Genomic DNA, 72089 nt, shown 5'->3' with positions numbered 1-72089 from the left:
TCCCTGTACAGGTGGGCACACTGCTGATTGACGTGGCCTGGGGACAGAGGTTTGGGTACGCTGGGTGGGTGCTGTGGTGTTGGTTCCTGATGGGGGAGGCTCTGTGGTGGTTGGTGACTGGGCTTGGATGACTGCCTGTCCAGTGGTCCCTGATGGGCCAGGTAGATCGTCCAGATCCAGAACTCTAGAGTTACTGTCATCACTGTGGGCCTCTTCTATTGGGGGACTGGATAGTGGTGGCACCTCCTCTCCAGTGACATTGGCTGGGGTACCTGTGGGGATGTAAAGGATGTATTATCCTTCAGGTGTCTGACATTTGTACTTCTGTAGCTTCCCCTCTATGGTTGTTGTTCCCCTTCCAGCTTTTGCTTCTGTATGATGGTGTATAGTGGTTATGATAGTTTCTCTATGCTGTGCATGCTTTGATTATGGGTATCCATGCAGGGCTGGGACCTGCTACCTCCAACTTCCAGAGGGCAGTTTTGTCTCAATGTGGCCAACACCAGCAACAAGAACACTGGCATCAACAGCATCAGAAGAACCAGACCTTTATCTGTATTGGCTTGGTTTCAAGTGGCAGGTCTTAAGTCCCGTGCAGAGGCAAAGGCAAAAGAGGTCGAGCAAGTGAAAGCACCAATGATACTTCAAAGGATGTTCACGGAGTATCTGAATGACCCAAAAGAGGTGGATGTAGATAAAAACCTGATGGTGTATTGTATGGAAAGATGTGACAATGACCACAGTTCAGCAGGCTAGCTGTAAAGTATCTGGCCTGTCCTGTAGCCAGAATGTCTGCTGAACATGTTAAGTACAGCTGGCACAGTTGTTACAGTGAGAAGGACCAGCCTCTCGTCTCAAAATGTGGAGAGATTAACCATGATCAACATGAACCTTCATTTTATACGACCTGATTACACCGTTCCCAAAACAACACAGGAGGATGAAAAGGATGATTGGTCAGAATCAAGTGCGTTTGCTGACCAACTTCTGAGTGATCCACCTGAGTTTGAGGACGGACTCTACTTCCCGGACTGGGTATTCCAGAGCCAGAGTAGAATTATTTCTCATTCAACTTCTTTCTTTATTTGCAAAAAATAATAGCCAGTGGAATATTATATTTGTGTCAGATTTATGCTACCGAACCATTTTTAGTCACAGATATGGCCGGATTGGAGTTAGACCTGTGTTCAGTGAAAAAGCCACCACATTCCCTTCAGGACATTGGAGACAATGCCTGCCTCCGTCACATGCCATCGCCTCTCATATTTACATCACCTAGCAGGGCTGCCCCAGGGATCATTGATTAAAAAACTGCCAGTGACAATACCAAATTCCAATGTGTTGCTACCATCAAAGAGGAGGTAATATTTTGTATCAACCACTGTGATTAGATTGGAAGAGGTAACTACTAACTACTGCACCAATGAGTGGTAATATATTGAGAATTTGTGAGTGATGATTGGTGATGTATGTGGTGGGTGACAGTGAGGGAGGGAGTTCAACACATTTGTAAACTTGATTTCAATGATTTACAATGTCTGGGGGCTGATGGATGATCATTTTGCCTTTCAACTTTTATGAAATGTATCTGCAAGCTCCACTCCTTTTTTCTGGTTCCTCAGAGACCAGACCAGTCACTTTAGTTACCAAACACAAATCTACACATAATACTCCAATTCTGTTTCTCTAGTTGTTCTTCAACAGCAGTGCACTAGACAGGACTATCTCATGTGGTTTGAGTCTGGGACTCAGGGCAGGGCTATCTCAACAACTAGAAGGAGAAAGTTATCACCTTCAAAGAGAATGCATGACAATGGTGAAGCCGCTGACGTCTACTACTCACTCAGCTCTGTGGACTGGAGAGAGGTGTGCTGATTTGGGAAATGCTGCTGAGTGTGTTTTTGTTGCATTGCTGGCTCAAACATAAAACTGCTCTTTATGTATTTGCTCTGCCTCCGAGTCTTCTTGGTCCACTTCTGACTCCTCATGAAGCTTACCTTGTCTCCTTTTGTCCTTCTCCTTCACTCTAGAATACAGCTACTGTTTTTCACTACACAGGCCTTCTCCTTGTCCTCTCCTGAATGAACACAACTTGGTGAAAGCTCAACACTCCAGCTTAACTACCTGTCAGGTTCAGCCAGGCACCTAAAAGTGACAGACATTCCAAGAGGAATGGAGATGCACCATGCATTTGGCAATACAATATTATTGTCCTTTTAACAATCTTACATTTTAGAACTGGGTGGGTTAACTTCAATGCTCCCTAATTTGTATTTTTCAAACCTGGAAAACATAACATTTAGAAAAATACTATCCTGGGTCACTCTGGGGCAGAAGGACTATTTGCAATATATTTAACTGAGCTGTGTCATACTTATGTATTCAACATTTCTTTCCAGAGCATATTGGTGATGTGTGCTGCTCAGCACTCCAATTAATATTGTTGTGGTTTCTTTTGTGTAGTGTTTGTCTTTGTCACATCTTTCCCCAAATCCCCTTTCCCATCCATTCATTAAGACCCTAACCCTCTTCCCCTGGGCTATGTGATTTATTTAGGTGTGACTTAATGTTACATCATAAATGGATCACGCACCTGCTGGAGCGAATGCGGTGAAAGTGACACCAACTCACTGCATGACCTTCTATTACCTGAGTAAAGTTCCACACCGGTCCCATCAACGTCATCATTAAGGCCTTGTGGTGCGTAAATGCCAAACCTTGTCCAACCATGCCTGACTCTGAGCTCACTTCTCCTGACTTGAGGGTTTCATTTCCTAAGTTTAGATTTCTTTAAATACTAGCTCCCTGTTACTCGAAGAATTTGATATTGCTAGTTTTTAATAAAATAGCAGTTCACCTTTTTGTGTGTCAAATACTGTCATTGTGGTAGTCTGGTCTCAGTTCTCCTAAAGTTCTGATAGAATATATGACCCACTAACTATCTGTTTTCTTTCAATCTAGTTGACAGTGATGGATAACCCTTTGATCAATCTTGCAGTTGGAGTTCGCAAAGGTGGGAGAGGCACCTTGTGTTTTCCCTGTTGGTGTGCTAGCCTGCTACTACTCCTACCACTCCCTTAACTTAAGAAAATATGCCATCTTGAGAAACCCTGCAGTATGAAGACTGAGTCATCAGCCCTTGCTTCATCTATTCAGGTAAGAGAAGAACTATGAATTAAAGTGAACTTGTTTAGTTAGTAATTAACGTCTACTGAATAGGATGTTGTTTGTGTGTATCTAGGTTTTTGTAGGCACAATAGCAAATGGGCATCATCCCCTAGTGGTCAATATAGTTACAGAGGGCAGTAGTGCAAGGGTATAAACATTTTTATTAGATTTAAAAAATAAGCTACACTAAAAGACAAAAGTGCAAACTAAAATACCAAAATAAACATTTGAAACAGAAATGAAGTCAAATAAATTATCACCTCTTATTTTTTACAAATAGAAATCCCACCCTTTCCACCCGCAACAGGCCCACCCCTCTCCCCAAACAAAAAGCCTGACCCCAAAAGTCCAACAAAAGTACAAAATGAAAAACACCTTGCCTAAACACCCTTCCCACTCTATCTACCCCCAGCAAATCCCTCCCAACAAAACATATTGTCCTTCAACTGTAGGATGCACTGCAGCAATGCCCTATCAGAGTGTCAGGGCATGGCAGCAGTACTAGTCAGGGCCCCTGACAGCTGTTGCTGGCAATGTAATGGCCGGGAGGAAGGAGGCTGAGGCTGTCAAGCTGAAGTTGGGCTCCAGTCAGTGGCAGCTATTTGTGCCTCTTCATCCTCTTCATCCTCCAGGACCACCAGCCACCAGTATTCTGCCTGGATGGTCTCCAGTCTCTGCTGCCACAGACAGGCCACTATGTCCTGCCTGGTGGGTGGTACTGGTGGGCCAGCAGGAAAAACAAAAAGAAAAGACAAACCATAAACAATGCTCTCTGTAAATACTTGTTTAAAATTAAGCAGCATGTGGCACAGTAGCAGTAAATTGCTGGTCCCCTAGGGATATTGGAATTTTATGTGATTTTGATTAGGATAGTCACAGGGCCAATATTATTTGTTTACCCACACATGGCTCACATAAAAAGCACTGACTGTCTGGCAGAAAAGAACTAAGGAAGAATAACACTAGATTTAATAAACTGAGAATTTGTTTTTTCTTTTAAAGGCTTTTCTAGTAAATAAATATTTTATGAGTAAGGCATTATGCATTATGGAGTACAAGTTGTTGTGTTAAATGAATGGAGGCATGCTACCCTGCCCTTCGGGTACTTTGCTAATGTCTCCAGCTCAGGCAGCTGTAGTTGGCAATTATCTATCTTTAATTCCAATGGCCCAGCTGTTGTCCAAATGTCTTTCACTTTCTACCCTGTCTCCAAAGAGGCAGATGAATAATAAAAAAGATACTATGTCACACATATCACGTATAAAATGCAAATATATTATCCTGTCATCCGTGGACAGATGCACTGTATTACAGGGAAAGGAATGGGCTAAATAGGTTGTATGTATGTTAGAGATTGGCTCTCTGGTTTGCAGTCAGTTTGCACTCTGTCCAACCAGGGACCCTAACTCTAGTCAGGGCAATGGACATACACACTTGGATAACCCCTGCTCACCCCCTTTGTACCTTGGTGCAAGCAGTCAGGCTTATCTCAAAGGTAATGTGTAAAGTATTTGTACCAACACAAACAGTAACACAGTGAAAACACTACAAAATGGACACCACACCAATTTAGAAGAATAGGCAATATTTACCTAATTCAAACAAGACAAAAATGACAAAAATCCAACATTCACAAGTACATTTTTTAAATAATAGAATCTTATTCCATGGACAGCAATGGAAAGTATTGATGAGTAAGTGAGTGATACGTCTATTTCTGGATGGGGCACCTTGGATCCACGTTGGTTCACAATGATTTCGACACCCAGCGATGATGCGTGTGAAATCCGGCCGCACAGTGATGGAAAAACTGCACTTTAAGGGGATTGCGTCAATTTTACAACCCCGTTGCAAGTGGTATGTTGGCATTTTCCTCACACAGCTTCCAGTGCGTGGATTTTTAGCCATTTTTCTACCAGCTTCACCTTTCAAGGGCCCAGGGACTAGATAGGGCACTACTTGGCACATCTCAGCAGAGAGTCCAGATGCTGGCAGAGGAAGTCTTTGATGTCCCTGAGACTTCAAAACAAGAGGCAAGCTCAGTCCAAGTCCTTGGAGACACTTCACAAGCAGAAATATACCACAAAGTCCAGTATTTGTCCTCTTTCAGGCAGAAGCTGCAACTGCAGGCCAACCCAGCAAAGCACAGTCAAAGGCAAAGGGGCAGTACTCCTCCTCCACCTCTTCAGCTCTTCTCCTTGGCAGAGGTTCCTCTTGGTTCTAGAAATCATTTGAAAATCTGTGGTTTTGGGTACCCTACTTATACCCCTTTCTGCCTTTTAAGTAGGCAATGTTCAAAGTAAAGTGTCTGTTGTTCACAGGATCCTGCCTTGCCCAGGCCTGGCTCCAGACTCACACAACGGGGTTATAGACTGCATTGTGTGAGGGCAAACACAGCCCATTCAGTTGTAAGTGACCACTCCTCTTCTACTCTAGCCCAGATGGCCCATCAGGATATGCAGGTTATATCCTAGCTCCCTTTATGTCACTGTCTAGGGGAGATGCACAAACATCCCAACTGTCAGTCTGACCCAGACATGGAATCCGCAAACTGGCAGAGTCACAGAATGGTGAAGGCAAGATAATGCCCACTTACTAAAAGTGGCATTTTCAAACTAACAATCTAAAAAACAACTTCACTAAAAGATGTATTTTTAAATTGTGGTTTCAGAGACCCCAAACTCCATATTTCTATCTACTCTCAAGGGGATCTGTACTTTAAGGATATTTAATGGCAGCCCCCATGTTATCCAAACAAATATATACACACAGTTCCAAAACGAGAAAAAAGGACTAAAAAAGGAAAGGGTTATGGTTTACTAGGCCAAGGTATCCCAAAAAAAAGGGGGGGGGAAGCAATATGCTCGAAGCAAGAGCCCTCACTCACCCTCCGGTGACATGCTTCATCATGGGGCTATGCTCCTCGTCAGGCCGGCACTGCAATGCCTGACGGGCCCCACAAAGGGGCTCTTTGCCGGAGATCTTTTAACAAATGGTGTGAAGCCGGTCAAGTCGTGAAAAAAAGGATTGGTATAGAAAAAGTTAAAAATGACTAGGGGTAAAAATTAGCCTTTTATTCTGATATTTATACCCCTGACATGATTAAAAACACTATATAGGGATATGGTAAAATAATGTCTACATTCCCTAAACACAAACTATAAACAGTTTACTAGGATTCAAAGTAAAGATGGTACAAAAGGAGAGTACACAGAGTCACTGTGTTCCTCAATCAAGGGGTCAACATGTTTCTAGCTATATTGAGTCAAAATTGATCTCATGCTATTCTTCAGGACCTAATTACGTACCTAATCCTTACGAAAAAAATTCTGTGAACCGATTAATTCAAAACCCTCCAAGTATTACTGGTGGGCCCCATCGGGGAGGTATCAGGCTCAAAAATCCATTATGAATTGGTGTCGAACCACAAGCGTTGGTTCACCTATGAGCCGTGTCGGTCCCCGTGTTAACCTATGAGAAAGCTAGGCATTGCACCAGTAAAAACCAAATTTGGCAATATTATACTGTAAGGACATGTAAAAACACACCTTTAACATACACTGCACCCTGCCCATGGGGCCACTTAGGGCCTCACGTAGGGTGCCTTTCATATATAAAATGGGAAGATTTAGGCCTGGCAAGTGGGTACACTTGCCAGGCCAAATCAGCAGTTTAAAAACTGCACACACGGATACTGCAATTGAAGGGCTCAGCCATGTTTAGAGGACTACTCATGTGGATGGGACATAAAGTGCTGCAGGCCCAGTAGTAACATTTGATTTACAGGCCCTGGGCACCTCTAGTGCCCATTACTAGGGACTTACTAGTAAATCAAATATTCCAATCAGGGATAAACCAATCACCAATACAATTTCAACAGAGAGCATAGGAGCATATGTACTTTAGCACTGGTTAGCAGTGGTAAAGTGCCCAGAGTCCTAAAGCCAACATAAACTGGTCAGAAAAAATAGGAGGAAGGAGGCAAAAAGTTTGGGGATGTCCCTACAAAGAGGGTCAGGTCCAACACACGTTTATCACAGAGTATCCTTTAGTCCCAACTAGAAATCAAATCAGGCACTTGGTCCCACTTTACTCACTGGCCTTGCCTACCACCATAAACTATTTCCAACAAATGTATTTGTCAGGCAGTAGGGAAAGGAAACTTGAATTACTCTACTGTAAGGTAAGGCACGGGGATTAGGCAGGAAGGTACAGATTTACTATAGAATAGAGATGTGTGACTGATCATTGATTCATCATCATTCAAGTTCTCACTGCAAAAGACGAAAGTCTAAAAGGAAAAATCTGAACAGGCATAAAATAAATCTGTGATGGGAAATCATTAAATATATTTTGGAATCACTGCACAGGGCCATAAAACTGTGGCATATGCTAATAATTCATTTTAACATTTTTTTGGTAGGCTGGGACAGAAGAACTTAGGAAAGAAAAAAGGAGTGAAGTGCTAAGAGTTGACTCAGTGGGCAACAGAAAACACACCTTGTGTGTTCAGTTTACCATGCTTTGAAAACTTTGTAAATGTTGCATTAACTGAGGTGCACATTGCATAGCTAACACTGCATTCACAAATTGAACCATACTGCACTTATTTGGTCATGGGTTGCAAAATACCACGGGCAATAGGGGATTGATGAATGATTATGGGGGGATACATATCTGCCTTGCTTACTAGATACAGTGAGTCAAGGGATTAGAACAAAAATTAAAATACCCCCCACTTTTAACCATAGCTTTGAAAGCCATAAAACAAAGTAAGCAAAGTAGATTAGCAGCATGTCCCTGTTCAGAAGAGCTCCCTTGCCTATTCATACAAGCAAATATTGAATTACCCTTTCATTCTTCCGACTTTATGCATCCATAGCCACCATGATTTAAGCTTTACATTCTCTTATTCAGTCTTTCACCAAACTATCCAATCCATTATCCATCCATTTAATATCCACCTATTCTTTCAAACATCGTTTCACCCATCCAGCCTTTTACCACAAACTGATCCACGCATCCTTTCACACACCCACGCATCATTTTCTTTCACTCATTTCACCCATCCTTCCTTTTAACCTTCTGTTATTTCCAGTTTCCAACAAGCCATCATTTGCAGCATACATTATGTGAGCTTGTGCTGAGTGGGAGCTAGAAGAGGCCATAACTCAACCACCACTGGTGCTGGGGGAGTGGGGGTGATCATGAGTCACAACAATGCCCTTGTAGCTAATGAGTATAATAGAAATTGGCAATAAGCAAGCAATGTGACTTACCACCGCCCATCCCTGCCGCTGCTTTTCCCACTCAAAATAAATCTCCTTCTGCAGTGGCATCTGAGCTGATGGCACTCTGTGTGTATACACTTTTAAGATGCCAGATAAGCCTCCCCTTAATTTATTTCATCAAAAAATACAACGGCAATACATTACTACAGTTCAGTTAGGGCTGCAGTATCTCCTAAAAATGTCACTCTGGGCATTTTGTTGGGTCACAATGTTAGAAAAGCCAGGTAGTTAAGTGAACCAAACACTTTTCATAATGGAGTGGCAAAGCTATACTCTATGATGATGGTGACTCTAAATCATTGAAACAAAATAAAAGGCTGGAATAATAATGGTCAATGAAAGACATATGCTGTTGGTTGGCAAATGCAATGGGACCTCATACTTTCCAGCCATGCTGCACTGTCATGGGAACTGCTGGTGTACTGTATAAATGAATTACACATCACAACATTGGGATTTGGGGAGTGGTTCATGACCATGGCCACTCTCTTGTTAACTGTTAAGAGTATGGACAAGGACAAAAAGGCCTCCTCAACAAACATACATGGTGAATATTATTTATAATACTAGCTTACTTGGGCCTGCAACCTTTATAGTAGACAGTGAGTACCAAAAATATGTTCTTAGTATTTCAGTACCACAAGATATATAGGGCAGATGGAAAGATTACCAACAAAGCAGAAGAAATCTGCAGACTAACACAGTCCGGAAGAGTTCAGCAATTGAAAAGAAAACATGAAATATGGAAAAAAGATAATGTAGGGATAATAGGAATTAAATAAAAATGGGATACGAGAGTGGAAAAAATAGACAAATTAAAAGTAGCATAATAGTGGGCAGAGGTAAAATTTAATAATAAATAATAGGACTTACTGGGGTGAGCAGAGCCTTCAGCTGTGGCACTGGTGGTTAGTGCCTCCTTCCCAGCTTTTTCCAGACCCACCTCAGTGCTGCTCCTCTTCTTGCCTTTGAGTGCTGATATGAGAAATAAAGAAGATAAAAAAATAGATTAGTGGCACAGTTAACCTCCACAAATTATTATAGCAGGGAAATGCAGTAGCATTGTACTTATATAACTCAGAACACCTATGGTGCTAGTATTGACTATTGTTGAGTTGGCTATACTAATCCTAAAATCCCTATTCCTAATTTCCTTAACAAAAACTACATTTGAAACTAGTCCACTGCAACAAATTATCTTTGATTCTATTCTCATTTCTCAACCCCATTGATGGATCAAATCATTTTCCCTTTTTTGCATTTCCAAGATGCATACTAGTACTACATATCACTGTGAAATTGCTTAGGACTGCACAAGCTACTTAAAGAAAGTCATAAAGAATGCTAACTCACTGATAACCCTAATTCACTACGGTAAGAAGAGGACAGAGGAGTATGCATTGCAACAGCTTCCTAAATAAGCAGCCAAAGCGACTGCCACCGAGTAGGATTAGGTAGGAGTTGCCAGGTCTGCCACCTGCTGCCAGCATGGAGAGGGTGTGGCGCTGTACATAAGAAAAATAGTGCTACCATCTGCACATCATAAAAGTTTGGTGGGGCTGCACTCCTTGGCAGCGCCGCTGTCCACACAGACAGCTGTCGCTGCTGGATGTTTGGGGGGACTGATGCCATCACTCCCGATCCCCGCCCTGCTCTGTCATGGCACTGGCTGGGGTAAAGAAAAGAAACAGGAGAAGTAAGGAAGGAAGGAAGGAAAGAAGGAAGAATTGAAGAAATAAGGAAGTAAAGGGATTAATAAACAAAAATACAAAAAGTCATGAAAAAACATGAAAAAATTAAAAAACATAAAATACACAGACCCACAAACACACACTAATGCATTAAATAAAAATGACGGTTAGATTAATTAGGAGGGCAGAAGACTGAAAAGATTAGGATGGGATTCAAAAATAGACCAGCACCATGACCAGAGTAAGAAAACAAGATGGCCAGGCAAATGCGAACCGCATGGTGCCGTACATGTGTGATTTTGAATGCAAGGACGTACTCCGGGTTGCGTTTGATGTTGAATGCAACATGAATGGGCACAACCGAAAACTCCACCCAAACCACAGAACTTGGGTAGCACGGCTGAGTTTTTTAATCACTTTGCAGAGTCAACTTGACAAGTCTCCACACTTGTAAGGCTCCAACCTTCTTTTTTTATACATCTAAATCACTCCTAAGGTAGGCCCTGACTAGCCTTAATGGCAGGATGTTTTTAGAAAGTTGGACATGTGCTTTTTAGTTTATAATCTCCACGTAGTGGAAAACTGTTAAGTTAATTTTTCACTGGTGTGAGGCCTATATCTCCCATTGGTTAACATTGGAATTGCCTAGAAAATAGTTTAAGTGTACTTCCCAATTGGGGGGAGATAAAAATGTGGAGTATAATGTCTCTGGACTCACAATTTAAAATCACATCTCATTATGAAGTCAGAGTTTAAATTGTAAGTCCGAAAGTGCAACTTTTAGAAAGTTGGCATTTTCTTACTTTAACCATTCTATGCCTTAGTCTGTCTCCCAGTAGCAAGAACTGCGTATGATCATTGGTGGTATGACTGAAGGATCAAGTGCAATGCCTTGTTCAATCTGTGCACCACTCTACCCACAGTGAGCCTGCCCTAACTGTCCCTCATTTGCCTTAGTACTCCTGTTTCCCAAACGTCTGAGAAGTGCATGCCTTTAAAGCCGAGTACCCGATGATTAGTGCTTCCACTGCGGACACCGCTGAAAGCCTCGAGCCGCATGGGTGCCCCTCCCAGTTGCCTAGCAACTGCAAAGCACCAGACATGCACTCACCAGTCTTCCCTGGGTCGAATTTAGTCTATGGCTGTGTTCGCACCTGTAAAAAGGGTGTAGCCATATTCATTTGTTCACAATGTGGGCCTCATGAGTGAGGCCCGTCTGCATCCAGGAGTGACTATTCTGATTCTCAGATACTCAGATACTTTGCTGCAGACTCCGTGTGGTCTGCTTGCAGTCTCAATCACATTGAGGGTAGTTTGGGGACTTACTGCTTTTAACCTGAAGTCCATACTCAAACGTCTCCTAGGATTTGGAGACTGAGACTGATATGGTGTGGAGTTTTGAAATTACTGTAAAGGTTCTAAAAAGAGTCCATTTGAAAACAGTGTTTGAGAAATGCTGAAAAGTGAACAACTCTTGAAACAGTAATTGGATTTTTGTCATTTTGATTGTGTTTAACCAGATAAAAATTATCAATTTTTCTAAACCAGTGTTAAGCCTTTCACTGGTGTTTACACTGTGTTACTGTAATTTAAATGTTGCACAAATAATTAACACATTGCCTCTCAAGTTAAGCCTGACTGCTCTGTGCCAAGTAACCAGAGGGTGAGCACAGGTTAATTTAGGGCATGTATCTGACTTCCCTGACCAGGACTGTGGCCCTGAACAGGGTGCATACGTCTGCCAACTAGAGACCCAATTTCTAACACACACCAATAGTAGTTTATTATATAATGCATTAGTATCTATTAAAAGTGATGTATAAACTGAAACAATACAATTTAATCTTGTATCATTTTTTACTTTAAAAAAGTTGGTAAAATACGTTAGAATTAAATAATAAAAGTGTACTGTTTTACTTTTCTAAATTTAACTATACTGTATGTATTTATAGTTATAACAATTCAAACATATATTTTAATTTAAAATTATTTCTTATGGGGTTTTATTTTAATTTCCTGCCTCCATTACTTTCTATGGGAAGAGTTGCAGTACTAATGGTTAGCCATATTTTGTGCTGGACTTAAAATGTGGTTCCTTTTTGCAGTAGCAAGCTACACTCATGAGTCTGGCTCCACCCCATTTTTGTGTATAAGTCCACACTTTTGATAAAAATGACACTCTGATTTTGTGACTAGGCAGAAATAGCAAAAGTATTTAAAAGTATAAAAATACAATTGCACATGTCATTTATTCACAGGTGTAACTTTCCTTTCTGAATAGCCCTGATGGAGTCCCAATCAAGTGGAACTAAAGTGTTGTGGTCTGAAGGCCAAAGTGGTGCTTTACACAAATGCTGACATTCTCTTTGACTCATGGCCCTGCCCCCTCATATTATTTTGTTTAATATCAGCTTTCCAAGATGTTCTATCTGTGATTTTACCAGCATATCAAAGTAAAGAAATATTGAGGTTAGACTAGTGAAGCTATACTATACTGTATATACTTCCCTTACCAAAATGCTGGCAGTCTATTGAAAAATGTTGTAACCACCAAACTGACTATCAATCATCAACCTTCAAGGTAAGTAGAATAAAGGTTAAAAAACTGTTCTTCTGTGCCATGACATTATGTTGGTAATTGACATCATGCATGAAATATTTTTGCAGGCCAATATTAAATTTGCACTGTTACTCGGCTGAAAAGTATGGGATTGAGGTAATGATTTGTGTCTCACCTTGATGAGATGCTGGAAGATGGCAGGGGTCTGATTGATGAGAGAACAAGGCACAGCTTGGCAGATAAGAGGACTGCACTCAGCAAGGGAACGTACAAATAACTTTGAATGTCAAGCAATGGCAAAGCAATACTGTTTCTGTTGGATTTTCTAAATGAGCCACTAGAACCAAAGGGCCTTGCGCGTGCTAAGAGAAGACTGCTCTGGTTGCGGCTTAGATAAATGGAGGTAGTGTTGCATCTTTCAGATTGCTTTCATACTGGAAGACAGCATTCTGTGTTTTGGAGAGAAGTCAAACATTGGAATGTCAGGAGAGGACAAAGCAAATCCCATTATTGATGGACAGATGAAGACCTCCAAAAAATTCCATACATACAGAGCGCTGGGGTCATCTTTTTGACAGCAAGTTGTTGGGAAACATATACAATATAATTACTCCTTCATTGCAGTCTATGATAACTTACAATCTACGCACTGTCAGACTAACAAGAAAGCTCTACAATCAAATGCCGACCTGCTACACAGATGGTAATTGACAAAGGTGAAGACCCAAAGCCTCTCTTTGCACACTGTTATTATTATAATAATTTTTTGTTATGACAGGAGGTCTGGCACACTACTGAAGATGGTGTTTCCCAAATCTAAAGAAGGTGTGGAATGAGTGGATAATTGCTATCAAAAGCTGAAAATAAAGAATAAGACAGATTCTAATGAGAGTCAGGCTAGAAAGAAGAAAAGCACTTCGTAGGATTCCAAAGAAGAAGGAGATTTAAAAGTGAAAGACCAACATCTCTGCCTAGAAACAATACGCACGCATATTTTAGTGTGGTCATTTTTATGTATCCTTTGCACGTTTGCTTCAGGCGTTAGGCCTTTGTGCACTTTGCCCTGGATGTATTTTATTCCTTTGCTTGCAGCATCGGGCCTCTGTGCACTTTGCTCTAAATGCATTTTATTCAGCTTCGTACTGTTATTTTTCAAATAGCCAGTTCTACGGTCTTGTTTTATTTTTTATATCACACTGTTTAGCCTACTTCAGCCCTGGAGTTCTCAATAACACATTCTTGCTCACTCTGTGCTTCAGTCAAGGATACAGTCTGGTACATTACCGATAGACGTGGTAGGAGTTTAGTCTCCTAGATATACACTCTTGCGTAGGAACGTTTTGTTACCACATCGACATGTTAGTTATAAAAACACTTCCTTGTCCTAATACACTAGAGAGGGAGATTCCGACCAGCGAACCACAACTAGATGCTGACTGCCGTGTTGCCGATGCTGATCCAGATCACAGGCCTTTGCTCAGGTATGAGGGTTGATGTCTTCCCAGGGAATCTGAAAGGCAAGCTTAGAGCTTAACATGCTGTGCTCGAAATAGAACTTACTTAGAGAGAACGGAATCTATTAACACTATGATAGCGTTGTTCTTATGTTTCACTCTCCTCGTGACTATTTCAATCCTACTGTGTTATATGGATCTGGTTATTGCGGCTCACGCCTTATTATCTAAAATGCAGTTGTTTTATTAAAAACAATCTATAAACTGCCTTTGTCATTTGTATATGAGATCATACTGTAAATGAGAGAGTTGGTTGGGACCTGAGTGACCACGACTTCCCTGAGATGTTCCAAAGATGTCATGAGCTCGGCTGCCCAATCATCTCTCCCCCTTGGGAGAGATGAGGCACTGCTAGTTAGCCGGAGCAAAACCGGATTGAAGGTGACAGAGGTCCTTCTCAGTGGGTAAGACTCAGTCCCCCACACTATGAATGACCCTGCTACCTAGAAATCCAGTAGTCTCATTTAGGATAATGAGAGCCCACACGACATGGCGCCCAACGTTTGGTCTGGCTCTAATCTTCGGATCCGGCTGACTCTCTCGGTCTCATATATATATTGACTCCTCGGTTCTGTTAACCTAGACATCCGTGGCACTGAGGACTTCCGCCACCGCAATATAGGTAGATCCTAATTATAGCGTTTGGTTGTTCGTCGTTTATATAGAGAATTAACGGCTACATATAGACGCTTAGTACAATTTGTGATGCAGACACTAAACACAAACCCAGCGCGTTCTGCTCCGGCACAACCACATGCAGTAGTTCCGGGTATCAATCCGGCTACTGTGCACTCTGTTATGGGCAAAGTACTGGCTAAACGAGAGGAAACTCCATTTTGGTTGGCGCAAATTTATACGCTGGAGGCAGTATTTTCCCATACGGGACCTCAGGATAAACATAGAATAGTAACGATGTGTTTACCGTTTGGTTTGGTTCCTACAGTGGACCATTGTAATACATGGGGCACAGTGTTTGCCGCGCTATACACTACAGCACACGGTACACCAAGATTGGCTAACCTACTGGAAGTGCTCAAATAAATTCAAGATCAATATGGGGCTGCCCCGGCCTTAGATTTGGGGATGCAACTGATAGGCAATTTTGCCACGGTTTCGTCCATCATATTGAGTAATCTAAAAGGGGAGGCAGTAGCACTAGCGGTGCGTATGCGTCTTCGTGACGTCCCGCAGCTAGATCAAGAGAGGGAACTGCCGAGAATAATAGCGGAAACATATTCCAGTATCGGTCGTGATAGCCTAGGAGCTAGACCACAGAAACCACAGTTTCACGGAAAGGGTAGTAAAGATACTACTAAAAAACAGCAACATGAGGGTACTAAAAAGCGCTAGGAGAAAAAAAAACACCTAAGAAAGAAAGGGGAGAATCTCCGAGACCGGAGACCCCGCAGACAAAGTATAATATCAGAAATAGGGATAATTTGAAGACGCCTGATAGATATCAATATACTGATACACGCCAATCTCGTTCCTTTCAGGACTCATCGGAAAAGAGAAATGAGAGAGGTGGGCGATCAGAGTGGAGAACAGAGTACGTGAAGCCAAGACAGGATTCACAACGCTCATCGGAGGTTTCTGTCAAGAAGGAAGAGAAACTGATCCAACAAATTCAGCAGTTTAAAAAGAAAAAATTGGCGGTAGTCTCAGTTAGACATGCCACACAGGAAGAGAGTTCTCTTGAAGAACAAGACATGGGCACTAACACTGTTAGACAGCGCGGCAGAGGTCACAATAGTTCGCCGGAATCTTCTAGAGCATCTGGAGGTGAAAGCAACTGATGACTTCATACAAGTCGAAACAGCAGATATGCGTGTCTCTGATCCCGATATAGTTTATACTGTAACTTTACAATTAGAAGGGGACATTGAGCGCACTATAAACGCCATCATCTGGGATCGTGTGGTCAAAATATATGACATTCTGCGGGCCGAACAGGATTGGTCCCCTGACTTTGTTCGCGACTGTCCGGTTGGGGAGGAGGTTATTACACCTTCGTTCTCACCACTTGTTCCGGGAGAACTCGCAGAGTCCTATAGCATTAAATGGGCTCTGGCACAAGCACCTGCCTTATATAGAAATCATGTGGGGTGGGATAGGGATTCACCTTATCATGTAATTCAGATTAAGGGCGAACCTCAGCCACAACTGCAATATCCTATAAAATTTGAAGCAAGGGCATGGGTAAGAAAGATACTTACACAATTGGAGTACCAGGGAGTTATTGAACCCTGTGTCTCGCCGATGAATAATCCCTTATTCTCTGTAGCTAAACCGGACCATTCTTATAGAATAGTGGTGGACTACAGACATTTGAACGGACATACACGCACATATGCTATACCGAATTCACATAGCGCAGCACTCATGAATAATATTGTGCATAAGAAGTACAAAACAACATTGGATATCTCGAATGGTTTCTTCTGCCAGAAAATAGCGCCCGATAGTAGGGATTTTACGAGCTTTAGTGCGTTTGGCTCTCAGTAAATTTTTTGTCGTTTGCCTCAGGGGTATTAGAATAGCCCAGGACTGTTTTTGGCTCGTGTGACTGAAATTTTGCATGAGTTGGACCCTGAAGCTTTGTCATATGTTGATGATATATATCTCACAGATGACGAGTTACTACAACATTTAAGGCAGGTAGCCCACATTGTTGTGCAATTTGCCGAAATTGGCTACAAATTTAACTTCAAAAAGTTGAAAATTGCCTTCCTCAGCGTCATTTTCTTGGGATATGAGCTGTCGAACGAGGGTAAAAGCTTAGAGCCACACTTTTTAGAAAAATGTGCACAGTTGCAACCTCCTGAAACGATTAAGAAACTCCAGTTGTTTTTGGGATTTCAAAATTTTGGCAGAACTTACATTCCTGATTATGCTACACGTATAAAACCATTGTACGAGTTGATTCGCCCAGATTTTTCGAGTAGATTTTGGACGATTGAGCATACACATATTCTTCGAGACTTGCAAACTGATCTCCTAGCTGCAAAGCATTTACGCACACGGGACAATAAGACACATCTGGTCATCAGGGTTATAGCTGGGGCCGTTGGGTTTACGTATGTCACCTTTAATGAGAGTGAGACAGTCCCGATAGGATACAAGTCTCACTTGTATTCTACTGCAGAACTAAGTTTTGCACAAACTGAGAAAATTCTCACTGCTGTACAGATGGCTGTGATTAAGGAACGACCTCTTGCCCAGGGCCAACGCATCATTGTCGTTTCCCCAATTCCAGCTTTAGAGGCTGTTACAAAAGCGAGTGTTCCTAATGCGAAAGCATTACACCCGCAATGGATACAATAGGCTACGTCTTTGACAGCCACTGATGTAGAGTACATTTTTGACCCAAAACTGCAGACTCAGGAATTTCTCCAATATGAAATGGAATACCCGGTTCCCGCTGGCACGTTGCCTATTGATCAATATCAAGTGGTCATGTACACCGATGGCACTGCGCAACCTGCGGTGGGAACTAAACAACAGTATTCTGCTGCATGTGCAGTGGTGAGCAGCTATATGGAGGGGGAGATGTTCTGCCCCCAACATACTTATACACAGACATTGGGAGACTGTACAGCACAGTTGGCTGAGCTGAAAACTCTGTTATTAGTCGTGGAACATATGGATCCGTCACAGTTTACACTGCTTGTTTGTTAATTCCTATTACTGTGTTCAGTCTTTCAATGAATATTTGCATTACTGGAGGTTAAATGGGTTCAGAGATTCCAAGGGTAACAGCATAAAACACAGGTTACTGTGGGGGAAGGTAGCGGATCTGAAGGAGACGCTTCCTAAGGTCCATGTTGTGCATACACTTGGACACCAGCGTGTTGGAATACACGTTGCTGGAAATGCTTTGGCTGATGAAGCTGCCAAATCGGCAGTGGCAGTTGCCACTGTGGCCGCAGTAACTTGTTCGAGTTCCAAACCAGACACAGAGATTTTGGCAGCCATAAAAGCTACGGCTCATGGCACCCATATCCTAAAGGATTTCCGTCTAAATATAATTACTCAATGGGTGGTATGCTGAACACTGAGGTTAAGATTCCAGGCGTAGGTGTACGCGATATGCCCAATAAAATTGTGCGACCTCAATTAATTACTGCAGCACATGAGGGGGTGGCATCTGCACATGCTGGCGTTGCTGCCATGATTTCACTGTTACAGGCCCGGTATTGGTGGCCTGGTCTTTATAAAGAGACGAAGCAGTATGTCCTTTGTTGTGACATCTGTCAACAAATTAAAGTTTCAACGGCTAAACGCCCACAGCAGACGCCCCTTCTAATATCAAATAAACCATTACAGTGTGTGTACTTGGACCATTGTGGTCCGCTGACACCAGATAGTGCATACAAATATATTTTGGTAGCTGTAGATTCGTGCTCCAGATTTGTGTGGGTGTGGCCACAGCCCTCGGCTGACGCTCGAACTGTTATTAAAGATTTGCGCATCTTTGTCGATACATATGCAGTTGCGGCTTTCCATTCAGGCCAGGGCCCTGCTTTTGCCTCTAAGGCATTCAGGGACGCCATGGCTTCGTTGAGGGTCCTGCTGCAGTTCTCGTCTCCATTTCTTCCCGAGGGAAAATTCTGTCATGGAGCATTTAAATCGCGATTTAAAGCAATCCTTAACGGCCAGAGTTATAGGTACGGGTCGTAGTTGGCTCACACACCTGTATGGAGTACAGAGAGCACTGAATAACTTGCCTAGAAGGTCCCTGGGGGGTCATACTTCATATGAGTGCCTGCTCAGAACACAAATGTTTGTTCCAGATCTAGATGGTCCTGGTGTGGAGGCGGCGGAAACACCGTTTGACATAAATGATCATGTCACTGTTTTGCAGGATTTACAACAATTCCGTGAAGATAACTCTTCTGCCAGTGCTGCCTCCACAGGAATTAAGGGTGAGCCAGTAATGCCTACTGGTTGGATTCCCAGCATTGGGGATCTTGTGCGTGAAAAGGTTGCAGTGAAAAAAGAATTTGGCCCTTCGTATCGAGCGCCAGTCCCTGTACTGGGGATCCACGGAACAAGAACTGTGTTTTGCCGCCGTTGCAAGGTGCCAAAGGAAATCGCTTTGTCTCCATCGACAATGTCAAGTTACAACATGTGGCCGATTCTGCACGGCAGACCAAGAGGAATGCCCAGTAGTTGCCGAATCCCTCTCACTACTGGGGAAGATGTTCCGCTGCAGGTGATTTGCACCGACGCTGTTTCCTCTACGAGCTTGGGGAGGGTGGAAGCTGAACTTACGATTGTTCCACTGACGGCAAATAATTTGGAATCTTTTGATCAAGTTGCTGTGACTACTGATGTTGCTGAGTGTGTTATCTACAACGTAACACGGCAAGAGACACCTGCTGCTCCTTTGTTTACGCTGGCACCTTTTGCGAGAACTGCCTCCGGATACTTTAATAACAATGATGATGGTGTGTCGGACTCTTTGTCCTCTTCAACACCAGACCCGGATCCCCGTAAGCTGATGTATTGGCTTAAAGATACATATTTTAGTTTTCCTTGGAACTATCTGTGGCTTTTCATGACTCTGATGGCTTTTTTTCTGTGGATAGGGTTTGTTGTTACCTTTTTTCTAGTAATACATGGTCATTTTCTTCCCGAAATATCAGAGGTTGAGCAGGTGGAGAAGGTGTTGAAACCACACTTTTCATCCCATAAGGTTCGAAGAGACTTGTCCTTTGTGAACATTTCTGCTGTACCTATTCCGGATGGGATTGTGTGGGATAGAGTAATGTTTGATATATATGGTCCCACTGAGATAATTCAAATACCGTATGTTCTAAAGTTATCAATGAATGATATAGTTATACCAGGCATTGTATCTGATGATTGGGATGTGAAGACAGTTGATTTTATGTTGACGGAATTGCAGTATTATACTGTCTATGAAAATGAAGATGCTTACCAGTTTAGAGATAATTATGGTGACATGCTTTGTTACAATTATTATGGACACCACTTTATTCATAAAGCCAGTAGCCCTAAAACGATATTTGACTATATGCAATGGGAACATTGCCCGACTCCTCCGCAGGGGAGTTCTAAAACATATTCTGACAAATTTGCATATTTTTCTGGGCATCATCAAAGAAGTGCTAAGTCATATTATTTTAAAATTACTCTGCATGCTAATAAGCAGATATTGTTGACTGATACTAAATTCCTGTATTCAAATTCGTTTGTTTCCCAACTGTCTATTGAAGGGTATGAATATTGGTCCAAAAATGTTGATTTGAAAAGTGTTTGGGGAACAAAACATTGGCAAACGCGGGGTAGAGAAACATTGTTTAGAGCATGTATCATTCCTGTCCAAATGATTTTCTTAAATGACACTGTACAACAGACTAGCTGTTTGGGCTGAGCAACCATTAGAGAATTGAATATGCCTGGCATACCTGTCCCTTCCAAAATGAAAGATTGGCAGCAATATATTAATGCCACGTTTAGTGATCTTACAGATTGGGTCCAGAATGGTACGTTTAACACTTCATTGACACGTCCAGGCGGGTGGTTATTGTGGCCCACAGACACTAATGGGTGTCATCAACATTTTGTCACCTCCTCAGGGGGTTTCAGGACAAGTAGGGCAGACCCTCGCTACATATCACCAGAACATGCTGATATCATTACTACATATAGCGTGGGGAAACTTTGTCAACAATGGTTAAAATCATCCACGCTATATGCAGTTAAAACACATCTCACGCTTCTGTCTAATTATACTGACTTGCAAGATTTTTTGTCAGGCCCGAGAGTGCCCCGGAGAAAACGTTTTTTGTATGAAGTATACAATGAGATATGGAAACTTTCCCAACAGGAAGCAGCGGCCCGGTTGAGGCAGATAGATCAGGAAAATTTAAAACAAGCATTGTCTGTTGTGGATAATGGAATACATACCCTGTCCGACCGTGTATATACGATTGACAACATTGTTTCCTCTGCTATAGACATTATTAGATCAGATATGTCTTCTTTATATCATGGATAGAGTCAAACGCGGTCCATTATGCAGTTGGGTTGGACGCTTCAGACACTGAAGGCGGGTCGCGTTTCGTGGCAGCACATCAGAGCCAGGGAAATATTTTTTTCTTTTAATTTGACACATCAACAACAGCTGATGGCGAAAAAGGAAGCGACATATGTTATGTTGAATATTGAAAAATTGGAGAGATTACCTTTTACCGTGGCCGAGATTCCCTCAGCTGAATAGTTAATACACTGGGTTATTAATCTGCCTATTTCCACTTTGCAATTCACTTCTTGTTTAAAGCATATTCCAGTGGGCAGATATGGAAAATTGGGAGACAGTTACATACATGAGGTGTGGGAGCTTCCCTTTTTATACAGATGTCTTAATGGCATGAGGGAGGTTTTTCTTAGCAGTAGTGAATGCGAAAATTCTGTCAGCCATTCGACGGTTTGTAAGCAGCTGTCCTTGCATGGGGCGTGTAATGCCTCGGTTATGAAATTGGCTTGCTATCTAAAGGGAGTTCCAGTCCCCGTGATTAAAAACACATTCCAGGTGCTTTCAAACAACAGCTACGTCCTCCTTAACAGCCTGTTGTGGCATGCGTGCCGGAATAGTTTACGTGGTCTTGGTCACCAAGGCCGTTACTTGATGCGGGAATGTGTTGTTTCCCCCCACTAAATTAAGGGAGGTAGCAGACATCTGGCATCACATTGCTACTTCCAAGGTGAATTTCGACAAGTTCAGTCGACTAAAGGCTCTATTGTTTCAAAAGCATGTGGCCCTTACACCTGCACGCGAGACCTACGCACTTCAGGTGACGAGATCATCAGCAGAAATACAGTCCCTGTTAAATACTAACTTTCCGAGCCACTTTGGTGAACTCGTGGGACGTATATTTAATGCGTCCAGCACTGCTGGAATTGCACATTTTTTCAAAGCCGTTGGTGCTGGTTTTGCTCATGCCTTCTCTTCCATATTCGGTTTGATACCTTCGGCTATTCATTCTATTTTCGGAAGCATTTTTGGAGGATTTCAGATAACTTTGGCTTTATCGGCTGGTGTTTTGCTGTTGCTGTTTTTCTTCCGCAATGGCTGTCCCGTCGCAACAAGACCAAATGTGGGCGCTCCCATAGGCGCAGCTGTGTCGTGAGCGCATGATGCAGCATTTTGGAGCAACACTCCTGGGACATTTGGAGAGTGACTGGTCTCTATCATTCCGACCAGTTCTGGATTGTGTGCAACCCGTGTTTCGGTGCCTTTGGTGCTCATTTGAACATGCACTGGCTCTCTGTCTCTCACTGCAGTGCCCCCTAGTGGTTGATGCTGATCTGTTGATGTTCCTGGTTAGGGCTCATTCCTAGACATGTGCCCTGCGGTTGCGTTTGCTTCGTGGGGCAGTTTACGAGATTCCCTTCCTGGAGGAAGATGGTATTGTCTCATTCATAGGCCCTGCACGGCATGCCGCCTTGGATGGTTCTGGGGCTTTGGAACACACCTGCTCCTTGATAGTGTTTGGCGTGGATTTTCCGGTGTTGACATCTGCCGAAGTGGAGAATATCCTACTTTCGGTGGCTTCCATTTGAAATTGGGTTTCTTCAAAATTGACATTGTATAAATTTGGCTCTTAAGTCACATGCTTACAAATTTAAATTTAGTTTTTTGTGCTTTGGTGTCCTCTGGACTTGTTGAAATTTATTTTGTAGATTTGTAGATTTTTATATCTGGGGCATATTTTTATTTACGTTTTGATTAGAACCACTTTCTACCGACAAGGGGAGGGTGTAGTGTGGTCATTTTTATGTATCCTTTGCGCGTTTGCTTCAGGCGTAAGGCCTTTGTGCACTTTGCCCTGGATGTGTTTTATTCCTTTGCTTGCAGCATCGGGCCTCTGTGTACTTTGCTCTAAATGCATTTTATTCAGCTTCGTACTGTTATTTTTCAAATAGCCAGTTCTACAGTCTTGTTTTATTTTTTATATCACACCGTTTAGCCTACTTCAGCACTGGAGTTCTCAATAACACATTCTTGCTCACTCTGTGCTTCAGTCAAGGATACAGTCTGGTACATTGCCGATAGACGTGGTAGGAGTTTAGTCTTTGGGTTTGCACATATACATTCTTGCGTAGGGACGTTTTGTTACCACATCGACATGTTAGTTATAAAAACACTTCCTTGTCCTAATACACTAGAGAGGGAGATTCCGACCAGGGAACCACAACTAGACGCTGACTGCCCTATTGCAGATGCTGATCCAGATCACAGGCCTTTGCTCAGGTATGAGGGTTGATGTCTTCCCAGGGAATCTGAAAGGCAAGCTTAGAGCTTAACATGCTGTGCTCGAAATAGAACTTACTTAGAGAGAACGGAATCTATTAACACTATGATAGCGTTGTTCTTATGTTTCACTCTCCTCGTGACTATCTCAATCCTACTGTGTTGTATGGTTCTGGTTATTGTGGCTCACGCCTTATTATCTAAAATGCAGTTGTTTTATTAAAAACAATCTATAAAACTTAAACTGCCTTTGTCAGTTGTATATGAGATCATACTGTAAATGAGAGAGTTGGTTGTGACCTGAGTGACCACGACTTCCCTGAGAAGTTCTAAAGATGTAATGCGCTCGGCTGCCCAATCATCCCTCCCCCTTGGGAGAGATGAGGCATTGCTAGTTAGCCGGAGCAAAACCGGATTGAAGGTGACAGAGGTCCTTCTCAGTGGGTAAGACTCAGTCCCCCACACTAGGAATGACCCTGCTACCTAGAAATCCAGTAGTCTCATTTAGGATAATGAGAGCCCACACGACATGGCGCCCAACGTTTGGTCTGGCTCTAATTTTCGGGTCCGGTTGACTCTCTCGGTCTCATATATATATTGACTCCTCGGTTCTGTTAACGGAGACGTCCGTGACACTGAGGACTTCCGCCACCGCAATATAGGTAGATCCTAATTATAGCAGTTGGTTGTTTGCCGTTTATATACAGAATTAACGGCTACATATAGACGCTTAGTACAATTTGTGATGCAGACACTAAACACAAACCCAGCGCGTGCTGTTCCGGCACAACCACATGCAGTAGTTCCGGGTATCAATCCGGCTACTGTGCACTCTGTTATGGGCAAAGTACTGGCTAAACGAGAGGAAACTCCATTTTGGTTGGCGCAAAAAATGAATACGCAGGAGGCAGTATTTTCCCATACGGGACCTCAGGATAAACATAGAATATTGACGATGTGTTTACCGTTTGGTTTGATTCCTACAGTGGACCATTGTAATACATGTGGCACGGTGTTTGCCGCGCTCTACACTACAGCACACGGTACACCAAGATTGGCTAACCTACTGGAAGTGCTCAAATAAATTCAAGATGAATATGGGGCTGCCCCGGCCTTAGATTTGGGGATGCAACTGATAGGCAATTTTGCCACGGTTTCGTCCATCATATTGAGTAATCTAAAAGGGGAGGCAGTAGCACTAGCGGTGCGTATGCGTCTTCGTGACGTCCCGCAGCTAGATCAAGAGAGGGAACTGACGAGAATAATAGCGGAAACATATTCCAGTATCAGTCGTGATAGCCTAGGGGCTAGACCACAGACACCACAGTTTCAGGGCAAGGGTAGTAAAGATAATACTAAAAAACAGAAACATGAGGGTACTAAAAGGCGCTGGGAGAAAAAAAAAAACACATAAGAAAGAAAGGGGAGAATCTCCGAGACCGAAGACCCCGCAGACAAGGTATAATATCAGAAAAAGGGATCATTTATAGACGCCTGATAGATATCAATATACTGATACACGCCAATCTCGTTCCTTTCAGGACTCATCGGAAAAGAGAAATGAGAGAGGTGGGTGATCAGAGCGGAGAACAGAGTACGTGAATTCAAGACAGGATTCACAACGCTCATCGGAGGTTTCTGTCAAGAAGGAAGATAAACTGATCCAACAAATTCAGCAGTTTAAAAAGAAAAAATTGGCGGCAGTCTCAGTTAGACATGCCACACAGGAAGAGAGTTCTCTTGAAGAACAAGACATGTGCACTAGCACTGTTAGACAGCGCGGCAGAGGTCACAATAGTTCGCTGGAATCTTCTAGAGCATCTGGAGGTGAAAGCAACTGATGACTTCATACAAGCTGAAACAGCAGATATGCGTGTCTCTGATCCCGATAGAGTTTATACTGTAACTTTACAATTAGAAGGGGACATTGAGCGCACTATAAACGCCATCATCTGGGATCGTGTGGTCAAAATATATGACATTCTGCGGGCCGAACAGGATTGGTCCCCTGACTTTATTCGCGACTGTCCGGTTGGGGAGGAGGTTATTACACCTTCGTTCTCACCACTTGTTCCGGGAGAACTCGCAGAGTCCTATAGCATTAAATGGGCTCTTGCACAAGCACCTGCCTTATATAGAAATCATGTGGGGTGGGATAGGGATTCACCTTATCATGTAATTCCGATTAAGGGCGAACCTCAGCCACAACTGCAATATCCTATAAAATTTGAAGCAAGGGCATCGGTAAGAAAGATACTTACACAATTGGAGTACCAGGGAGTTATTGAACCCTGTGTCTCGCCGATGAATAATCCCTTATTCCCTGTAGCTAAACCGGACCATTCTTATAGAATAGTGGTGGACTACAGACATTTGAACGGACATGCACGCACATATGCTATACAGAATTTACATAGCGCAGCACTCATGAATAATATTGTGCATAAGAAATACAAAACAACATTGGATATCTCGAATGGTTTCTTCTGCCAGAAAATAGTGACCGAAAGTAGGGATTTTATGAGCTTTAGTGTATTTGGCTCTCAGAAAAAAATTGTCGTTTGCCTCAGGGGTATAAGAATAGCCCAGGACTGTTTTCGGCTCGTGTGACTGAAATTTTGCACGAGTTGGACCCTGAAGCTTTGTCATATGTTGATGATATATATCTCACAGATGACGAGTTATTACAACATTTAAGGCAGGTAGCCCGCATTGTTGTGGGATTTGCCGAAATTGGCTACAAATTTAACTTAAAAAAATCGAAAATTGCCTTCCTCAGTGTCATTTTCTTGGGATATGAGCTGTCGAACGAGGGTAAAAGCTTAGCGCCACACTTTTTAGAAAAATGTGCACAGTTGCAACCTCCTAATACGATTAAGAAACTTCAGTCGTTTTTGGGATTTCAAAATTTTGGCAGAACTTACATTCCTGATTATGCTACACGTATAAAACCATTGTACGAGTTGATTCGCCCAGATTTTTTGAGTAGATTTTGGACGATTGAGCATACACATATTCTTCGAGACTTGCAAACTGATCTCCTAGCTGCAAAGCATTTACACACACGGGACAATAAGACACATCTGGTCATCAGGGTTATAGCTGGGGCCGTTGGGTTTACGTCTGTCACCTTTAATGAGAGTGAGACAGTCCCGATAGGATACAAGTCTCACTTGTATTCTACTGCAGAACTACGTTTTGCACAAACTGAGAAAATTCTCATTGCTGTACAGATGGCTGTGATTAAAGAACGACCTCTTGCCCAGGGCCAACGCATCATTGTTGTTTCCCCGATTCCAGCTTTAGAGGCTGTTACAAAAGCGAGTGTTCCTAATGCGAAAGCATTACACCCGCAATGGATACAATAGGCTACGTCTTTGACAGCCACTGATGTAGAGTACATTTTTGACCCAAAACTGCAGACACAGGAGTTTCTCCAATATGAAATGGAATACCCGGTTCCCACTGACACGTTGCCTATTGATCAATATCAAGTGGTCATGTACACCGATGGCACTGCGCAACCTGCGGTGGGAACTAAACAACAGCATTCTGCTGCATGTGCAGTGGTGAGCGGCTATATGGAGGGGGAGATGTTCTGCCCCCAACATACTTATACACAGACATTGGGAGACTGTACAGCACAGTTGGCTGAGCTGAAAACTCTGTTATTAGCTTTGGAACATACGGATCCGGCACAGTTTACACTGCTTGTTTGTGATTCCTATTACTGTGTTCAGTCTTTCAAAGAATATTTGCATTACTGGAGGTTAAATGGGTTCAGAGATTCCAAGGGTAACAGCATAAAACACAGGTTACTGTAGGGTAAGGTAGCGGATCTGAAGGAGACGCTTCCTAAGGTCCATGTTGTGCATACACTTGGACACCAGCGTGTTGGACTACACGTTGCTGTAAATGCTTTGGCTGATGAAGCTGCCAAATCGGCAGTGGCAGTTGCCACTGTGGCCGCAGTAACTCGTTTGAGTTCCAAACCAGACACAGAGATTTTGGCAGCCATAAAAGCTACGGCTGATGGCACCCATATCCTAAAGGATTTCCGTCTAAATATCATTACTCAATGGGTGGTTTGCTGAACGCTGAGGTTAAGATTCCAGGCGTAGGTGTACGCGATATGCCCAATAAAATTGTGCGACCTCAATTAATTACTGCAGCACATGAGGGGGAGGCATCTGCACATGCTGGCATGGCTGCCATGATTTCACTGTTACAGGCCCGGTATTGGTGGCCTGGTCTTTATAAAGAGACGAAGCAGTATGTCCTTTGTTGTGACATCTGTCAACAAATTAAAGTTTCAACGGCTAAACGCCCACAGCAGACGCCCCTTCTAATATCAAATAAACCATTACAGTGTGTGTACTTGGACCATTGTGGTCCGCTGACACCAGATAGTGCATACAAATATATTTTGGTAGCTGTAGATTCGTGCTCCAGATTTGTGTGGGTGTGGCCACAGCGCTCGGCTGACGCTCGAACTGTTATCAAAGATTTGTGCATCTTTGTCGATACATATGCAGTTGCGGCTTTCCATTCGGACCAGGGCCCTGCTTTTGCCTCTAAGGCATTCAGGGGCGCCATGGCTTCGTTGGGGGTCCAGCTCCAGTTCTCGTCTCCATTTCATCCCGAGGGAAATTCTGTCATGGAGTGTTTGAATCACGATTTAAAGCAATCCTTAACGGCCAGAGTCATAGGTACGGGTCGTAGTTGGTTAACCCACCTGTATCGAGTACAGAGAGCACTGAATAACTTGCCTAGAAGGTCCCTGGGGGGTCGTACTTTATATGAGTGCCTGCTCGCAACACGAATGTTTGTTCCAGATCTAGATGGTCCTGGTGTGGAGGCGGCGGAAACACCGTTTGACATAAATGATCGTGTCACTGTTTTGCAGGATTTACAACAATTCCGTGAAGATAACTCTTCTGCCAGTGCTGCCTCCACAGGAATTAAGGATGAGCCAGTAATGCCTAATGGTTGGATTCCCAGAGTTGGGGATCTTGTGCGTGAAAAGGTCGCAGTGAAAAAAGAATTTGGCCCTTCGTATCGAGCGCCAGTCCCTGTACTGGGGATCCACGGAACAAGAACTGTGATTTTGCCGCCGTTGCAAGGGGCCAAAGGAAATCGCTTTGTCTCCATCGACAATGTCAAGTTACAACATGTGGCCGATTCTGCACGGCAGACCAAGAGGAATGCCCAGTAGTTGCCGAATCCCTCTCACTACTGGGGAAGATGTTCCGCTGCAGGTGATTTGCACCGACGCTGTTTCCTCTCCGAGCTAGGGGAGGGTGGAAGCTGATCTTACGATTGTTCCACTGACGGCAAATAATTTGGAATCTTTTGATCAAGTTGCTGTGACTACTGATGTTGCTGAGTGTGTTATCTACAACGTACCACGGCAAGAGACACCTGCTGCTCCTTTGTTTACGCTGGCACCTTTTGCGAGAACTGCCTCCGGATACTTTAATAACAATGATGATGGTGTGTCGGACTCTTTGTCCTCTTCAACACCAGACCCGGATCCCCGTAAGCTGATGTATTGGCTTAAAGATACATATTTTAGTTTTCTTTGGAACTATCTGTGGCTTTTCATGACTCTGATGGCTTTTTTTCTGTGGATAGGGTTTGTTGTTACCTTTTTTCTAGTAATACATGGTCATTTTCTTCCCGAAAGATCAGAGGTTGAGCAGGTGGAGAAGGTGTTGAAACCACATTTTTCATCCCATAAGGTTCGAAGAGACTTGTCCTTTGTGAACATTTCTGCTGTACCTATTCCGGATGGGATTGTGTGGGATAGAGTAATGTTTGATATATATGGTCCCACTGAGATAATTCAAATACCGTATGTTCTAAAGTTATCAATGAATGATATAGTTATACCAGGCATTGTATCTGATGATTGGGATGTGAAGACAGTTGATTTTATGTTGACGGAATTGCAGTATTATACTGTCTATGAAAATGAAGATGCTTACCAGTATAGAGATAATTATGGTGACATGCCTTGTTACAATTATTATGGACACCACTTTATTCATAAAGCCAGTAGCCCTAAAACGATATTTGACTATATGCAATGGGAACATTGCCCGACTCCTCCGCAGGGGAGTTCTAAAACATATTCTGACAAATTTGCATATTTTTCTGGGCATCATCAAAGAAGTGCTAAGTCATATTATTTTAAAATTACTCCGCATGCTAATAAGCAGATATTGTTGACTGATACTAAATTCCTGTATTCAAATTCGTTTGTTTCCCAACTGTCTATTGAAGGGTATGAATATTGGTCCAAAAATGTTGATTTGAAAAGTGTTTGGGGAACAAAACATTGGCAAATGCGGGGTAGAGAAACATTGTTTAGAGCATGTATCATTCCTGTCCAAATGATTTTCTTAAATGACACTGTACAACAGACTAGCTGTTTGGGCTTAGCAACCATTAGAGAATTGAATATGCCTGGCATACCTGTCCCTTCCAAAATGAAAGATTGGCAGCAATATATTAATGCCACGTTTAGTGAATTTACAGATTGGGTCCAGAATGGTACGTTTAACACTTCATTGACACGTCCAGGCGGGTGTTATTGTGGCCCACAGACACTAATGGGTGTCATCAACATTTTGTCACCTCCTCAGGGGGTTTCAGGACAAGTAGGGCAGACCCTCGCTACATATCACCAGAACATGCTCATATCATTACTACATATAGAGTGGGAAAACTTTGTCAACAATGGTTAAAATCATCCACGCTAGATGCAGTTAAAACACATCTCACGCTTCTGTCTAATTATACTGACTTGCAAGATTTTTTGTCAGGCCCGAGAGTGCCCCGGAGAAAACGTTTTTTGTATGACGTATACAATGAGATATGGAAACTTTCCCGAGAGGAGGCAGTGGCCCGGTTGTACACAAAACAACCAGCTTTCCACCGGGTAAACCCATCATCTCGGGCATAGGCTCTCCAACGGAACCAATCTCGGAATACATTGATTCCTTTCTCCAACCCTTGGTACGCAACCTTCCCTCCTACATCGAAGACACTAGGGACTTACTATGCCAACTTGAAGATGTTGAATGGACGGAGGAGTGTCTGTTTGTTAGCCTTGACGTTAGTTCACTGTACACGTCTATTCCCCTTGAAATGGGTCTCAGGATGCTTTCAGACACCATTAGCGTGCAAGATGCTACACTATATGAACACACACTCATGCTCCTCGATCTCACATGCATGGTACTTGAAAACAATGTCTTCATACATAATGGGAACTGGTACCGACAATGCCAGGGAGTTGCCATGGGAGCCAAATTTTCACCCTCTTATGCGAACCTGTACATGGGCCAATTTGAGAAGGTACATCTTTGGACCAAATGCCTGACACACATTACTCAACATGTTTTGTACTGGGGGAGATACATCGACGACATTCTGGTAATCTGGACAGGCAGTATTTCCGACCTCAACCTACTTATATGCCACCTTAACAACAATGAGTTTAACCTTACATTCACACATAAGGTTGACTGTGCGCAGATCGAATTCCTGGATCTTCTGCTATACATCACTGACAATAAAATAACATCCAGACTGTACAGAAAACCGACAGCCTGCAACTCCATTTTACATGCACGGAGTGCTCATCCCTTTACACAAATCAGAGCAATACCATATGGGGAAATGGTAAGGGTTCGACGTAACTGTACCAATACTGGCATTTTTAACCAAGAACTAGAGAACCTGAAACAACGATTTCGGGCACGAGGTTACACAAATAAACTAATCTCGACAGCCAGCAATCGCATTTCCTCTAAGGACCAACACTCTCTACTCATCAGAAGGGCCAGAAAGTCTCCTACAACTGTCTCTACCAAACGTCCTGTCTCCTTCATCACACAGTACAGCCCTGCCAGCAACAAGGTACATCGCATTCTCAAAAAACACTGGCACCTACTAATGTGAGACTCATGTCTCAAGGACTATATCAACGGTTCACCCACAATGACACATAGCAGAGGACGTACACTTAGGAATATTTTGTGTCCCAGTTTCCTCGCCTCCCACACGCAACCATTCCCCCCTACCTGGATTCCAGACAAGCCCAAGGGCTTCTACAAATGTGGGTGCTGCATATCGTGCCCTCTGGCTCTCAATAAGATCACATCCTTTTCCTACAACACAAGGACTACCTATCACATCAATGACTTCATCAACTGCAATACGAGATTCACTGTGTACTGTGTTGTCTGTGTATGTGGTCTTATTTACATAGGCAGCACAATACGCCCACTCAAGGAACGCATACAGGAGCATATGAGAGCCATTAGAAACCTTAACCCCACTTACCCACTGGCTGTACATTTCAATACTCTACACGGTGAGAGGGATCTCACCAAGGTCAGATTTCATGGAGTAGCTCATGTTGCCAACTCACCCAGAGGCGGTGACAGAACCAAGGATTTACGAAAATGCGAGGCAAAATGGATTTTAAAACTCCGCGCAGTGGAACAGGGCTTAACACTGATCGTGAAATGCATTTTTTCCTCTCTTGAAATGTGACTAGGCCGGGGGGCTCCCGGGTCATTACTTACTAATGTATATTTGTTCTTGTGTCTGTAAACTTATTGAATGTCTAAATATGCATTAATACTCACTTGCTTTAACTAGGCGGATTACATCTAAGGATGAATATTATTATGTCTTACTTTAATTTTGGTCACACAATTAGGGGCTATTTGGCCTCCGCACCACTTACCTTGTGATTTCACCATTTTATCTTTTCTGTTTATGTAAACTCATGCCTGTAATTTTATCCACTATATTAATTCTGTAGTTACGCGACCCCCAGCTACTAGCATTTACTCTTCTAGGACCGCACAATACTCGTTTACACTGTATTCCCCTAATGGGTAGCATTGAGATTGATTATGCCATTAGTAGTTTGTACATATTCATATTGCCTTGCTTAAATATCTGCCGTAACCAACTATGGCACCAGCATGCCCACTACTATAGGTTCCTTTCCTTTTCTTTCTCTCCACACAATTTTATCACTTATCAACTATCCACATTCCACTAACATTTACCACACTTCGGTAATGTTCTTAGCCATCTCAAGATGGCCGCCATATTTCGCCCATATTCCGCCTCTATACTCTCTTCCGACTCGTTTAGTCCTTTTGCCCTTTCACTGCCCATCAAACATACTTAAATTGCACGAGCGCGGCTACATCGGTTACACCGAGACGCGCTTCTTCGCCAGACTACGACCGACTCAGCATCCTACTAGGTAAGCTTCGACCCGCTTCCACGCGGATGTCGCGCTTGACTCACACATCTCTTTTTTGTTTGTACCAAGTACATTACGCTTTTACCATCTCATACCACCGCGACTCCTTAACAGACGCTTATTACTGGCTTTTATTCCCCCTGCTATACGCTACCAGACTGTTTTATCATCCTCGTTCCCATTAGCCTACACTTACCTCTCTCTCCGGTCACAGTTTAGGGGCAGCCTGTCACTGCGCCCTCTCATAATTCATCTCGCCTCACTTTTTCAGGGTATTTCCCCTTTTTTTCATTTAACTTGAAATTATTGCTTTTCACCTCTGGCCTTCCCATGCGCTTGTTACTTACGGGGTGACTATCCAATCCCCCAGCCTAAATGTACATTAGCTTTTATTAATATTCTGCATTACAATATTTTACCTTTCATATTTCACGTTTCTGTTTTATCCAGCCTACGTTTATGCCCTGTATGTCACTCCCTCTTACCAATATCTACTTACTCATCTTGGTATGCTCACATATGCTCGTATTTGGATCACTTACCTCACCTACAAGTTGGATTCCCTTTAACACCAACGGACCTGTTTAACTGTTCTACTTATATGGCACAGTATTATCTCACCAGCATTTCCTGCCTTATCTTTCTCGGTTTCCCATAGGTTTACTTAATTGATACAGCGAGTCACTACATTTTATCTTTTTCCTTACATTTACCTTGTTACCTACGCAGGGTCCCCAACTGAGGCTTATCAAGGCCTCTTTTGCTTACCGTCATTTACTGGATCAGCTTTCACCTACTGCCAACCATCCAACTCCTTACATCGGTCCCACCCACTACTTACCTTCCTGGCCAACTGGCCCAGGTATGATTTTTTACCTCCATACCCAACTCTTGTATGCACTTACCTTCTTTCTCCTATTACTTCACCGTCTTGGCTTCACCTAGATATCACTTCTCTTGGGGATAGTATTGGGTGTTCATTATCACAATCCTACACACGGCTTCGAATAGTAAGTTGCTCTCTTCTTCTTCTTCACTTTTTTCCTCTTCCTAGGTGTCCTTTCATTTACAAGTGGGACTTTTTGCTCACAATTTTCACTATGGTTTGCCATGCCTACCCAATCTGACGTCACGAATATGAATACGTGTACACACTCACATGGGTAAATTATTACACTGGCACCTGTCCCTTTGGACTTAGACCAAGCCTACTTCCCCATGTTTACTCCCACATATTGTATACACCGTTTATTGTTTTACAGCCTTGAAAAAGTCACTTGTGTGACAAAACACGTGTTGGCTGTTCTTGGATGACTACGTCAAATTGTGGCGAATTGGGCCTACAAATAAAGACACTTACATCACCAACTGAGGACTCTTCAGATTTATTATCCACGTCTACAAACTGAACACCAGGGACACTTGTCCTCTACTTGAACTGTGACTGTACTGTTCTGTGTGCCGGGGTCATTCTGCTGTTATTATTATTGTGTACTTGTTACGCATATCTGTGCCTATTAGGGGAGTTAGGCACCCGACCCATCGAGCACCAATGTCTAATTTTCACTGATTCTCTTATTTACCTGTGTTGTTACTCAACGGAAGTGCGGCTGCTCTCACCCTAACTACCCTTATACGATTTCACTGTTACAGGCCCGGTATTGGTGGCCTGGTCTTTATAAAGAGACGAAGCAGTATGTCCTTTGTTGTGACATCTGTCAACAAATTAAAGTTTCAAATGCTAAACGCCCACAGCAGACGCCCCTTCTAATATTAAATAAACCATTACAGTGTGTGTACTTGGACCATTGTGGTCCGCTGACACCAGATAGTGCATACAAATATATTTTGGTAGCTGTAGATTCGTGCTCCAGATTTGTGTGGGTGTGGCCACAGCCCTCGGCTGACGCTCGAACTGTTGTCAAAGATTTGCGCATCTTTGTCGATACATATGCAGTTGCGGCTTTCCATTCGGACCAGGGCCCTGCTTTTGCCTCTAAGGCATTCAGGGACGCCATGGCTTCGTTGGTGGTCCAGCTCCAGTTCTCGTCTCCATTTCATCCTGAGGGAAATTCTGTCATGGAGCGTTTAAATCGCGATTTAAAGCAATCCTTAACGGCCAGAGTTATAGGTACGGGTCGTAGTTGGCTAACCCACCTGTATGGAGTACAGAGAGCACTGAATAACTTGCCTAGAAGGTCCCTGGGGGGTCGTACTTCATGTGAGTGCCTGCTCGGAACACAAATGTTTGTTCCAGATCTAGATGGTCCTGGTGTGGAGGCGGCGGAAACACCGTTTGACATAAATGATCGTGTCACTGTTTTGCAGGATTTACAACAATTCCGTGAAGATAACTCTTCTGCCAGTGCTGCCTTCACAGGAATTAAGGATGAGCCAGTAATGCCTACTGGTTGGATTCCCAGAGTTGGGGATCTTGTGCGTGAAAAGGTCGCAGTGAAAAAAAAAATTGGCCCTTCGTATCGAGCGCCAGTCCCTGTACTGGGGATCCACGGAACAAGAACTGTGATTTTGCCGCCATTGCAAGGGGCCAAAGGAAATCGCTTTGTCTCCATCGACAATGTCAAGTTACAACATGTGGCCGATTCTGCACGGCAGACCAAGAGGAATGCCCAGTAGTTGCCGAATCCCTCTCACTACTGGGGAAGATGTTCCGCTGCAGGTGATTTGCACCGACGCTGTTTCCTCTCCGAGCTTGGGGAGGGTGGAAGCTGATCTTACGATTGTTCCACTGACGGCAAATAATTTGGAATCTTTTGATCAAGTTGCTGTGACTACTGATGTTGCTGAGGGTGTTATCTACAGCGTACCACGGCAAGAGACACCTGCTGCTAGTTTGTTTACGCTGGCACCTTTTGCGAGAACTGCCTCCGGATGCTTTAATAACAATGATGATGGTGTGTCGGACTCTTTGTCCTCTTCAACACCAGACCCGGATCCCCGTAAGCTGATGTATTGGCTTAAAGATACATATTTTAGTTTTCCTTGGAACTATCTGTGGCTTTTCATGACTCTGATGGCTTTTTTTCTGTGGATAGGGTTTGTTGTTACCTTTTTTCTAGTAATACATGGTCATTTTCTTCCTGAAAGATCAGAGGTTGAGCAGGTGGAGAAGGTGTTGAAACGACATTTTTCAACCCATAAGGTTCGAAGAGACTTGTCCTTTGTGAACATTTCTGCTGTACCTATTCCGGATGGGATTGTGTGGGATAGAGTAATGTTTGATATATATGGTCCCACTGAGATAATTCAAATACCGTATGTTCTAAAGTTATCAATGAATGATATAGTTATACCAGGCATTGTATCTGATGATTGGGATGTGAAGACAGTTGATTTTATGTTGACGGAATTGCAGTATTATACTGTCTATGAAAATGAAGATGCTTACCAGTTTAGAGATAATTATGGTGACATGCTTTGTTACAATTATTATGGACACCACTTTATTCATAAAGCCAGTAGCCCTAAAACAATATTTGACTATATGCAATGGGAACATTGCCCAACTCCTCCGCAGCGGAGTTCTAAAACATATTCTGACAAATTTGCATATTTTTCTGGGCATCATCAAAGACGTGCTAAGTCATATTATTTTAAAATGACTCTGCATGCTAATAAGCAGATATTGTTGACTGATACTAAATTCCTGTATTCAAATTCGTTTGTTTCCCAACTGTCTATTGAAGGCTATGAATATTGGTCCAAAAATGTTGATTTGAAAAGTGTTTGGGGAACAAAACATTGGCAAACGCAGGGTAGAGAAACATTGTTTAGAGCATGTATCATTCCTGTCCAAATGATTTTCTTAAATGACACTGTACAACAGACTAGCTGTTTGGGCTTAGCAACCATTAGAGAATTGAATATGCCTGGCATACCTGTCCCTTCCAAAATGAAAGATTGGCAGCAATATATTAATGCCACGTTTAGTGAGCTTCCAGATTGGGTCCAGAATGGTACGTTTAACACTTCATTGACACGTCCAGGCGGGTGGTTATTGTGGCCCACAGACACCAATGGGTGTCATCAACATTTTGTCACCTCCTCAGGGGGTTTCAGGACAAGTAGGGCAGACCCTTGCTACATATCACCAGAACATGCTCATATCATTACTACATATAGCGTGGGGAAACTTTGTCAACAATGGTTAAAATCATCCACGCTAAATGCAGTTAAAACACATCTCACGCTTCTGTCTAATTATACTGACTTGCAAGATTTTTTGTCAGGCCCGAGAGTGCCCCGGAGAAAACGTTTTTTGTATGAAGTATACAATGAGATATGGAAACTTTCCCAACAGGAGGCAGCGGCCCGGTTGAGGCAGATAGATCAGGAAAATGTAAAACAAGCATTGTCTGTTGTGGATAATGGAATACATACCCTGTCCGACTGTGTATATACGATGGACAACATTGTTTCCTCTGCTATAGACATTATTAGATCAGATATGTCTTCTTTATATCATGGACAGAGTCAAACGTGGTCCATTATGCAGTTGGGTTGGACGCTTCAGACACTGAAGGCGGGTCGCCTTCTGTGGCAGCACATCAGAGCCAGGGAAATATTTTTTTCTTTTAATTTGACACATCAACAACAGCTGATGGCGAAAAAGGAAGTGACATATGTTATGTTGAAGATTGAAAAATTGGAGAGGTTGCCGTTTACTGTGGCCGAGATTCCCTCAGCTGAATGGTTAATACACGGGGTTATTAATCTGCCTATTTCCACTTTGCAATTCACTTCTTGTTTAAAGCATATTCCGGTGGGCAGATATGAAAAATTGGGAGACAGTTCCATACATGAGGTGTGGGAGCTTCCCTTTTTATACAGATGTCTTAATGGCATGAGGGAGGTTTTTCTTAGCGGTAGTGAATGCGAAAATTCTGTCAGCCATTCGATGGTTTGTAAGCAGCTGTCCTTGCATGGGGCGTGTAATGCCTCGGTTGCGAAATTGGCTTGCTATCTAAAGGGAGTTCCAGTCCCCGTGATTAAAAACACATTCCAGGTGCTTTCAAACGACAGCTACGTCCTCCTTAACAGTGAAGCCTGTTGTGGCATGCGTGCCGGAATAGTTTACGTGGTCTTGGCCACCAAGGCCGTTACTTGCTGCAGGAATGTGTTGTTTCCCCCCACTAAATTAAGGGCGGTAGCAGACATCTGGCCTCACATTGCTACTTCCAAGGTGAATTTCGACAAGTTGAGTCGACTAAAGGCTCTATTGTTTCAAAAGCATGTGGCCCTTACACCTGCACGCGAGACCTACGCACTTCAGGTGGCGAGATCATCAGCAGAAATACAGTCCCTTTTAAATACCAACTTTCCGAGCCACTTTGGTGAACTCGTGGGACGTATATTTAATGCGTCCAGCACTGCACATTTTTTCAAAGACGTTCGTGCTGGTTTTGCTCATGCCTTCTCTTCCATATTCGGTTTGATACCTTCGGCTATTCATTCTATTTTCGGAAGCATTTTTGGAGGATTTCCGATAACTTTGGCTTTATTGGCTGGTGTTTTGCTGTTGCTGTTTTTCTTCCGCAATGGCTGTCCCGCCGCAACAAGACCAAATGTGGGCGCTCTCATCGGCGCAGCTGTGTCGTGAGCGCATTATGCAGCATTTTGGAGCAACACTCCTGGGACATTTGGAGTGTGACTGGTCTCTGTCATTCCGACCAGTTCTGGATTGTGTGCAACCCGTGTTTCGGTGCCTTTGGTGCTCATTTGAACATGCACTGTCTCTCTGTGTCTCACTGCAGCGCCCCCTAGTGGTTGATGCTGATCTGTTGATGTTCCTGGTTAGGGCTCATTCCCAGACATGTGCCCTGCGGTTGCGTTTGCTTCGTGGGTCAGTTTACGAGATTCCCTTCCTGGAGGAAGATGGTATTGTCTCATTCATAGGCCCTGCACGGGATGCCGCCTTGGATGGTTCTGGGGCTTTGGAACACACCTACTCCTTGATAGTTTTTGGCGTGGATTTTCCAGTGTTGACATCTGCCGAAGTGGAGAATATCCTGCTTTCCGTGGCTTCCATTTGAAATCGGGTTTCTTCAAAATTGACATTGTATAGATTTGGCTCTTAAGTCACATGCTTACAAATTTAAATTTAGTTTTTTGTGCTTTGGTGTCCTCTGGACTTGTCGAAATTTATTTTGTAGATTTGTAGATTTTTATATCTGGGGCATATTTTTATTTACGTTTTGATTAGAACCACTTTCTACCGACAAGGGGAGGGTGTAGTGTGTTCATTTTTATGTATCCTTTGCACGTTTGCTTCAGGCGTTAGGCCTTTGTGCACTTTGCCCTGGATGTATTTTATTCCTTTGCTTGCAGCATCGGGCCTCTGTGCACTTTTCTCTAAATGCATTTTATTCAGCTTCGTACTGTTATTTTTCAAATAGCCAGTTCTACGGTCTTGTTTTATTTTTTATATCACACTGTTTAGCCTACTTCAGCACTGGAGTTCTCAATAACACATTCTTGCTCACTCTGTGCTTCAGTCAAGGATACAGTCTGGTACATTGCCGATAGACGTGGTAGGAGTTTAGTCTTTGGGTTGCAGATATACATTCTTGCGTAGGGACGTTTTGTTACCACATCGACATGTTAGTTATAAAAACACTTCCTTGTCCTAATACACTAGAGAGGGAGATTCCGACCAGGAAACCACAACTAGACGCTGACTGCCCTGTTGCAGATGCTGATCCAGATCACAGGCCTTTGCTCAGGTATGAGGGTTGATGTCTTCCCAGGGAATCTGAAAGGCAAGCTTACAGCTTAACATGCTGTGCTCGAAATAGAACTTACTTAGAGAGAACGGAATCTATTAACACTATGATAGCGTTGTTCTTATGTTTCACTCTCCTCGTGACTATTTCAAACCTACTGTGTTGTATGGTTCTGGTTATTGCGGCTCACGCCTTATTATCTAAAATGCAGTCGTTTTATTAAAAACAATCTATAAAACTTAAACTGTCTTTGTCATTTGTATATGAGATCATACTGTAAATGAGAGTGTTGGTTGGGACCTGAGTGACCACGACTTCCCTGAGAAGTTCTAAAGATGTAATGCGCTCGGCTGCCCAATCATCCCTCCCCCTTGGGAGAGATGAGGCACTGCTAGTTAGCCGGAGCAAAACTGGATTGAAGGTGACAGAGGTCCTTCTCAGTGGGTAAAACTCAGTCCCCCACACTGGGAACGACCCTGCTACCTAGAAATCCAGTAGTCTCATTTAGGAAAATGAGAGCCCACGCGTCAATATATTGTTTGTGTGTTATGGCAAATTTCCATTTGGGTTTCTCCTGCTAGCAACAAAATATGCAAAATTGAAGTGTCAAAGATGACAAAATTTGTCTCTGCAAATATAGGATTAAAGGAAAAGGGGTCGATTTTTGGTACCTTGATAAATATATCAAACAGTACATAATTCACACTTAAAACACTGTCTGAAAGCATAATGTAAGAGTTATCGTCCTACTTTCTTTTGTATCCTGATATTACAAAGTACCAACAAGTGCCAGCTACATATATAAAATTCAATGGAAGATTAACATGAGTTCTTAGTCCGTGTAACTTCAGACATAGGGATTTAGGTTGAAAGATTGGGAGAAACATACCTGACTCCTTCTGCATCGCTCCACACCCAACAGTGGACAAGGTTAGAAAGAAAGAAAAGAAAAAGTTAGGAAAGCACTGGAAAACTGGACTGGAAACAAACAAAAGGACTGTAAAAAGTACTACCGGTTTCAGAGGGGAGAGAATGCTGACAAAGAGGTTTTGAAGGAAAGGGAGGGATGGAAATTAATAGCTGGAATGAAAGTGGCTGATTTTCCTGATGAGACTTCAGGAATGCATAATGACTACCACTTGGAGGGTGAACCAGACAATGTTATCACTGAAGGAAACAGATACACCAAAAGTGGAGAATGAAGGGCCCTGTAGAAAGCAGAGGCACAGTCTAGCCGCTGCATGGGATCCTTCTTGACAGGAAGGATATCACAGGGACAGGGGATTGGTAGGGAGGGAAACATGGGAGGGTTCTAGGGGTGGGTATGAATAAATAGGTAGGGGATGGGTTGGCCTCTTCTGTGCATATCACTTGCACTGCTGAATCTTGGCCTTAGGCAGGTAGGGATTTTATGACTGTGATCGCAACATGGCTGTAGGCCATGACGTGGAGGAGGTACACACTGCGTTGCACATACTGGGGAAGGCCGTCTGCGCAGACCTGCTCAGGTCTGCTCACACAGCGGTAAATGGTGTGGCGGTGGCAATTGCCGCATGTCAGTCGCCAGTGGGTGGCAAGGTGAAAAAGAAGTCAGCGGGAAGACGGAGGCACAGTGTGCCTGCCCTCTTTCTCCAGCAAAGACATAGCAACAGCGGTGGGTGCCAGAGGGCCCCAGTGTGAGTGGGGAGGGGCCTATGATGAAGGAGCCACTGCAAGAGTTCAGCATTGAGGCAGTACAGGCCCCAGAGGACAGTGAGACCACACCCCTGAGGCAGGGCCAACAGGGCCCACCTGCAGAAGTATTGGCCCTTGATTTATCCTCTGATAAGACCAGGGGGCCATTGTGGGAAATGGCTAGGCTTCTGTGGCCCCTAAGAATATGATGCAGGGCAAACAGGGGGCGGGGTATGGCACAGGTTGATTGGGAGCCAGTGGGGGAGACTGTTAGCACAGGGGCATTGTTTAAGGCAGGGCTGGAGGCAGACAGGGAGGTTGCAGGTACCAGCCATGGTGTAGCACGGGAGGGAAGAGAATGTACCATGAAGGCTATAGATTGGTCTACAAGGAACATTGAGGCAAGCATCAGGGAGCAGCGCAGGCTGGTAGCAGAGACTGAATCTAGATGGGCCCAGTTGTGCAGAGACTGGGAAGAATTGACATGGAGAGTTGGGCAATGCAAGAGGAAGACGGATGCTGAGAGCATTGGGGGGGCCAGAAGATCAAGCTCAACACAGACAGGAGCAGGCCAGCTGGTTATGGGTGCCAAAGGACAGATTGGGAGGACAGCAGGAGGACTGTGTGGCAAGTAGGTTCAGCAGCGTGAGAGGCACACATTGCAAAGACGGTCAGGTGTGGTGCGGAGAGGCAAAGCCAGTGAGTGAGGATGGCAGAAAGGTGACGCAGCCAACATGGTGCAAAACAGCCCCTGGACCTTGTTCCCTACAGTGTGGGGATCACTACACGACGGGCATATGGCAAAGGCCATCGGGGGATGGTGCGGACAAATGTTAAGGTGTAATGGAGGCTGAATACAAGGAAGTGTGAGATTACTTGAATGGGGAGGATGTGGTGGAGCTTGACTATGAGGATGACAGTGATAAATGGGAAGCTGGGGAGATTCAAGAAACAGAGGTGAGCAAGAGGAAAGGAACGGACAAGGAGCGAGCTGCGGCACAACCCCCTCTTCTTTTGATGTATTGCAAGAAACGAAGTTGGCTGTGAAAGCACACAAAGAGGCATGGAAAGAGGATTGCAGACATGGTCGCAAGAAGGTTCAGGAGGTTGACACCCACAAACCGGGGATACAAGGTAAGGGGAAATAGTGGTCTGCATGGGGTCAGCCCCAGCGTAATTCAAGTGCACCCCAGTTCAAGTCTATCGTGGTGGGGGATGAGTCTATTCATGAAGTGCCTGGTTTGGTGGCAGCAGTTAATGCACAGTCATGTGATACCGTGGCTAATAAGAATGTAACACCTGTAGGTGTTGGGGACAAGAGGACTGAGACAGACATAGATAGTGAAGCAAAGCAGGGGAGTGGACACAAAAAGCACCTTCCTTATATGGGTTTGGAGATGCAGCTGGAGTCACATGTGGGGGAGAAGACTAAGAACTGTATATGGAAGCACAAATATGTTGATGTATTCAAGCTTCTCCACAGGGTAATACAGGCAAAGAAAGGGTCAAAAGAAAAGGAGTAGGAATTGGCACGCAGACCGCGAGTTCCAATAACGATGGAAAACTGGACGTTGTTGTCTCTGTCCATGCAAGCATTTATTGCGACAAATATCGCAACAGAGCCATTGCGATGTTTAAGTGTAAGGATATCATTCGCAAGGCACCAATGCATTTTGGGGGTTTTGCATGGCTGAGTTACGATGGGAAGTTCAGGGCAAGGGTGAGCGTGAACCCAGACAAACCATGGGGGGGATGTGGAGTCTGAATTATGGATGCAGTAGAGGGAGTCTTCCCACTCTGCAGCATCCACACACTCAACAAGTGGGTTGCCATTGATCTATAAGCCTTTTCAACCCTGTCCCCCCCAAGCCGGGGTGGGTAACCCAAAGAGAGCTCCAGTTTCCAAGGAATTTCATCAAAGGTTCCTGCTCACGTCACCCCTGTAAGTTTAAACATGAGTGTTCCAAATGTGGGAGGAGGCACCTGGCCATGCATTGTTTCTCACTGTCCAGCCCAGCGGAACAATGGAGATCTGCCAGTGGTTGTGGAGCTCAAAACTCTCCTGGGACGAAGGGTTCCTACACCAATTGAACTGCCCAGATTGCTGTCTTGGTTGCGCTTGCATCCAGATACAGACGTAGCCTGGAGATTGGAATGGGTTTTCAGAGAAGGTTTCAGGGTAGTTTATCAGGGACCGTGAGGGCGCAGGTGGGCTGACAATGTGCGGTCAGCGAGGGAGTTGCCAGAGGGGGTTGCTAATACATTGAGAAAGAAAGTCACAGAGGAAAGGATTGTAGGCCCCTTTTACGAGTGGCCTATGTAGGATTTGATGATTTCACCATTGAGCATGGTGGCAAGAAAGAAAACAGGATATTTTAGACTCATTTATCATCTATCCTGGCCAGAGGGGACGTCAGTGAATGACTTCCTCACGCCCAACTAAATGCGGGATGTGTATGCGTCAGTTGATAATGCTATTCGGCTGGTTCGCAAGTGTGGCAGCTGTTCAGAGCTGGCTAAGAGTGATATCAAGGCAGCTTTTAGGCTCTTGACCATTCACCCTGGAGATTTCCTATTGCTATGCATGCAGCTGGATGGGGCTATCTATGTAGACAGGGTCCGCCCCATGGGTTGTACATTTTTCATGTGCCTTGTTTGAAGCACTCAGTACCTTTTTGCAGTGGTTTTCATGAAAGTGGGAGGTCATCGCACAGTGTCATATTACTTAGATGATTTTCTGTTTGTAGGTAAGGCGGAGTGTGGGCATGTGGCAGGGCTCTGAGATGTTTTGAACAGATGGTGCTGGACATGAAAGGCTCCTTTGGCCCCAGAAAAGACAGAAGGCACTAGTACCATCCTGAATTTCCTTGGTGTAGAACTGGACACAGTGGCACTCATAGCACGACTGCGAACAGACAAAGTAAAATAGATTGTGGCTTTTCTTCAGCACCTCTGGTAGCCACTTAAGATTGAGTTGCGGGTGGCACATCAGTTGTCTCGGTTTTCTCAATTTTGTCTGCAGGGTGGTGTGAGGACGCAGGATGTTTTGCCAGCGCATGGGCCTAACTATGGGCCTCATTATGACCCTGGCGGTAGAGAACCGCCAGGGCCAACGGGGGCGGGAGCACCGCCGACAGGCCGGCGGTGCTCCCTTGGGCATTCTGACCGCGGCGCTTTGGCCGCGGTCAGAAAGGGAAAACCGGCGGTCTCCCGCCGGTTTTCCACTGCCCCTAAGAATCCTCCAAGGCGGCGCAGCTCGCTGCGCCGCCGAGGGGATTCTGACAATCCTTACCGCCATCCTGTTCCTGGCGGCTCGCCCGCCAGGAACAGGATGGCGGTAAGGATTGTCGTGGGGCCCCTGCATAGCAGACAGTGAAATACGCGACGGGTGCAGTAGCACCCGTCGCACCTTCCCACACCGCCGGCTCGATTACGAGCCGGCTTCATGGTGGGAAGGTCGTTTTCCCCTGGGCTGGCGGGCGGCCTTTTGGCGGCCGCCCGCCAGTCCAGGGGAAAACTTGGAATACCCGCCGCGGTCTCTGGACCGCGGAGCGGTACTTTGGAGGGGGGAAGTCTGGCGGGCGGCCTCCGCCGCCCGCCAGACTCAGAATGAGGGCCTATGTCTGGTGCATCATTACCTCATCACTGGATTCAGATGTCTCCATGGTCTTTCTTGAGGAGGACACAGTGCAGCAGGTGCAGAACTTTTGTGAAGCGACAGGAGCTTCTGCGTTCGGTCTTTTTTGGGATGCAGGTGGTGCGCTGAGGCGTGGCCTCAACAGTGGCTAACACAGGGCAGAAGCATATCCTTCTTGGAATTTTTTCCTTTGCTAGTGGCGCTGGTAGTGTGGGGTGGAGAATTCGCCAATAGGGTTGTAATGTTTTATGTGGACAGCTTGGCTATGGTGGAATTGGTAAGCAAACAGTGAGCAAGGAATCTCAGAGTGTTGCGGCTGCTCAGGCAGTTTATGCTTCGATGTTTAACATTGAATATTATTTTTAAAGTAGCACACATTCTATGGGTTAACAATTCCATTGCGGATTCCCTGTCTTGTTCATAGTGGCAACGTTTCCGCGTTGTGACACCTGGAATGGACAAACACAACACAGAGGTTGCGGTGGACATTTGGAAGTGGGGGTATGATGGTCATTAGGCTTGAGCAGCAGTCTCTAGAACAATCCACTCGGAGAAGTTATCCAATGGCATTGTTGGATTTTCTATCTTTTGAAAGGATTGAGGAGCATTGGGGGATACAGGATAAGGGCGCGCTTGAGACTCGAGCAATAAGTGTCATGCTGTTCTTGATTAAAAAAGGTCTGTCACCAGGAAGCTGTCTTTGGTATCATTTTATGGAAAGTTATTTTTTGGTTGTGAACCAGCAAAGGATGAACTATTGGGAAATTTTTTAAAAAGGTGGGGAAAGTAAAGGGGGACAAGGTCAGTGGTAAGGGAGGAGTTATTGCTTCAATTGTTTCATGTGCTGTCAGTCTGTTGTACGGACAGATATGAGGTGGCGCTGTTTCACCTCTGCATGATATGGATGTTTTTTGGGGACTTTCAGGTGTCCGAATTGTTGAGAGTAGGTAAGGCTGTGGGGGTGAAACATGGGGAAGTGCTCCTGGAAGGGGACCATTTGGGCATATAGCTGCGAAAGTCTAAGATGGATCAGCTTGGAAGGCCACTTCTTGATTCACTGGGCAGCACAATATGGGAAAAGCAGATTTATGGACTCTCACTTGGTCTACCCAGCAGCCGCCATGAGGTTTTGTGGTAGGGAAGAGCGGGATAAGATGGGGTAATTTGCTACCTTTTCTTACTTCCATGTTGCCAAATGGAAGTTGTCCTAACGCATTAGTGCTTCACCTGGGGGAAAATGATTTGGTACAACTCTCTGGGCTCACCCTACTGCAACACATGCAATGGGATTTAGAGATGCTTCAGGAGAAAATGGCAGGAACCTGTCTTGTATGGACAGAATTTGTGCCCAGGCACAAATGGAGGATAACAATGAAACATGGGGCAATTGACAGGTCAAAGAGGAAGCTCAATAGAGTCATGAGGGTTTTTTGCTGTGCGCACAACATAAAGGTTTTGACACTTGATGGGATCAAGAAGGAAGAGACAGCGCTCTTCTGGGATGATGAAGTTCATCTGTCAGACTTGGGCAATACATATAACAGTGTGGACTTGCGCTTCTTGCGGGGGGATTTGTGGGGTGAGAAGGTATGGCACAGGGATTTGGCATAATGGTGTTGCAGTGGTCTCACTGGTGGGGCAGCAAAACGCCTCATGGGTTTTTGCTGGGTGGCAGTAGATGGGGGAGGGTGGAGAGTCAGATGCAGGCCTCGCCACCCTTCCAGGGGGGAAGAAGTAGCAGGTGAAGGACGACAGTTTGGGGAATGCCCAAATGAGGCAGGGTATGAAAGGAAGGTGAGAATAGTAGGTAAATAAAGGTGGAGGATAGGTGAACAAAGCAAAATGGGGGAACAAAATGTAAGACTAAAAGGTGGGGCATTTCAAAAGGGGCAGTACGAAAAAGATGCTGGGAAGCTGGAATGTTTTAAAGTTGTTCAAACATTTGTTATTAATCGCAACCCTGTCCTAATAAATGGCCTTTTACATTAATTCTGAGAGTGATGGTGTTGGAAAGTGGATTATTGGTAAGGGTAGGTAAGTACTTACACTTAGCAATAGTACACTAACCCCCACTAGTTTCAGTTATGTCTTAATAAATTAACCCCAGCTCAACCCTTGGTAGCTTGGCAACAAGTGACAAGGCTTAACTTAGGAGACAAAGGCCCTCATTCTGACCCTGGCAGTCGGTTATAAAGTGGCAGTAATACTGCCAACAGGCTGGCGGTAGCTACCGCCAAATTCTGACCCTGGTGGAAAGATTTCCGAAAGACAGTCAATGTACCCAACCGACCGCCAGGGTGGAAACAACAGCCATCACGGCGGTGGCCGCCTACAGCCAGGCGGAAGTCAAAGTTCCGCCCACCATATTATGACCAGACAATCCACCACCTTTTCTGGGGCATTACCAACAACCTCAAAAGTCTGGCGGAAACTGAGCTCAGAAGTGAAAGGACTCACCATTGGAGACCCAGGAAAGAACCACGCCGCCATGGAACCCGAACTGCGTGTATTTCTGATGGTATTCTATGTTCTGCTCCACCACGAATACCAATGCAGCGTAGACAATGAAAGTGAGTACAGCCACCTAGCACACAAGGGAGGGGGGAAAACGAGAGTGACACACACATGCACTACATACACCCCATACACACACACCATACACACAACCAGATGCACAAGAAATATTAATCCCCCTAAATCGGCTGAATTATGCAAGGACAACTTGAATTTACTAATGTGAGTGTAATAATATCAACACAGTATAAATAGTAAGTTAGCCAATGTTACAGATATCTACAAATGTACAGAAAAAAGGGCACTGCCCAGTCCTCAGTTCGGGTGGGCCACAAAGCCAGAGGGAAAAGTCCAGGGTCCCACTTGTCACCTGCATCAATATGGAGAGAACACTGCAGGGGCATCAGTTGGCAAATAGGCAGGCACCTCAGGGGAAATGTGGGGCACCTCAGCCGGGAGCGGAAACAAGACCACTGGTCTTCCCCATTGGTTCTGGAGGGGGCAACATGCCCTGTGCTTGGTCCTTGGGAGTGATGGGGCACAGTCCCATGAGTAGGTGCCTTTACCACTGGTTCTGGAGGTGGCAACATGCCCTGTGCTTTGTCCTGGGGAGTGATGGGCCACACCTCATGAGTGGGTATCTTCCTCACTGGTTCTGGAGGGGTTAACAGGCCCTGTGCTTTGTCCTGGGGAGTAATGGGCCACAGCCCCATGAGTGGGTGTCTTTCCCACTGATTCTGGAGGGGGCAACATGCTCTGTGCTTTGTCCTGGGGAGTGATGGACCACAGTCTCACAAGTGGGTGTCTTCCCCATTGGTTATGGAGTGGAGAGGCCGCACAGCAGCCCATGGAGGTAGGATCACATTGCATCCGCCGGAGGTGACGCCTGTACTGTGGTGGTGCTGGTGGTAGTGGTGGGAGGCTCCTGCACATCCCCTGCACCCTCGGATGGCTGCACTGTGGTGGTGCTGGTGGTGGGAAGCTCCTGGACAGACCCTGCACCCTCGGATGGCTGCACTGTGGTGGTGCTGGTGGTGGTGGTGGGAAGCTCCTGCACATCCCCTGTACCCTTGGATGGCTGCACTGTGGTGATCCTGTTGGTGGTGGTCGGAGGCACCTACACAGCCACTGCACCCACAGATGGCTGCACTGTTGTGGCGGTGGGAGGCTCCTGCACAGGCCCAGCACCCTTGGGTGGATGCACAACCATGGTTGGTGGTAGGGGCTCCGTGACAGCTGCTGGTGCAGGTTCCTGGCCCTTCTTGCCTGCTGGTGCAGGCTCCTTACCCTTCTTGCCTGCTGGTGCAGGCTCCTTGGCCTTTCAGGTGGCAGGTGCAGGCTCCTTCCTCTTCTTACCTGCTATTGCAGGCTCCTTGCCCTTCTTGCTTGCTGGTGCAGGCTCCTTCCCCTTTTAGCTGGCTGGTGCAGGCTCCTTTCACTTTAGTATATGTGGTCTGGAATCCTTTCCACCACAAGTAGGTGCGGATGGAACTGGGCCCGTGGACTGTGTTGCTGAGGTGCTTGACTGGCTTCATGATACCCTGGCCATATGTGCCGACCGGGGGAGGGGTAGGGAAGACGTCAATGGTAGAATGGAAAAGTTTCTTAGGGACATTGGGGCAAGAAGAGGGAGAAGGAATGGGAGTCGAGGATGAGAGAGTGGTTAATGGAGGTGTCTGCTGCTTTTGAGTGCAGGTGCATTGGCTGTATGCTGTTTTGAGGTGGATGGCTGTTGGGTGTCTGAGTGTGTGCATTTGTGTTCGTTAGGAGGGGGGACAGACACAGTGGGCGAGGACACAGGGGATGAGTGCATGGCTATTGTGGAGGTGACTGCCAGTGAGGTGTGTGTTTTGCTTGGTGTTGCGATGATGAAGGTAGTGGATGATGATGTTGTGCATGCAGGTGTGAGTCTAGACGTAACTGGGTGGGAGGTGTAGGAGGAGGGGGAGACAGTGAAAATAGTGGATGTTGTAGTGTCTGCAACTGGATGGTGTTTGTGTGAATGCCTGTGGGATGACGTGGATGGTTTTTGTGTGCTTGCCTGTGACACTCTTGGGTATTGTCCTGTGTGCATGCTCATCTGGCTGTGTGCTTGGAATGGGTTGGGGTTGAGGGGAATGGGACTGGAGGGGGGATGGTTGAAACAGGCACAATGGCTGCCATCAGAGAGGAGGCCAGAGCCTGGATCAATCTCTGTTGGGCTGCCAATCCAGTGTGAATTCCCTCCAGGAATGCATTAGATTGTTGCATCCGGGCTGCCAGCCCCTGGATGGCATTCACAACGGTTGACTGCCCTACAGAGATGGATCTCAAGAGGTCAATAGCCTCCTCACTCAGGGCAGCAAGGCTAACTGGGGCAGGGCCTGAGGTGCCGGGGCGAAGGAGCTGCCTACCCTCCTGGGAAAAAAGGCACGGGCAACTCAATGAGGGGCTCCTAGGAGGGTGGTGGTGGTACAGGGGGTGGCGGGCTGTACCTGCAGCTGGGGTGGTCACAGAAGTGTCTGCCACCACCAGGGAGCTTCCATCGGAGGAGGTATTTGTGTCTGAATTGTCCCCTCCAGTCTCCGCTGTGGAGCTCCCCTCGCCCGGCATCCCACTGGTGCCCTCAGCGTCGGTGGACTCTGCCTCCTGGGTCCTGTGGGATGCAGCTTCCTCCGTCGCCGGTGCCTCTTCTCCTCTGCCAGATGATGCTAATGCACATAAGGACAGGATGACAGAACATGAAAGGGGGGAGAGGGACAAAGGATGCACTGGGTCAATGGCTGCAACAACACCAACGTTGGTGTACACAGCACCCTCACACACAGGGAACAGGCCTACACACTATGCATTGCACCACCACTGATATTGCTAGCCACCAAGGCACACACCACCAACTGCAGCACACCTGGGACCCACACAGCCCTGACCAGTAGTGGATGCTTACAAGCTAAGTAGGCAGGATTATCCCTTCAGAACCCTAGCCACAGTGACATATGCTGCTATGTCAGGCCTGGCCTAGGGGCACCCACTAACACACATCCACCACTTGGATGCCACCCCACCAGCCATAGGTTGTAAGATAGCCACTGTACTCACCCCCTTGTGGCTTCTGTGTTACCCTCAAGCACCCATCCAGCTCTGGATGTGCCACCACCAGTAGGCGGGCCATCAGCAGGGTCAGGGTTCATCAGGCACCCCTTCCTCATTGGGAGGCCATCCCCAGCTGGGCCTCTGCCGTCTTCTGTGCCCAGCGTCTCAGGCCCTCACACTGTTTGCGACAGTGGGTGCTCTCCCTGCCATAGACCCCCAGGGTCCGCCCCTCTTTGGCGATGGCACAACATATACCCTTCTTTTGATGGGCACTGACATGCAGAGGCAATACACACAGGAATACACCATTAGACATACAGTCCAGCCAGTTACACATTTGGCCCACCATACCCGTTTCCATCACCATTGGCACACACATAGCCCAGCATACAACGTGTACACCGCAAAGAGGACATCCACACCCCCCCCTTACACGAGGCCTTCACACCCAACTCCATGCATTCATGCCACATGCATCATTCCCACAGTGTACTCACCTGTTAGTCTGGAGGCCCATGCAGCAGTCCGTACTAGGGTAGGACCCCATCCACCAGTCTCTCCAACTCCTCCGAAGTGAAGGCTGGGACCCTTTCCCAAGTCACACCGGCCAAAGTAGGTTCCAGACACAGGTCACAGCAGAACGTGCACTGTAGGTCATCTCCTATGGAAGGTCAGGTAGCAAGTGAGGAATCAGATAGAAAATGTCAGTCACATCCACGTGGTGCATACCGTCACCACTGGCGTAGATCACCATTGGTAACTGTACCCCCTAGGGCCCAATATTAACCAATGAGGATTTGCACAGTGGTTCCCAACCACCTCCATCCACGGCGCACAACTTCAGCAGAATTACCTCACTTCCACCTGTCCCTCCAAACAGGACAGCCAGACGCCATTTCAGGGGGGGGCAGCCCTATGGATTCAAGCTGCGTCAAATGAGAAATAGGCACATACTGCACAAATCACACTGACCTATTACAAGTTTACAGAATGCAAACACCTGTTGTGGCTCCAATGTTCAGTTTGTGACAGCCTCCTCACTCTTGTGTCTCTTAGATACCTACCACTGTAGATGAAAAGGAGATGAAGACATACCAGGTTGAGGATTTGGCCACAGTGAAGGTCGAGTTTTTTGCAATGGGACATATACCCAACATAATTGGGGCGATTGATTGTACACATATTGCATTTGTTCCCCTGCACCAGAATGAACAGGTGTTCAGGAATCATAAGCGTTTCCACTCCATGAATGTTCAGATGGTGTGCTTGACGGATCAGTACATCTCCCACGTCAATGCTAAGTATTCTGGGTTGGTGCATGATGCCTTTGTCCTGAGGAATAGCAGCATCCCAAATGCGATGGCCCAACTACAGAGGCAAAGAGTGTGGCTAATAGGTGAGCCATGGTCCCCACCCAGTGTATGTTAGTGTATTCCTCTGGTGTTAACCTCATAGGATAGTGTGTGGCTAAATGTGGTCCCTCAATAATTGCAGGTGACTCTAGTTACCCAAACCTATCATGGCTGCTGACCCCTGTGAGGAATGCCAGGACAAGGGCAGAAGAATGTTAAAATTAAACACATGGGCGAACCAGAAGGATAATTGAAAGGACCTTTGGCCTCCTGAAGGCCAGATCCTGGTGTCTCCATCTAACAGGTAGATCCCTGTGCTATTCACCCAAGAAGGTCTGCCAGATAGTAGTGGCATGCTGCATGTTGCACAACCTGATCCTCAGACGCCATATCCCTTTTCTGCAGGAGGAGGATACTGGAGATGCCCCTGTGGCAGCAGTAGACTCTGTGGACAGTGAGGATGAGGAGGCAGAGGATGAGGATGAGGACAACAGAACATCAGTTATACAACAATACTTCCAATGTCACACAGGTAGGACAGTGTAACTTTACATTTCAATGACTTTGGTTGTAATCTGTGTGGCAATGGCATGCTGAGATGTACCACTTCTAAGCCCACTTACTGTTCCCTCTGGCAATTAATTTTGCAGATGTTGGTGAGGGATAAGATATACAGGAGCGCGACGCGTTCTCGTGTGCAGGAAGCAGATTCGAGTTTTAGAAGCTCAATAATATGATTAGAAATCGGAAGATACCAACATCAGGATATTCTTGTTTGGTATGCAGTATACATTTGGGCATACCAATAAGGAGTACTTCCGCTAAAATACGGATTTGTGTATTTGTAGCCCTGACGAAGGCATTGGGAAACTCCCGGCCGAAACACGTGTTGGCTGTTAAAGTGATATGTGAGGTTGAAACCAGTATTGATGACACAATTATATGGCACCTTTGGAGAACGTTACTGATTTTTGATTGAAGACATATGGACTTTGAATTTTGGTCATGTAATGAGATTGGAGCAACACACATGACAGTTTCTTGAAACTTTATGGAATTGAACTTGGGCATTGATATTCAATTGTGGGATATCGAAACATGCGTTGAAGATCATCTTATTTTTCCAGAAATATATGGAATATTGCTTTTGTGTCTACAACACTGACTCCAGAGTACTCTATTTTCAATTTCTGTTAAATGTTGTCATTGCAACGAGTGCCTCTTGTGGTTAATGATTTATAGGTGTGCGTCAGCACACATTTAAGGCTCAGGGGTCGGGTTTTTCAAGGGCGCACCGTCAGAGAATTGGTTCTAGTTTGATATTTACCTCATTACCCAGAGCGCCTAGCTCTCTCCCATTTTTTGCATACCCGCACGTAGTCAGAATGTTGGTGAATTGACATATACTCTTGGTGTGATCACTACAGCCAGCTACAGCTCATTAATCTATGCACATCCCATGTACAGTTAATTTGCAATGTTTGCACCTGTTTCAAAGAATACATATTTTATATACATGACATACTCTAAATGGATTTTTATCAAAGGGTGTTTATCTAAGTGCTAATATATAGAGGGAAAGTGCAATGGGATGGGTTGCTGATAGGCAAAAGTCCAGGGTATTGTTCCAGTCTGTTTGTAGCACTGGTGCATTGTCCAATGGGACATAGGAAGGGGAGCAATGGCAATTCAGGGTGGACAGAGTGACTGAGTGGGACACAAGGGTGACAATCAGGAGAGTCTCATTTCCTGGTAGTGGTCTTGGCAAGTGTCTCTGGCTTCTGTCAGGATCGCAGGGAACATTTGCGAGGTGGTTTACCTTCTGCAGGGGGAGGGGTGCTGCTGGCGCTTGGTCCTGTGGCAGGCCTCCTGACCACAAGTGGCAGCGGAAGTGTAAGGCTGTTCAGATGTCTGGCTAGTGGCTGGGGCCAGCTGGTGTGACACTGCCTCCCTCATAATGTTGGCCATGTCTGTCAGCACCCCTGCTATGGAGATCAGGGTGTTTTTGATGGCCTGCAAGTCCTCCCTGATCCTGGTACTGTCCCTCCTGCAGCCGCCTGTTCTCCTGCACGTTGTCCAGGATCTGGCCCATCGTGTCCTGGAAATGTTGATAGGCTCCCAGGATTTCAGAGAGTGCCTACTGGGGAGTCAGTTACCTGGGCCTGTCCTCCCCCTGGTGCACAGCAGTCCTCCCAGTTTCCCTGTTGGCCTGTGTCTCTGTCCCCTGAACCATGTACCCAGTGCCACTGACCCCAGGTCCCTGATTGTCTAGTGTGCGAGGTGTGGCCTGGGATCCCTGTAGAGGTGGACACACTGCTGATTGACGTGTTCTGGGGACAGAGGTGTGGGTACGCTGGGTGGGTGCTGTGGTGGTGTTTCCAGATGGGGAAGGATCTGTGGTGGTGTGTGACTGGGCTTGGGTAACCGGCTGTCCAGTAGTCCCTGATGGGCCAGGTAGTCAACCCAGATCCTGAAGACCAGAGTTACTGTCATCACTGTGGGCCTCTTCTATTGGGGACTGGATAGTGCTGGCACCTCCTGTCCGCTGACATTGGCTAGGGTACCTGTGGGCATGTAAATCATGTGTTATGGTTTATGTGCATGACATATTGTACATCCCTGGATTCTCCTCTATGGTTAGATTTGCCCTGCCAGCTTTCACTTGTATGTTATTGTATGGTGGGATTGTTAGTTCTCTATGGTATACATAGTTTAGTGATGTGTGTCCATGCAGGGCTGCAAGGGGTGTCCATGCATTGGTACAGCATGCAGGCCTGGGCATCAGGATGAGTTAGATGCGATGGTGGAGTGTGTGGGATGTAGTAGAGTGATGGGAGTGAGGGTGAGGGTATGTGATGGCATGCAAGTAGGGTGGTGATAGTAGTAGAGAGTTGACTTACCAGAGTCTAGTCCTCCTCCGTCTCCGGCCAGTCCCTCAGGATGCAGTATTGCCAAGACTTGATCTTCCCATGCTGTGAGTTGTGGGGGAGGAGGTGGGGATCTACCGCAAGTTCTCTGTATAGCGAGCTGGTGTTTTTCTGCTATGGAACATACCTTCCCCCATAGGTCGTTCCACCTCTTCCTGATGTCATCCCTCGTTCTGGGGTACTGTCCTACGGCATTGCCCCTTTCCACGATTCTCCGCCAAAGCTCCATCTTTCTGGCTATTGATTTCTGCTGCACCTGTGCTCCAAACAGCTTTGGCTCTATCCTGACAATTTCCTCCACCATGACCCTTAGCTTCTCCTCTGTGAAACGGGGGTGTCTTTGTGGTGCCATGGTTGTTATGTGTGGTCTGTTGGTGAGGGTGTGTTGGGTAATGAGTTGGGGTGTGTGATGTGGAGTGCATGAGTGGTGTATAGGTGTGAGTAGTATGTGGCTCTAGTTGTCTCAGTGGTCTTGGTGTCTCTCTGGTGGCAATATTTTGTCATCATAAAGGGTTGTGGGTAATATGGGTGTGTTTTTATAGTGGTGTATGTGGGTGTGGTGTGTGTATGTGTGTCAGGTTGTGTTGTTTGAATTGTCCAAGGTAGTGTTGTTTTGTATGTGGGTGTCAATTGTGAGCACGGCAGTATGTACCACCAATGGTTTACTGCCGTTGAATGTCCGTCGTGGTGATTTGTGGGTCATAATGTGATGGGCATTGTTCTGTTGGCTTAATAGTGTGGGTTTTGATACCGCCACTTTCTCACTGACCTTTGGTCTGGCGGATTCGTGTCTGTGGCTGAATTCTGTCGGATTGATGTGTGTGTGTCATAATATGGTGAACGGATATCCGCCGCTGCTGCGGTAAGTTGACGGCCATCAGCGTGGCGGTAAGTAGGATTTACTGCCAATGTCATAATGTGGGCCAAAGTGTGTAAAGTATTAAAGTATTACAAAACAGTATTTAAATAAAACAAAAGGAAACAGTTTCAAAATCTAAAACCAATTTATAAAAATAGGAAATATTTTTATCTTTAATTTGACACCAAAACTAATAAAATCGGCTACAGCAAGGGGAGTCCTCAGTCAAAAGTTTACCTTCAGACATAGTCGTTTTCTTGAAGATTTTCTTCAGCTGGACGAAGTCGCCAGGCCGATCCGACCTCCCTGGAGCCCATCCTCGGATACGCGTTGCCAGAGACCTCGGTGAAGATTTCTATATTCAGACTTAGATGATTTTTCAAGATGAAAATCCTTCTAGCTGGCCAAATCTGAATCTTGATCCGACGTCCCTGGAGCCCTCTTTGGATACACTGCACTGGAGGTCCCGGTCAACTTTCAAAGTTCACATTTGTGCAGTTTTGCATCAGAAAGTATAAATATGGGCCTAAGTCCCTGCCTTTGCAGTTTGGACCTCAGGAACAGCAATTGGGGAACAAAAGCCACCAGCAGTACCCAGGGTACGTCTAGACGAAACTAATCAGATTGCCTCTTTAGGAAATTGGGATACTTATAGCTTTCGTGCCTATGTACCTTAAGAGTAGGTCAGCCAACTGACCAGTGGAGTGCACTTATTTCAGCTTCCTGGGTACCACTGGAACAGGTCCAGCCATTAAGGTACTCCTCATAGGTAAAAAATGCAGTTGAAGTCCTTCTTCTGTCTTCAACAGGTCTTGCAATGTTCCAAAAAGGGTACCCAAGGATACCACGTTTATGCCTAGCACTAGCATACTGGTGGGGCTGCCTTATGGCCCCTCTCAGACCAGTAGGGATAAAGTTCCCTGGGGTAACCCTAAAACTTTTGCATCCGTTCATGGGTGTCCTACTACAAACTATACTACAGTTCTCCCTCTGCACAATTCCAACATAGCAGAACCTTCCCTCGCTTGTGCAAAGTTTGTGTGACTGCCCTGAATGTGTGCCAGGGAAATAAGCAAACAATACCATGTGGTCACTCAAAACTGGCTCAGGGGGTAAGTCCTCGCCTATTGGTATTAGTGCCTGGGTGTCTAAAAAGAAAATGGGGAAGGTATACCAGGAGTTGTAACTATATCTGCCTGTGAAAGGGCAGCTCCTTTGTAGATAATTAAGTTCTGGAACACAGCCCAGATGCTCATCCTGTCAAAGGAAAGCCTTTTGTCTCTACTCTAGAAGATAATTCACACCTAATCAAGGAGCTATTCAGTTCTGTGGTGACACTGAACACTGGCAAAAATGCCCAATTGTCTATGTAAGAAAAAGACAACTTTCTACAAGTGTAATTTTCAAAACGGTAATATACAATCTGGTTGGACCATTAGATTGAATTTTAAATTACTATTAAATGAATCCTTGAATAATTTTTCTAGATATGCACAAACTTAAGTAAGCATCATAAGGTGCTGCAAATATAACCCCAAAACAACTGATGATGGACGTAATGCGGAAGAAATCAAACATTCACCGCCAGTCACAGATCTGGGTTTAATCCATCAGTTTTTTTGCTTGCCATGTGTTGGAAAATGGGTTTTGGTAAGGGCAGATAAGTACCTAAACTTAGCAATACGCCACTAACCTTCACTTAGGTCCAGTTAGGTCTCAATAAATTAAACCCAGCTCAGCCCTTAGTAGCTTTGCAACGAGTGACAAGGCTTAACTTAGGAGACATATGGTTAAAGCATTTAAAAATCACAAAACAGTAAATAAGTAAAACACAATAAAAATCCAACACCAATCTATAAAGATAGATTATATTTTTATCTTTAAAATGACCCCAAAACAATAAAAGTCAGAAGGGAACCGGAGATATGAATTTTTAAAGAATTAATGCTTTTTAGCACTTAGAAACGAATAGCGCCAATCTGGTCAACTGGTCGCACCTTGACCGGGGCAAAGTCAATGTTTGAGGCCGACCGAAATGGTGCTCTGCTCGGCTCTGGCCCGCAAGAGGCCTCGGTCAAAAGTTTACTTTCAGACGTAGTCGTTTTTCTGGAGATTTTCTTCAGCAAGACCAAGTTGCCAGTCCAATCCGACCTCCTACAACTCTTCCTCAGATACGGGTCGCAGGAGCCCTCAGTGGGATTTTTACCGTCTGACTTAGTCATTGTTTCAAGGTGAAAATCCTTCGACTGGGGCAAACCTGAATCTTGATCCGATGTCCCTGGAGCCCTCTTCGGATATACTGCCTGGGAGGTACCGGTCAACTTCCTAAGTTCAGACTTAGGTCCCCATTATGACAATGGCGGTAAAAAAACGCCTAACACCGCAGCGGCGGACGCCAACAGACCGTCGCTGCGGCTACCATCCATCTGCCATAATATGACCCCACCCGGATTCCATCCGCAAGAAGGGTGGAAATCCGGCTGTGGAAATACTGGCGGATGGTGATATGGTGGGGCTCCTACCACAAGTAGCACTACAGCAGTAGACCGCCATGAGCCGTATTATAAAAAATAATACGGCCTGGCAGTGTTCTGCTGGCGGGTGCTGCTGGCAGTAGCAGCCCCAGTCCCGTTCCATGCCGGAAGACCCCTTGGATACAGATAAGTCAGGTTTCCAACAGGGGAGGGGGGTGGTGGGTGTTGCTTGTGTGTGTGTGGGGGTGTGTGCATGTATGTGTGAGTGTGTGCGTGAATGCAAGTGTGTGTTTAGTGTTGTTTGCATGCATATATGAATGTGTGAAAGTGCATTTATGAATGTGTGTGAGTGCGTGTATGAATGTGTTTGAGTGCGTATATATATATGGAAATGTGAATGTGTGCCTGCGTGTATGTTTGGATGTATGTGCAGATGTGTGCATGAATGAATGAATGCATGCGTGCATGTATGTGTGTATGAGTGTGTATCTGCGTGAGTGGGTGTGTGTTTGTTGGGGGGTGGATGTAGGGGGATGAGGGGGTGTCTGGGGATGTTTGGGGGGAGGGGGCCTCCTATCAGTGACAGGGAAAGTATTCCCTGTCACTGATAGGGCCTACCACCATGGTTTTCATTGCGTTACAAATGCCACGAAAACCATGGTGGTAGGCAGATTGTCCTCAGCCAACCCGCCAATGTCATAATGTGGCAGTAAGTACCGCCAGCCTGTTGGTGGTACTACTGCCACATTAGCTCCAACTACCGGGGTCATAATGACCCCCTTAGTCACTTTTTCTGAAATTTTCTTCACCGGGATGAACCTGCAAGTCAGTCCGGGTCACGGTTGAGGCAAGCCAGCTAGAGTTGCTGCAGCGGGTCGGTCCCTTTATGGAGCTGTTCTCCTAAAGTTCTCCAAACTTTTAGATCTTCTTCCAGATGTTCTTTTAAGGTTCTTTTGAGGTCCACAGCTCACCCTAAGGTTCCAGATGCTCTGAGATGCTCCTTGAGGGTGTGGAATACAATTCCCAGAATGCACCTGGCACAAACTCCAAAACAGCCACTGGACAGTGATCAGCTGGTCATGTTTCTTTTAGACTTGGTGCAGGGGACTCTAGGTAGCAATTTTTCACCTGTAGCAAACAGGGAGTCCCTCCTTGAACCAATTGAAGCCAGGCAAAGTCCTTCTTGTGGTGGAGCCAAAGTGTGTAGCTGGCGCAGTGTCCAGGTGCAGGTCAGGGGTCCAGCAGGGCAGTCCTTCTTCTTCTGTAGTTCTTCCTTGTTGGAATCTGGCAGGGATCTGAGGTGTGGATGCTGGTGTGCCAGTTGTATCCATGCTCCTGGGTGAAAAACAGGGGGGTCCTGGTTCTCCAATCACGTGCAGGGTCCTTCCCCCTGTGATGACCACCTCCTGGAAAGTGTGGCAAAAATTAATCCCAGGGAGCAACATTCCTCAAACATCCATCATGGCTGAAAGTTATTTTTGGAGGTTACATCTGGCTGAGCCCATACACTAGTGTGACTAAATTTCTTAAACACATCCTTCTCCTGCCCTCTCCTAATTGTCTGGGTTTGCAGGATAGCTTCGGACACCAGACCCAACCATACACCACTGAACCCGCTTCCCCGGACATCACCCTCAACAACTGGACCCACATCAACACGGAAGAAACCAAATCCATCATGAACTCTATCCACTCCGGCGCCCCTTCGGACCCCTGCCCGCACTTCATCTTTAACAAAGCCGACGACATCATCGCCCCGCACCTCCAGACCGTCATCAACTCTTCTTTTTCTTCTGCTACCTTCCCCGAATGCTGGAAGCACGCTGAAGTCAACGCCCTACTAAAGAAACCTACGGCTGACCCAAGCGACCTGAAAAACTTCCGCCCCATCTCTCTTCTACCTTTCCCAGCCAAGGTAATAGAAAAGACCGTCAACAAACAGCTGACCACCTTCCTGGAAGACAACAACCTGCTCGACCCTTCACAAACCGGATTCCGAACCAACCACAGCACGGAAACCGCCCTCATCTCAGTCACAGACGACATCAGAACCCTGATGGACAACGGTGAAACAGTCGCCCTCATTCTCCTCGACCTCTCGGCTGCCTTTGACACCGTCTGTCACCGCACCCTAATCACCCGCCTACGCTCCACCGGGATCCAAGGCCAGGCCCTGGACTGGATCGCCTCCTTCCTCGCTAACCGCTCCCAAAGAGTTTACCTCCCTCCGTTTCGCTCAGAACCCACCAAGATCATCTGCGGCGTACCTCAAGGCTCATCGCTCAGCCCGACACTCTTCAATGTCTACATGAGCCCCCTTGCCGACATCGTACGCAAGCACAGCATCATCATCACCTCCTACGCCGACGACACCCAACTTGTACTCTCCCTCACCAAGGACCCCGCCAGCGCCAAGACCAACCTACAAGAGGGTATGAAGGACGTCGCAGATTGGATGAGGCTCAGCCGCCTAAAGCTGAACTCTGAAAAAACGGAAGTCCTCATCCTCGGCAACACCCCGTCCGCCTGGGACGACTCCTGGTGGCCCACGGCCCTCGGCACCGCACCGACCCCCGCAGACCACGCCCGCAACCTCGGCTTCATCTTGGACCCTCTTCTCACCATGACCAAGCAAGTCAACGCCGTGTCCTCCGCCTGCTTCCTCACTCTCCGCATGCTCCGCAAGATCTTCCGCTGGATCCCCGCCGACACCAGAAAAACCGTGACCCACGCCCTTGTCACGAGTCGCCTGGACTACGGCAACACCCTCTACGCCGGGACCACCGCCAAACTCCAAAACCGCCTGCAATGCATCCAAAACGCCTCGGCCCGCCTCATCCTCGACGTACCCCGCAACAGCCACATCTCCGCACACCTGAGACACCTGCATTGGCTCCCAGTCAGCAAAAGGATCACCTTCCGTCTTCTCACCCACGCACACAAAACCCTCCACAACAAGGGACCGGAATACCTCAACAGACGCCTCAGCTTCTACGTCCCCACCCGCCCCCTCCGCTCCGCTGGCCTCGCACTTGCTGCCGTCCCTCGCACCCGCCGCTCCACGGCGGGTGGGAGATCTTTCTCCTTCCTGGCGGCCAAGACCTGGAACTCCCTCCCCACCAGCCTCAGGACCACCCAGGACCACTCCGCTTTCCGGAGACTCCTAAAGACTTGGCTGTTCGAGCAGCGATAACCCCCCCTTTCCCCCCTAGCGCCTTGAGACCCGCACGGGTGAGTAGCGCGCTTTATAAATGTTAATGATTTGATTTGATATGAGGGAGATGCTGGGTTGCTCCAAATGTCCTTCCCTGCCTTTGAAGACCAATTTGTCAGCCCCCCCCTTCCTGCCTCTCCATCTCCTGAGGGAAAATCTCCTCCCCCAGGCACATCTTTTTGTGTTGAGCCAGGCCACTTGACACCTTATCAAGGCTGGCCAATCAGACCAAAGCAGCAAAACACTGCAGGGCTGAAGTTGGCAACTTTTCAGGTAAAAACTCTTTACCTGAACAAGTTATATTAAATCCAACAATTGTAAGTTGTGGGATTTATTATAATAATTAATTTGATACCACACTTTAGGTATCTGTCACTTAAGGGGACTTTATAAATTAAAATAAAGTCTCCCCACTCTAGCCTATGGAGGGCATTCACTACAATGAGGGAAAATTAATTTAGCTGTCTTACCTCACCAGGGCTTATAAAACTATTTTCATAAGGTCCCTGCTTATAGTTACATGGCACCCAACCCTAGGGGCACATAGGTCACACCATAGGGGTGACCTATATATACAAAAAGGTAGTTTAAGACTTTGGAACTACTTTTAATTTCAAAGTTGAATTTGCATGTAACTTTAATTTAAAAGCAGCCAGCAAGGCGGGCCTGCCTTTAAAATGTCACTGGGCACCTCAGCAGTGCCCCTAATGGTGTACTACATATGCTAGGGTCTCTAAACCTACAGGCCCTACCATATAATAGGGACTTATAGGTAGGTCGACTTAGCCAATAATAATTAGCCTAATTTGCATACTCATTTTGTATAGAGCACAGTCCCTGGGACTGCTTATCAGTACCCAGGGCACCATCAGAGTCAGGGAAAGACCAACAAAAAGCAAAAACTGTGGGCAAAAAAAGTCAGGGAGCCTCTGCAATCAGCCCTGTTTTGTCACACCATGCCATTCCAGTTTGAACACAGCCATATGCAAATCAGTCTTGACCCTGTTCCTCACAGGAACAGTCCAGCTCGAACTGCCAGGCCAGGTCTTCACCGGATCAGTAACAAGCATCCTGGGACCAGTTTCAGGATATTGTCCTTCACCAGTCAGGCTGGCTTGAACCTGGTGGCATAGCAAGCACAGGAACCACGTCTGCGCATACCCTTCCCACTTGGGGTGACAAATGCAAAAACAACAGATGATGGACAGAATGCAGAGCAAATCAAACTTTCACCCCAGTCACAGAACTGGGTTTAATCCATCAGTTTTTTTGCTTGCCATGCCATTCCAGTTTGGACCCAGCCATATGCAAATCAGTCTTGACCCTGTTCCCCATGGGAACAGTCCAGCCCGAACTGCCAGTCCATGTCTTCACTGGACCAGAAACAGGCATCCTGGGACCAGTTTCAGGGTATCACCCTTCATCAGCTAGGCTAGCTTGAGGACCGGTTTCAGGGTATCACCCTTCATCAGCTAGGCTAGCTTGAATCCAGACTGGGGTAGTGTGGTGAGCAAAAAAATGATTGATCAAACCCAGATCTTTGAATGTTTGAATGTTTGCATTTTTCAGCATTCTGTCCATCATCTGTTCTTTTTGTAAATATAACCCAGCACCTTCCTATGGTAGAGCCAGCCTTTCTGCAGTGAAAAACTACTTTGGAAGTTTTCACTGCTAGGACATGTAAAACATTTTTAAAAAATCATGCCATACTTTTGAAATATCAGACATCCTACCCTATAGGCATTCAAGGCCTCACTAATGGGTGACATATACATATTAAAGAAGAACATTTGGGGCTAGCAAAATGTATATTTTGACAGCTCAATGACAATTTGTAACATGCACACGCAATCTGGGAGGAGAAGGCGTGGAGACATACTTTGCATTATCACTTTAGTGACAGCATAATATGTGCTGCAGTCCACTAGTGACATTTAATTTACAGGACCTGGGCAATCTCTACATGCGATGTATGAGTGACCTGGAGCACTATCACCAGTGAATATTTGGTTCCAGGTCATACTGGCTAGACCTTTGTTTTTGGACTACAAGATCAAGGTATGCTGTCCCCTTAGTACTATACCTTAGCAATCAAAATTCATGTGACTGTTTATTTGTAATCATGTATTGACGTTCTATACTAAACTATTATCTAAGATCATAATATGTTAAGATATATTCAAAATAATTCTTCAATAACAAATGACAGTTAACAGGTGACAATTTGTGAAAAGGGCTGAAGTGAAGTAGATTAAGTGGGGCTAGAGGCTTTACATAAAAACCAAAGGCGACAGCCTGGCCTTCTACTCCTTTCATTCATATATGTATATTCCCTGTAACTGTGTTTACTGCGCTAAATGAATTTAAGCATCTGAGCGTCAAGAGACTTGCGATGAAGATACAGGTGACTATGAAGTTTAGGTGAAATGCCAACAAACACATTAATGACATATTTTTATGACATTCTAAGCTATATTTGTTGAAGTTCAAAAAAACAATAAATGTCATCAATTAGACAGCCTTTTGAATTTTGTCTTTTTTCAGTAGTCTCCATAACCTAACCGTCTATGTACTAAACTACTTGTCCTACGAGATTCATATCCCCGGCAAGAGTAGACATGATCCCTCATCTCGACAGTCACTGGTTTGCCAGACCCTTGGGAAATCTTAATAAGTTCAACAACAGTTCAGCTGAAATCAAAGTAGTATTGCAAGACTCTGCATTGTTAAGTCCTTCACTTATTCAGACGTCATTCATCCAGTAATGTCAGCGGTAGTAGTTGTAAGCTAGTGGTCGAATATAAGACTGACAAAACTCTAATGGGAGTTTTGTGGTGAATTGGAGGAGACTCTGGGCATGTGTCCTACGTGAAGGATCAATAATAGTCACTTGTGCAAGCAGCTAGAGTGGGTAGGGATTTGAGGAGTGGGCAAGAGTAGAGTGACCACTGTGTTCAGAACTGGAGAAAGTAAGAGAAAGGAGCAGTAGTAGTGACAATGTGAGTAGAAGGAGAGCTGGGGCACCAGTCGAAATAACAGGTGGCAGGGGTGGCAGGCAGCTATGGCATGGGCAGTACATGTAATAGCCTGCCCATCCATAGCCATAGCGGAATATGTGCTCATAAATTTTGATATTGATCCCATGTTGATGTTTGGCATAGTGACTGGCAATGACACTGGTGTGGGTCATTTCAAAGTGATTGTTACAGGGTTTAGCAAAACTTGCTTCGATATCTTCCAGTAGAACGATCATTCTACATACACTAGAGAAACTGTGCCAGTCTCCAAGAGATTCTATCAGTGGTGTGGTAAATGGAGCTTGGAGAAAATTCTATTGCAGGTACTGTGCCATTGTTTGATAGAGCTTGGGGACAGCGCTATTGTGCCCCATGAATACTTTGACTTTGTGTCCATTGCGAATATACCTGTTCAAAGAGAGACCCTCATTGAACGTTGCAAATGAATGCCTTTAGAAGAGCATTGAGAATGTGCTGATTTGTGAACATTGAGGATCCCTACCTCATATGGATTACTAACTTCATTCCCATGCATCAGGAGCAATGTTAATTCCTGGAGGAAGCCCGCCGCAGTATAGTAATGTATTTTCAAAGTGGAATATGAGTTAGACATATTTTGAGTGTAATATCGTTCATGTATGTAGTGTAGGGGGAGGGAGAAGGCAACCTTTCCAATGCTCATGTGATCACAACCTTGAAAGCTCCTCGTCCTACTACAAAAGTGATTGATTTCAAAAGTTGAACAGAAAAACAGCTCACATCACATGGGTCTGCAGACATTCTGCACAAAAATGCTGTATTAAATATTGAGTAATTGGAATGAACACCTCTGCTTGTTTGATAAAAGCATCAAGAACCATAACATTTACCTTGAAGAACCCAATGAGTGATCATCTTATGAATCTCACATAAACCCCAGTGTAGAATAATAGGAATTACAGGAAAGTTTGTCTTTGTGTGTGGTTCCTACATTTCTTGCATAGAATGTGTCAGCAGTTGGAAAACAAGCAATAGGAAGGACATGTACCCTTAAACTGAAATCATGAGGTAAAGTAATGTCATGGCCTCTCACAGATGCACACCACCACTTCAATTCTACCTCCTGTCCGGAGCATAGCTGGATGCCCCATCTGACCGTTGCTTTGGAAATTGTCATTCAGGATGTCATCTGCGCTGCATGACATGAGTCATTTCCGCCCCCCCCCAAACCACATCACCAGCATGGTTGATCCTCGTCTAATTGAGAACCAGGCACACTCTGCAAAAGAACACTATCAGCATCTACCAGACATTTTAGAACAAGCTAAGAAAAATAACTACCACCTCTGTAACAATCTGAAGATTTTGCTTGGCTTTCCATCATGCACATGTGATGACAAGGGCCAAGAATGGTACAGCTACACTTTTTAGGTCCCTTTGCCATAGAATGTATAAGTAACTCAGCAGCAACTAAGTTAGTTCTGCCTGATGATCCCCAGGTGCATTCCCGTCTCATGTTTTGTTGCGCAATGTTTATAATGAACACAATAGACATGATTGATCTTGTCTTGCAATACATGTGAATGACCATGTGGAATAAGATGTGAAGGATATTTTGAACTCCAGGCACATCAGTGGATGATTGTTTAGAATGAAAAGGATACGGTTCAGGAAAAGATCATGAGAACCAGCTGGGCATATTCATGCCCTGTGTTGAGTTTGACTATTCTAGTCTCGTATCACAGACAAACCTTTTTTTGTCATGCGTCCTTAGTAGGTACTGCCGAGGCTTGCCACTCACTTCTCTCGTGTCCTGAGATTTTTTGGTATCCCATTTTACCCCTTGTTTAAGGCATTGCCCTTTAGGATTTCATCCATGCTATGTTACAGGAGTCGTGCTAACTAGGATTGTGATTGTCAGATTTGTGTGCTGCCCAGTGGTTCTCCCCTCCCATTATCAGCACATTCAACCCTGTCTCTACGTAGACACCCTAAAATCTGTGGCTGTATGACCCATTTGAATGACAGGCTACAGCAGAATTCGAGAATGTACTGCAGGATTCAAGGATCTGTTGCAGGATTTGAGTACCCTGCAACCGATGATAGACACAACCTTGCCACAACTGGATCATTCAATTTCTTTCCTCTTGATGAGATGAATCCTCTCATGGAGTTCTGCTCTTCACCCTTGCTCCTGTGGTTGTTCTCCGATTTTTACCTGTGTCCCTGACTCTCCAGGCAAGACTATTTTTGAGACATCAAAAGACTTGTCTTAGGGGTTTTCTGTTTGCAGAGTGTCTTGAAATTCTATCTGTCACCTCAAAGGCTATCCTTGCATACTTGGAATTATTCAACCTATTCCCAGCTCCCCTGGTTGACCTCAGATTTTGTATCTGTGTTCCTGACTCTCCAGGGAAGATTGTTTTCAAGACATCGAAATAATTGTCCTGGGAGGTTCCTGTTTGCAGTGCCTTGAAATTCCTTCTGTCACTTCAAAGGCTTTCCCTGAATATTTGGAAATGTTCAATCTATTCCCAGGCGCATTCAGAAGCCTCAAGTCAATGATAGCCAGAGTTAGATACTACTTTTCTGGATTGTGGGACTACGGATGGGCCCGTATTGTCCACTGGAACTATGTGCCTAGATTCTGTCATACTCTCAATATTGTGCTGTAACAAATGTCTCTTCGGCCTGTACAGTGCTATGTGTGAGTCCTTGTTTTTGGATTTTATGTCTCAAGTTATGGAGCATCAACAAAAGCAGTAGGACATTATAATAACACCAGTTGCATGATGATTATTTTTATTCTAATAAGATATTGATATATTAAATGTTTACTGTGGTACACCTCTATTAAAGTAAATGCTGTGTATGTCTCATTTCCTGTAAACTATTACTATTCATGTAAAATCCATGTGAAAAGCAGTGTACTTTAAGTTGATGTAAGAGGATATGGTAACAATAGTCTTGTATTCTGTTTAGGGCAAAAAAGCAGTCACATATGAGAATATTGCAGAAAAGTCAAGAGAACCTCCATCTCACATACGAGCTGTGCAAGTACAAAACAACAACTTCTGTTGTGTGCAATCTCTCACATCCATACACTCTTCCCCTATATTTACCTTCAGTGATGAGCACGGCCTTGGACATATTCAGCACTGTCGATGGAGAATGAGACCAGTGGGTTCCACATCATTCCTACAGCAACATTTGTATCTGCAGCCCATCGGTGGATTGAATGGATCTACAGCCTAGTGGCAGATCTCATGCAGAGAATCACACATGCCTTATGCAGGGCTGGTCACTTTCTTGTTCCTGTCTTTTCTTCCTGTGAGCACATGAAAATATACCCTTCTTTAACCTTACCTCGAACTGATCATATAGTGGTTCATTCCCACCTCATCCTTGCTTTGAGCACAATGACTTCCATTTTGTTTAGAATTTCTACTTCTTTCGGGCCATGGTCCTTGCTTGTCCTGCAGCAGCGAAAGAGCTGCTAAAGACTAACATATTTTCTCAGTAACAGCAATAATTATAAGGTAGTCTGGATTATAATCAGTTGGGGAGCATGTTTCCTCTCAGTGGTATTCAAAGGAAAGTAATATTGCCAAACATAGTTGGAAACTCATTAAGTTTGGGGATATAATTACACTGGATAAGACAAGCACCACTATCAAGAAGCAATGGCAAATTATAAAAAGTTATTTTGAGCTGCCCTCTCTGCCTGTTATAATACTAAAATTAAGTCTTCCTCTAGATCTATATTTGCATTGTTTCTACAGCAAATAAGCTACCTCTGTGCATAAATTTGAGATAGCAACTTTTAGGTGACTTATGTTCCTGCGTATCTCAGTTTTGTAAGAAAATAAATAACAGAATAGTGTCACCTTTCTGGATCCTATTAGCAACACCTCTGTTGAATCAACAGTCCCTATGGATACTGGGGTTTCTCAGGTGTTTACTACATTTTTGTTCATCACCCCACATAAAAATATTGACTTCCTTTAGACCCTGTTCATCTTCACTGAGTCATAAGTCAAACCCCATTCTTTGAGTTTTTTAGATCTGCAAAATATGTCAATTTTGGATACTGTTGTACCAGATGAGTGGAAGAAAGACTTGATTATAGCACCTTGTAGAAACTGTTGATGGACCATGACATTTACACCAATATCCACTTTATTTCCTTTCTCCCACTACCCATATACGTTTTTGGAGAAACATATCAGTAACATGTTATCTAATCATAATATATCTCAGTGACTCCCAGACCCTTCCCAATCTGTAATAGCACAGAGTGAGCTCTTCTGGCTGTCACAGATAACTTTGGAATGTAAGCAAGTCAAAAAGGCTGTGTTGCTCTGATCTTGCTTGATCTGTCTGTCAAGTTTGAGAAAGACAAGTTTGAACCATTTAATTTTTCTGGTATATATTGAGGCATGTAGGATACAGGGAAAGGAGAAAGTCGGATTTGCCTTTTTTGGAATAATTTTCCTCCTATTCATTAAAATGTAGGCCTTTATTATGCGGAGTGTAACAGGGCTTATCTCAGAGGCATAGTTTTTTTTAGCACTCTTTTACTCCATCTTTTATGCTTAGATGCTGGTACCATGCTGTCATATGTTGTTGACACTTAATTTATTTTACATCTCACTGGATGGAGATCCTCTCCTTTCCCAGTCCTAGTTTTGGGACTGTTTGCCAACAGTTACTAATTGTAAAAATAGGCATTTGTTTAAGTTAAGCTTGAAGAAAGCAGAGGACTTGCTGGTTGGTGGTACCACATCACTTCAATCCTCTGTCTGGTGGCCTACCAACCTCAGGCCTACATCTATCACATGTGACACTACTGAAAATCATGGACTCTATTTTGATTGGGCCTTATCTTCTACTACTCCAATTCAAAGGGTGGCCGCTTATTGCTTGTTTACTTTTATTATGTTGACCTTCCCCATAATATTTTCCACCTAATTCCTTTTCAGTGTCAGTAAACTATGGTCCAGACTGTTGTTTTTTCCCACCTAGACTATGGAATTCAATCTACATGGATCTTCTCTGCTACCTGGACAAACAACTTCATATATTAGTCAGTGTTTCAGAATGTTTTCTGACCTGTGCCTCTCGTCACACAGCTGCTGCTCAACTGTTGACTTTACTTCACTGGTTTCTGGTGGATAAGCAGATTATTTTCAAAAGTCTGTGCTTTGTTTGGTCTTTGATAAAGTAATTTAGGATACATCTATCACTAGTGTGATGAGTATCGGGTTTCCCTGATCTGACAATAAATGGGTCAATAGTAACTTTCCAATCACAGGCTATGAGTGTTTGGGTAGATCCAAAAAAGATGATAAGAATCTAATTAGAGAGATAAAAGTGGTTTTGGAATCAGTAGGAGCACAAATCAAACCAACAATAAAAAAATATTGCATACGCCTGTTTTAGCAAAAAACATATCTTTATTTGAATCTTCTCAGGTTTGTAACATTTTATAGGGTAAGTGTTTGTTAAAAAGAATAGAAACACCACATTTTCTTGAAGGAGTGGAATTTGTGTCATAAGGAATTTTGCCAAGTAATGAGACTGCTGGGTTTGTGGCGGCAGAATCTCTGTGTTGTAGACAACTGAGTCATTCCTACACTGGATGTGAGCTGTTGGTCCAAACCTCCCAGCTCACTAGCAGTATCTCCCCAATACCTAACTGGTAAAGGTGATTTGTGGCAGCCTTGCTCTGAAAACCCCTCAGGGAAATCGTAGTGGAAACAAGTCTTATCCTTTTCTCTTCACATACAAGTCGCTTTCACACACACAGGCAACAAAAGAGATGGAGGACAGGTTTCAATACAATTATTGAAAAGACTGCAATCTATGACAAAATGCATAAACTGCAATGATTAGAATAATGAGGAGTAACAGAATTAGAATTGTAAAACTCAGAGATGTGAACATGGACAACTCCAGCATATTTGTGATCACATGAATACACAATTCCTACCTAAAAAGTCTAATCTCTAGTCCCTAAGTGAGAGCCTGACAATGTAAGCCAAATCTGTCTGTACAGTGTCCATGAGAAGCACACATCACCCCTATTACCTTGGTACAAGTTCAGGCCTCCAGTCTGCTGGAAAACCGGCATACAGCATAGATGGAAATTTTGGCTGGAACCCTTTAATGCCCTTTATCCTACAATATGTTTTTATAGGAGACATATTTATGTTCATGCACAGAAGTCTGACGTGGGTATGTCCCTAAGCACTGAACTGGTTATGCAGGCTTCAAGCCAGCAATACAAAATATAAATCTATGTGCCTTGCATTCTGTTTTTGTGATTCTGAGGAAGAGAACATGATACAAAGTATGCCTCCCATAGCACTGATAATGTTTTTTGCAGAATACCAGCTGACATTGAACTTAAAAAAATGGCACTAAAAGTTTAAGAAAAAAATGAATAAATACAATGGAACATAATAACTGGGTAAAAGGGCACAGGCCGCAAACCGAGGCTAAGCTATCACTGTGCCCAAGCAACTAATCAAAAAGGACCCATAACATTTGTAGATACCTTCTCAGAAGTAATGCATGTATAAAATGACCAACCCATTCTTGTTTCTATGTATTGCTTTATGATACAATAAAATTAGTTTCTCGTACCAGTGCTATATCAGGTTTGTTTTGGCACAAAAAAAGTAAAAAAGGATTATGTTTAAATACTAGCTACAAATATCAATTTGTCCAACACAAAGTGATAAGGCAACAATATACACTCAAAAAACTCTTTAAAGTGGTGGAGTGAGAAACAGAGTGAGAGGCGTGAGGTCAGCTGTATCCAATTACCATCAATGATTAAAAAAAACAAATACCACTAGCAATAATAATATAATAAAAAGAAGAATAAGCATTGTATGAACAGGATAAAAAAAAAAAAAAACCAATTAACACAATCAAATGAAATGCAATGAAATGTGTTTCTAAATGAAAAAATAGTAGAAAAATAAAAGAAGATGAAGGAGAAATCAATAGAAATCATGTTTTCAAAGTTGATCTAGATTAATTTCTTGGTTGCAACTTTTTCAAGCTTTAAGGTTACTACCATCTGTACAAATAAGTGAGTTGATTCCGATCTCCCTCGTTCCTCTTGATCTGAATTAGAAGTATTGGCTGGACCCTCGTCAAGTGAAATGAAGGCACACTTATGTTACATTTCTGTCTCATTTTCATCTAAGTCATTCAAAAATGGTTCCACGTAATGAGGGTCAGAATTTTCTTTAGTCTGTCTTGAAAAGTCACAGTCATAATTGCTGGCTCAAAGAGGCCATATTTAATGTCTCTCTTTTTCATCCTGGGACGAAGTGTCCAAAATTACCTCTGTTTTAGATTAGTGAGTGCTGAAAAGTCTGCTGTAATTATCATTTGTGATTTGTCATAAACGTAAGGACCACGTTTCCTGACTTCAGTGATGATTTGATGAGCGTGTTGATGTCATAGACAACAAAACAATATATGACGGAGTTGTGTAGTATGATTAGCATGTTTAAATTCAAGTAGGGATGTGAAGGTGATGTTCAGTAGAGTGGAAATCCAGTTAATCAAGAATTGTATATTATTGCCTTTCTCTAAATGTTCTGGAAGACCAATAATTCTTATATTATCTCTTCTGCTATGAACCTCAAGATCTAATGATTTGTTGTAAGGCCCATATATCTTGACCATTGTCAGGAATCTTATCAAGATGAGACTCAACAACAATGAGGTGATTATTGAATATTTGCATGCAACCCTGAAATTAGTTACCTTCCCATTTTAATCCCTGTACTTCCAAGGTGTTCAC

Source organism: Pleurodeles waltl, chromosome 5, assembly GCF_031143425.1.
Source record: "Pleurodeles waltl isolate 20211129_DDA chromosome 5, aPleWal1.hap1.20221129, whole genome shotgun sequence".
Classification (NCBI taxonomy): domain Eukaryota; kingdom Metazoa; phylum Chordata; class Amphibia; order Caudata; family Salamandridae; genus Pleurodeles; species Pleurodeles waltl.
The sequence above is the reverse complement of the archived record's forward strand: the minus strand, read 5'-3'. Positions refer to the sequence as shown.